A 72,089-nucleotide genomic window follows, 5' to 3' on the forward strand; every position below is an offset into this window, starting at 1 on the left:
GCTAGCAACCTCTCTTCCATACCCATTATAAGTCCTTACCAATGAGGAAAAACTATAAATTTCGAAAAAAAACAAGTATACAAAATTAAAAACAACCATCACTCCCATGCCATGTATTTTTCGGCCGCTGTTCTTCTCCATTTTAGTTATTTTGTTCGGGATAATCTCTCTGTCTTCCTTCTGTACTTTTGAATTCGGAAGTAAACATACTCACTTTTTTTTGTTCTCTGCATTGCTGCATTTGGTATCAGTTGTAAGTCCCAATAGGTTAAAAGAAGGATGGTTGTAGCTAATATAGAGCATGGCGTCCATACTTTACTCCATGGAAATGCTCCTGCTTCAGGGCAGAAGCGGACACCCCCCACATTGCCGAATATGGGAGGGGCTGCAACCGAGCCCCCTGCACTAGACCTCTCTCCGGGAGATCTAGAAAAGTCCCCCCGACGTCCGAGGGGCTCCAAAAGGAGCGCAACAGGATCGGGCATCTTGGAGGAGCCGAGACTGCACCCATCGTCACGCCGTACCAACCGGAAGTCCCTCTTGCTGTGCTAAGTCTTGATTTACTTTCACTCAGTGAGGCATTCAGCATTATGATGCTATGCATGTTTGTAACAGCCAATGCAATTGATAGATGCAGGGTGAGTTTCTAGCCTCTTGGCAGCTTTGCTTCATATATATGATCAGAAAAGATAGTGAAATTTGCATCACATAATTCACTCATGTCCAATGGAACACTCAGTAAACTGCCATTATTTGTTTGCTTGAAAAAAATGAGTATTTCTGAAACAAGGCCAAGTTGATGGCAGACTGTACATAGAAATGCCACAAACACAATTAAACACGGCAAAATCTAGGGCTACCTGTATCTTAAAGAGACACAGAATTGTGATCTTGAACCAATAGTTCTTACTGCGGCACAATCTCCACCCCATAGGACACTCTGTGCTACACACAGGGGAAGTATCCATTTCATTTGTTTCCATTGGTTTCAGCTAAATTCCTGTGTGTAACTTCCTCACCACCATCAAATAAAATTACATTCTCCTGATTATGACTCTTACCTATCTATCTCTGCTCTTTTCTGCCTCATCCCCTAAACAGGCAGGCTGCCTATTGCTAGATTACAAAGTCTGAGTCCTTGCTTCTATCCCCCCCCCCTCAATCCCTGCAGCACTGCCTGACTGTCAGTTTGTGCAAATAAAACATTTTCTTCTGCCTCTTGTTGAACGTTGGGCTAGCAGTCTGTAATGAGGGGTCCACTCCTTATGCCTCTGTCCCCTCCACTAAATTAGAAACACGAAATATACATAGGCTTGGATCCAAGCAATGTGAACATAGTTGCACTAGAGAAAGGCAACTTCCTCACCTACTTCCTTTGCTTACTGAATTCATGTTCCTTTGAGTCAATAGACCCAAAGAAAGTATGGGGGGCTGGGAGTCTGCTGTAGAAGGAAGAAACTGACACAAACTGCCCTCCCCTCCTTCATAAACAGAAAAGCCATTACTTTGGAGAAGCTGTTGCTGTGCTGATGGAATGGAGCCAATATAACTGGAAATCCACATTTAAACATTTCATAAAACATAACAGAAGCTGGAGACTAAAGAAGAATCAGAAGATTTCTTGATACTACCAGCTCTTCAAGAATAAAAACAGTGGCATTGAATTATGATGCTTCTATGAACGTCATTCAGTATTCTAAACAAACTTCACATACACAAGAAAATGAGATCTTTAAATACCAAAATAGTTTGTAACTTTAATTCAATTAGTAGCGGGTAAATCAAAATCAATTATGAACTCTCGATGAGAATATTTTCTTAGATGACAGAATATGTATCTATTGATCAATTGATCAATAGATAATTCTCAACATGGCCCCATTTGTTGATACTTAAATCGGAGACTTGAGCAATGGATAAATAAGACAGCTGTTTTTATAAACCTGAGAAAAGCCCCAACTTTGCAAAAAAAAATTGAAACAAACAAATTAGGGTGGTTAACCCTCCCAAATAATAGAAGCAGTACCTGTAGCCTGAAGAAACAAATGCCCTCTGACCTCAGTGGTCATTGCTAGGCAACTGCAACAGGGAAGCAGAATAGGAGGTAAGAAAACAGGATAAGCTATGGACGCTTTCAGGAAAGTGGAATATGAAATGTCCCCTGCAAGTCCTTGTGAGTAAACCACTTGTTATATCTAATTATATCTAATTCTGTAGGCCATACAGTGTGGATAAGAAAAAAACAACCCATACAGTTGGACCAGGGACAGACAGAATTTTTTTTCTATAAGGCTCGGGGAAGCCATAACTTTATTTTGAAGACTGTTCCCTATGCCTGTAACTATTTAAGCATTTTAACTGTTCTGAGTAATACAATAAAACACTGTTGTTGTTGTTATTGTTGTTCAGTTGCACTACTATTGTTCTTTTTAAAAATCCTGCCTCAAGAATCTCAGTGTCCTCAAACACCTCACAACAAAGATCCCAATATTCTATAGCCATCAGAATAAAGTCTCAAATATGCTATCCTACAGTACTTCAAAGGAAGGGGAATGTTTATTATGCCTTATTTCCCCTGAAATTGAAGGAGAACATCATGGACATTAACAATCTTTCCACTGTTGAATGAGTTAGATGATATGATTCTTCTTTCCACTTTGTTGGTATTGTGAGAAATCACCAGCATAAAGGATACAGCCTGGGAACAAACAACTCATGAGCATTTTGGCAATTTCACTATGGCAAGTCAGTAACATTTGTCAAAAAGGTGTTGCCTATTATAAGATCAGGTTGTTCTGCTTTTGAATTCTCACATCATCTTTCTCTGGCTGAGAGCAGTCACAAAGAACAGGAGGGTTAAGTATGATGGCAGTAAAAGGACTAAAACCAAATGCATATTCCACTGTTGAAATGTCAATGAGCGTGACTGCAACAATGGATTAATCGAAAAGAGCCAGACTGAGGATCTCAGATGATCATCTCCAGTTTCCATAAGTGGAATGCTACACACAGCCAAAGACTTCTTCCTAAATGTTAAAAAGTTACAAGGCCTAAGGGCTTATTCACACATTACATTGTTGTGTTATTTGGATAAGAATTTGTCACATGGTCTCTACCTAGCACAAGGGAAAGGCTGGTCCCGAAACTATGGTGTTGTGTGGAATCAGAATTGAGGATCTGTATAATACAGTAACCGTAGTCCAATCTGGACCAACCATTAGCCAGCTTAGTCTGCCTAGTCATCTCAACATTATCCAGTTGTGTGCTTTTATCCTTCAGCAGGGCTGAGAGGATCGACAGGCAAGTGATACAGTACCAGCTGCAGCATGGGAGCCACTTCCTTGGATGGTAAAGCAAAGTTTAGGTGAACATCCCCATATAGATGCACTATCTGTATGTAAGTGGGATGGGGTTGGAAATGACCACAGGGACAGAATAACTACCCAGCTGCTGGTAACGTATGACTTGCCGTCTCTAGAACAGAAAAAAGTTATAAACTGCCATTTTGGTCCATGCAAAATCCAAAAAGAAGAACAAATTTCTGTAATACCTTTCATTAGGACCAATAAAATTGACATTAAAATTGTGCAGGCTTTCAATCTCACCAGAACAGTTTGTCAGACTGGATGTTACAAAATTTAAGTAGAGAGGTGAGAGGCAGATTTTTTTAGGCCATGATGTTACAACCTCATCATACAAGGATCCTCTGCGAAACACATGCCCGCAGAAAGGTTAACTTAATGCCTGCTGTCAAAATACAGCATGTTCTTGGGGAAGTCCTAAAAATTATACAGATTTTCTTCTCTGGAATGATATTGATTTATTTTCTGTTTTTCATTCTACATTTCAAATTAATGTCAGAATAACAACATAAATGCAGAAAGACAGCAAGGCCGTTCTTTGCCCAGCTGAGATACAGGGATACTCTGCTAACAGGTGAATTGACCAGAAGAAAGTAAAGGGTAGAATGCTGATCGACAGGTCATGTGACATTTCTAGACTGACCATAAAGGAAAGACAACAGGACTCTGCAATTATTTTGGAGAAGAGAGAACTTGAGTAAATACCCATTCTCTTTTGCAACAGTTAACTTAAAACTTCACTCCTAAAACAACAAACTTCTTTCCCATTTACTATACAATTGTTAATGCTTATTTGCATAAATCCTAAATATCTGCCCAAGAACATTATGAATTTATTTTATTGCATATCTACATCAAATTCTGGGGCCCATGTGTATGTCTTTCATCTACAGAGTAATCTATAGAGGAAAATAATCCAATGAATAAGCATATCATATTACACAGCTCTAAAATTATTGGGTGTCACTGGGGTATTTAAGAGTGCTTCAGAATTCAGATCTTCTCCTTCAAGGCAATCTCTTAATTGGTTGAACAATTTAAATTTGATGCAATAAATGGGAGCTTGGGTATAGCACCACTACACGGGATAAAGGTTTCATACTAGATAAGGGATAAAGGTTTCATACTAGATAAGAGTGCTCCAAATAAAAGTTTTATTTGTTTATCTCAGCAGAATGAAGCACCCTCTAGTAACTATTAGAAAATGTATATTTTAGGCACCAACAGAAATATTACATACAATTCAGTAAAATCTTACAACAGCCAAATTATACTCTATATTTTTTAAAAATTAACCATATGAAAAGGTATACATTTTCTATTGTTACAACTGCAAATTTTCATCTTTTAAACTATAGGATAGAATGCAAAATGCTATTGGTGAAAGATATTTGGTATATTTTCTGAATTCATATAGACTGACTACAGTTGCCATTAGATCTACACCTTAACCAGAGGCTCATATTAACTCACATATAAACATGCTGATGCATATGGGCTTCATCATTCACTTCAGTGGACAATTCTGGTCATACAGTATAATGTAACGGCTGAGCTGGGTGTTCATTGAAATCAACTGGAAAATCTTGCAGTAGAGGAAGTCCGCACATACATGTTAGAGTGCCTGAATCAGGCTACATACATTTAAAAAGTCTGTAAATCAACTAAATATTGTAGAGTAATAATAAAAAAATGAGCATCCATTTGCTTCTTTTCCTAAGAACTGCTTTGTCCATTAACAATTAACAGTTTCAGCATTTAGACCTGAGCAAGGCTCGCCACCATTTTGTGCACTAGGATTGTTACATTCCCGACTTCGTCTCCGCTCTCCTCCAGAGCATGCTGACCAGCTGGACCAACAACTCCAATTCCCATCTACAGCAACATCTAGAGTGATGTTATAAAAAAATCAGTTTTGCCATAGTCATAAGAAAGAATTTTTATAGGTAAACAGTGAGCCAAATTCAGTCTTGCTTTACATGATTTCCTTCTGCTAGTTCTGTTATAGCCTTCTTTAGACTAGACATTCTTACACATGTCACACCCTCCTAGGCTTAATGGTTACTCTGCATGCACCAGATGTTGAAGAGATGGGTTTAACAACAGGGAAGACAGATTATTATAATTCATCTGAGTTAGAATTGATTCATGTAACTTTTGGAAGGTCTTCTCTAATTTCTAAACATGTTTCAGAATGTGACTATTTGATCCCTCACTGCATGAATGTGCTTGAAATGACTGGTCCAGATTTGACAGCTCTGGACAATATTACCTCCAGTGCCCACTCCCTTGTGCACTTTCCCCTCTTGGATGAGTGTTAATCCATGCTCCATCAAGCCCACTGGTGCCAGAAGGGCTAAGAGAAGTGCAAAAGAATTGTATGTTACTACTTCCTCAGGTACTTTTCACTAGGAATGAGAAATCACACAGCAAATCCCAGAGAGCATGGACTAGTGGAGATGATCACAAATTTACTGTGTAATGACTTAATTTCTTTACCTCAAAAATGGTAACCCACATTTCTAAAATGGCACTGCACCATACTACGGTGTCTGCAAATCTGTCCTATCTTTTTTGCACTGTTAGCAACTCTGACAATTGGACTGCTAGATTCAACAATTTAAGTATTTTTTTTAACTCAATAGGTCATAACAACTGAAACTGGAAACAGGGTGCTATTTTCAGTTGTCTTAAACTTGAAAGATGGGTCTTTACTGAAATCTGGATTAATGACTGTAAAACAGAGGGCAACCTTCACTAACAATGTATGAAAATATTACACATGTGTGAGATAAATTCTGCTTGGATTCTATGGCATACTAATCTTTTTTAATGACTTCAGTCATTGTAAGTGGAATATCTTAGCCAAGAATTTCCATTTGTAGATCATACAGTAACAGGAAAGTTTGTAGACAAGGGAATTAGAAACATGATAATGTCAGATATAAAGTAAAAATGAAAATATGGAATTTTAAAATAAAATCTAAAATGTATTGACATTTCTTCAGAAAGAAACTGCAAAGCAAAATTCTTGAGGATTCATGCAGGTGTAGGTGTATCTGTAGAATAGTCCACACAGGTTCATGAAACTCTGAAAAATCCCAGTAGAATCAGTGGGTTGGATCCCACATTATTTTCAATCAGTTCAAAGATCACTGACGGAGGGGATTTTCATCCAATCTTCCCATATTGTGTGTAGCACTGGGGAGGGAGGAGCTAAATCCGAGGGCCAGCATTTCAAGAGGAGTGGTGGTGGTGGGGGAGTACAGCAGAGAAAAGGAGACAGGAAAATCACAGTGCATGACCAGAGACATGATTTCATAGACAAAAAAAGTCTAATAAGCCCAGTGAGAGACTTTGGTTTATTTAAAATTTGTTTAAAATATTTCTATGTCCAGAAGAGCAGTTCCCTCAGAGCTCTCTCAGCCCCACCTACCTCACAGGGTGTCTGTTGTGGGGAGGGGAAGGGGAAGGAGTTTGTAAGCCGCTGTGAGACTGAGTGAAGAGCGGGATATAAATTCAATCTCCTCCTCCTCCTCCTTTCTCAGATTCATACAGAGTCTTCCGCCAATGTCACTCTGCTCATCTTCCTGTCCACTTCATGTCACCCAACTTCCTACTAAACCAATGAACTGGGGGCCTCACAAAGTGTGGAAGAGGACACCAAGTAGCAACTCTGTATATGGTCCCAGTCAGCCAATTATTCCATGCAGCTACAAGGGCCTCCAGGAGGCTCTCAAAATCCCCCAGAGCCACCTGGAAACTGCAAGGATCCATTTATCTCTACGGGCGGACCATCCAAATCAATCCACTGCCCCTGCAAGGAGGAAGCAGCAAGCTCAAACATGTCTTAAGAAGACAGTGATCTGACCAACAACAAGGGCTGTGTTGTAAATGTTGAAATGTAGCAGAGCATGAGAATGAAACAGCGAGAGGATTACATGACTTCCCCCAAGAACACTTTCTAGAACTGGTTTGTTTTGACAACAATTTTTAGGGAAAAACGTGTGGATGGAAAATGAAGTAATAAGTTATTTTTCTTGTGATTCTATTTGCTTGTTCCAAAAAGGAGCATTTTTTCCTGATTTCTCTTACCTGTCCTTTGTGTGATCTCACAGGCAACGCCTTGATGCCCTATAGGACATAGACAGTCACAGCGAGTTCCTGGAAAGCACAGAAGGCAAAGAGAGTTGTACTTGAGCACATCCTAACATGCACAAAACTACAATTAAGAAATAGCTGAAAATATTTCAGTCTTCTGGCAAAAAAACAAAATAACACAATGCAGGGGAGGGGCAAGAATTAGTAGGGATAGGCACGAACTGCATTTTTTGTGGTTTGGTTTGTGGTTCATTGGTGAACCATGAACCAGATCATGAACTGATATGTCGGTTCGCATATCTGGTCCTTTTTGCAGGGAGTGAAAAGAAGGGATTTCCAAACAGCTGAGTGGTAGGGACAGCCACTCAGTTGCTTGGAAACCCCTGCTTTCTGCTCCCCATGGCTTTTTGCAGGGAGCAGAAAGCAGTGGCTTAAATGGCTCTGACCCATTTCAACCAAAACAGCTGTTTTCGTAAACCCCTGTGTCAGGGTCTTTAGTCAAGTCGCACAACACAGCGCTTCATAAGAAGATAACTGTTTATTGGTTTATTGATAGATCCAGTACTAGAGACACGTTTACAGCTTGTGTCAGGAATGGCCGCCTATACAAGGGCCTCTGACTTATAGTAGAATCAAACATCCCCTCGGTAAGCATAAGCCAATGGATACATCTCGTGTGGGCGGGCAAAGCAAGCAGGCAAAGCAAAAAAGCCGTTAACTTTCCCAGCCGAGTCAAACTGCAGCTGTAGCATCTACAAGGTCAAGCATAAGACAGCAAACACTTGGTGAGCCAGGGAGAGCTGAGACAGAAAAGGGGAGGGCACCCCTCCACATTCCAGACTTATGACAGGGCTACCTGACACCCTGCTTTCTGCTCTTAATGAACCACCACGAACTGTATCAAAATTCATGGAAGTTCGTGGCAGTTCTTCAGTTCACCAACATCACTTCATGAACCGTGAACTGGCCAAAATTCATGACAAACTTTAGTTTATCAGCCGGTTTGTGCCCATCCCTAGGAATTAGTTCCAGCACTGTATTGGTCATACACATACCTCTTCACAAAGAAATGCTGGTCATAATACAGGAAAGCTGATATTATATCTATGCTATGGAATTTTAACTGAGAGTGCCCTTAACTTATAACCCCAGATCAGTACAATGTAAATTATGTTTCATCCCCAGTATTCCTGTTTGGATGTTATTACTCCCATGTGTAAATCAAACTCCAAAAAAATATGTATGTGCTATTTTTGTTTCCTTGCATCAAACTTTTCTATACAATCTATATATCTAATACCCAAGTCGTCCCGTCTGTGCGGATCGCTAAATCCGCACTCCGGGGCGACCTGGGGGGCAGGGAGATTTTTGGGCACACGTGGGGAGGTCCCCACGTGTGCACAAAAATGCTAAACCTTGAAAAAAATTTCGGGGGGATGTTTAAATCCCCCCGAAACTCACAGAGCGTCCCCTGCGCACGCGCAGGGAACGCTCTGCGAACGCCGCCGCCGTTTGAAAGGCGAGCGGCGAGCAGGGAGAGGGGGCCCCTCGCTTTGGAGCGAGGGGGGAGAGAGCAGCGAGGGCCGAGCGGCTGGCCATTCGGCCCTCGCTTCGGAGGGGGGGAAGGGTAGAGATTTACCTCCTCCACAGAGAGCAGCGGCTCCTCCTGAAGCAACAAGAAGTTCCGGAGCCGGCCTCGCCGTGGGCGGCCGGCTGAAGACCGGCCTCGCCACCTTTGCCTTGCCACTGTCGCCGCCGCCACCGAGCCGGGCGGGGGGGGACCGGCCTTGCTGCTGCCGCCTCCGCCTAGGAGCCGGGTGGGGGGGAAGACCACCCTCGCCGCCGCTGCTGCCGCCTCGGAGCCAGGCGGGCAGGGGGCAGAACCGGCATCGCCGCTGCCACCGCCGCTTCCGAGCCGGACGGGGGGGAGGACCGGCCTCGCCGCTGCCGCCTCTGCCTCAGAGCCGGGCGGAGGGATGGGAAGACCGGCCTCGCCGCCACCGCCTCGGGGAGATTGAGGGGGGGTTGGAGGAGACGGAGCTCTTCTCCCCCCCCGCGAGTATCGCGGGTCCCCCTCTTGTGTATATCATAAGCCACACACCCACAGCATGACATGCAAAGGTATTTGAACCGTAGTCAAAATTATTAGAAATGTAAGGTTGGCTGAAGGGTCCCAAATCTGTATTTTGATACCATCTACCATATATGTAACAGCATAATAAAGTCTATGGTCATCTTATTTAGTGTATGCCACAAGCATAGAAAAGGATGTATCAAGATTCACCATGTCAAAGGCAAATGCAATACATGTACCAAAGAATCTGGAATACTTCTGCATAGGTTGCTTCAGATTCCTGGCATGCTCATCCTCAGCAAGAGAGGGCAACTTAACTCTCATCAGAGCATAGTTTTTCTTATTATTAACCCCCAGCCTAATTTATCTTCATTAAGAAGAGAGCGGATTCCAACCAGTGGTTTACATGCACTAGACTTAGTTCCTACATCTCCATCTTAAATAGGTATCATGCAGCAGGGTAAGGAAAAAGTCTCTGCCTAAGACCTTAGAGAGCTGCTGTTAGTCAGAGTAGACAACACTGGACTTGATAGACCAATGAGCTGCATCAAGCTGCCTTGTAGGCTACACTTTTCTTTTCTTTTTTGCATTCAAACAATTATTTCCCCCTATGCATTTAAGCCTGTGTCACCTTTAAAGTCCAAGCTGCCCAAAATGATAACAAGAGAAAGCACCCAATGCAGAATCTCTGGCAATAGTAATGATAACAATCTCAAGTACTTGCAGATGGTATTTCATCTTCTAAGAACTGGGAGAAACAGAAACTGGCCAGACAGCTAGTCATCTTGCTCCGCGTGGCAAAGCTATTTCCGAAAGAGATTCTGAGCAGATTGCAATTTTGTGTTTTATGCATAATTGAGTTGGGAAAGCCGTCTTAAATGTAAATGACAAAGATTACATTCTACTTGCTAAAGAGGTGTGCTGTCTTTATCTTGTGGCACTACCATGAAACAATAGTGACATTTGAATGTTGATAACATCTTATTATATTTTATTTATAATATTTAATGGAATGGATCAGAGAAACTAAAGAAGAGATTCAGAAAAAACATCACACTCTCCTTTGTTTATGGAGATAGGACAAGAAAAATTAGAGGTCAGATCTCACCTTTCAATATGGGGGTCCCATTGCCCTGGCATGGAGCACAACGACAACTACTGGTTTCCTGTTGGAACTCCTCTAAGGCCCTCCTCATATTTTGCTTCAGGGTATTGACATTTGCAAAGCTGGTTGCAGTCACTAATTCATAAAGCGGCTCTACCTACAGGAGAGAGGAGAAGAGCAAAAATTATGGTAATACGCTCTGTATAAAATGCAAGCATTTCTCTGTTAAGGTAGTTCAAGCTACATGTTCGGTTTTTATCCTATGCAGCAAAGGCAGGTTTCCCTACTCCTATTTGGATGTGTCAGTGCAAACTCTGAAGCATGGGAAGCTGATCCATCCCTCATTCCTAAATATTGTACAATATGGCACAGGTTTCAAGCATCCTTCATGGGTATTGCTGCCTGTGCACAGCTTCCTGTTCTCCATATCTCCTACAAAGGTAGTGGATTAGGAAAATGTAGTCTTGGGTGCTCTGAAAATATAGACCAAGCCCAAACCCCAAATCTTGTGCAATGAATTCTGAAGCACCTGAGAAATAAATTGAAATAAGAACTAAATGAAGGTAAGGGTGGGGTAGGACTAAAGGTTAATTGTAAGTAGAAACATTTCTAAAGACAGTAGTGATGGGGGAAAAAAACTTTATAACCTGTGGCTAGATTAAGAACAGGTTCCAACACTGCCCTGTAATGGGCATGAGTAGTCAACATTTGAGACTGCACAGGTATGAAATCTCAGCTTCTCTTCCATGAAAAGAATAATCAGGACTCAGCCACTTGGTATATCACTGAAACCAAATCTCTCAGTGAGATGGTGAAGACAGCACATACCTTTGCGATCGCCTCTCTCAGTATGCCCAAGAAGAGCATTACACTCAGGAAGTAAGAACTTTCTGGTGGTACCTGGCCTGAGAGAGATCCAGCTGTCCTCAACCAGAGCCATGGCTTTTTTTGGTCCTGGCCCCTATCTGGTGGAACTCTCTGCCAGAGAACATCCATGCCATGTAGGATTTGTTACCTTTCCATAGGGCATGTAAGGCAGAGATGTTCTGCCAGGCATTTGGTTGAGGACAACGACAGTATACTATGTAGTCTCATAGTTTCCACTCTCCGCAAGCCCGCCCCTCTCCCTCGGAGGCCTGTGAAATTTGAATTTCCCCCACCATCTTGGAATTACTATATTACACTGATTAATTATTGGTGCTATGTATTATCTATTTATTCTTGGTTTTAATTTTTAATTATTCATTGTATGTTCTTTTCTTGCAAGAAAGGGCAGCCTAAAAATCTCATTAAATTCAAAAAAATAAATAATTGTCACTGCATGTGGAGAGACTTCACCAGTTCCTGGAATAGGGTTGCCAACTGTACTTACCCCTCGTGGCGGGGGAGCCTCGCTGAGGTCCGGGAGTTCCTGTAGGGCGCGTGCGTGCCAGAAGCACGTCACCAACATCGCTGACATTGGGGGTGTGGCCAAGCTCGTCGGGGGGGGGAAACCATATGGGTTCCCCCCCGACGAGTTCAGCCCCGCCCCAAACGTCCGCAATGTGGCTGCGATTCCCCGCCCCCCGGGCCCATTTGGCAACCCTATCCTGGAAACATGAGTGGATCAGGAATGGTGAACTGCATTGTCACAACTTGGTTATGCAAGGTCAGAGGCTTGTTAAAAACAAACATAATTTTTTCCACCTCATTTTTTTGTCTAAATTAACCCTGAATAAAAAAATTTGAAGCCCTTGGGACTGACACAGGCATCTTCTCAGTTCTCTCGCTCACTTCCTCCAAGAGGGAAAGTTGTGACCAAGTCACATGTGTTGGGATAGCAAATCCCTAACTAGACAAAGAAACTCTTGCCACATGTTGAATATTCAGTTATCCAAATTGTTGTAAATGATAACACTTTCGAAAAGATTTCTCTCTTTCTCATTTCAGACTAGGAATAATCCCAACAGAGCCATCTTGAACATAACTATAATTGCCTCTGCCTGCTTTCTTTGATTGCATTTACATTGAACAAATGTATGCCCTTGGTGGGAACCAAATTAAATGTAGTAACAATACATCCTAGGGGCTGCAATGTACTTATAGAGCATAAACTATTAGAGAGAGAGCACATTTATTAATACAAATGTGGTCACATTTATAAATAATAGCATTTATGTGCTGCATTTATAAATGTGCTCGCATTTATAAATAATAGCATAAACTATTAGAGAGCTAGCACATCATTTATAAATATTTTATAATATAAATAATAATTTATAGCATTTATGAATAATGGCATAAACTATTAGAGAGAAAGCATAGTAGTCATATACCAAGTGCCATCAGATACATTTCTAGCAGCAGAGGTTTACAATGCTTTGAGTTTTCCATAATGTTTGGATAATGTGCTCAGATACTAGGTAATACATAGTAAAACCTCATTTTTGCTCCATATTAAGAAAAAATATCATGATCTATATTATAAGAATAAATACTATGGTCAGATGCTTAATTATAAGCAGAGTGTGATTTTGAATTAGAAATTCATAACCTGAGTACTGCCGTAGTATCTGATCACCAACCCTCCTCAAATAAAAGCTTTAAAAGCAAATGTGAAATTTAATACATCAGGTTATCTAGCTTTTCAATCAGCTAATTATGGATTCTTCCATCTTGCTTTCATATTTTTTTTACAAATTCAGTTCGAAAACTTAAAAGTCATGTTCTGAAAGTGTATCAGTTTCCAAACGCTTTGTACTGCATACAAAATATTTGCTAATAGAACTGCATATGTTTTTATGCAACCTTCATCCGGATGATTTCAGGGTTGTACTGAACAGCCTCTCCCCATTCTCTCATCACTTCTGATGTTGGCAGGTTTTTGGAAGCAAGACCCGTAACATGCTCACTTGCACCTCCACGAACAACGGCTACGAAGTCCTCCACAAACCTCTTTTTAGCCTTGCTATCTATAGAGAGAGTAACAAAACATTTGTTCAGTAACTGGTTCACACATGCATGTGCATCATTTGATGATTTCTATGAGGAAATGGGGCATCACAGATTCAAAGGCATTTACCAAGATGGTTCTGTGTAAACTTAACAATCATGGAATAAGAGGACATTTCATCAATTTGAAACTGCTAAAAAAGAGAAAGGAGAGGATAGGAATAAGAGGGCCTTTTTTCCACAGAGGAAGGAGGTGAGCAGTAGGGTCCCTCAGGGAACTATGTTGGCACTGGTGCTATTTAAATTATTCATAAAGTACCTAGAACTGAGGGCGAACAATTATGTAGTGGCAAATTATTCAGGATGGTGGCATTATGAAGAATTCCAAAAGGACTTCTCCAAATTGGGTGAAGAAGCATCAAAATGGATGAGCTGATGAGCTGGCAATGGCAGACCGAGACTAAGACCTTAAGGTTGTGGTGGATAGCTCTCTGAAAATGTTGACTCAGTATGCAATGGCAACAGAAAAAGGAATAATCAGGAAAGGAATGAAAATGAAAATGAAGCTGCCAGTATCCCTGGTGCACTTCATTTGAAATACTGTGTACAGGACTAACTACAGCATATTTAAAAGAATATTGAAGAGCTAGGAAAAATGCAGAAAAGGGCAACCAAAATGATCTGAAGCAAGGCTCAAGGTGGTTAACACATGTGAAGAAAGGCTAAAGCATCAGAGATTTTCTGGTTTAGAAAAGAGGTAACTGAACGGTAACACGATTGTGTAAAGAAGGTGGAGAGAGATACATTTTCTTTCCCCTTAATGCTAGAACTCAGGGTCACCTTATGAAACTGACTGGCAGTAGATTCAAGAGAGACATAATCAGGGGTCGTTTCGTAGAAAAAGAGCTAGGGGAACTCATTAGCATAACTCATTAGCATATGCCACACCCCCTGACATCATAAGGCCCGGCGGTGGACCTGCAAGGCCGGCGGGAGTGCGAGGAAGCCCCACCAAGGCCCTCCCTGGCCCCAGGCAGGCAGGGGTGGGGAGAGGCAGGGAGGAAGCAACTTACCCTCCCTCTTCTCCTGCCTTCTCCTGGCTGAATGGGGGCTGGAAGCGGGGCGGCTGGAAGCATGGGGTGTGGCTTCATCGTGTGCCCTGCCCCCACACCTCACCCGGGGGAACTGCGATCCCCCGCGATCCCCCCCGAAATGACCTCTGGACATAATAATGTCCTATTTTACACAACAGGTAGTGTGTGAACTTTTTTTGTCAAACTCACTGCTATGAAGTGTGGTGATGGACATGAGCTCATATTGATTTTAAAAAAGGGTTGGGCAGATTTACGTGTGGTAGGTCTATTGCTGGTCATTAGCCTTGAGAGCTGAATGGAGCTTCTGGGTTCAGAGGCTGGATGCCTGTGATTTCCAGATGCTGGGGAGCAGCCAGCAGGTGAGGACTGCTGTTGGCAGGCTCAGTCTGTGGGTTTTGCTGCAGAATCTGATTAACCACTGCTGGAAACAGGATGCTGCACAAGACAGGCCATTATTCTGATCTAGCACGGCTACTCCTATATTCAAACATCAGGCAGGACTTTGTCCATTCATGTCATTTCAAATCCCATGTTTTTCCATGCAATCACTCAGTTTATACATTTATCTAAAGGTAACTGAGAACAGGCTCAAAAACCATTAGTAGTCCTGTCCCCTGAGGATACCAAATGTCACTGGATATTGAGTTCATACATAGGAGAACCAACCTTTAGTACACCATTAATACATTCAAAATAGCACGTAAAGAAATTATGACTGTTAATGCTATTTTGTTTATTTTATATTAGGCATTCCATAGATCACACTGAAAGGCCATGTTCGAAAAGCAAAAGTAGCATTTATTTTTACAGTTGTTTTTCTAAGGAAGTTTTCTTGTATAGTAATAAAAATAAGATGATAATATTCAGGGAAAATAAAGTTTGATGCTCCATGAACAGCACTGGAAAACAGTTAACGTCATAGGTTCTCCTGTAATAAGTAGTTTGTGTTGTGCAATACTTTAGGTGTTGTCATACCCTGGCCTCTTTCTTTAATTGGTTTTGTAAAGCAAATATTCAACCTCCACAGTCCAGAATGCTAAATTCTGCTCACACGACCATCACAAACCATCAGATGTTCAATTGATTCTCAAAGGTGATTTAAGTCCCATGTATGAAAATGCTTCTGCCTGCTATGATCCCTGCTAACAATGACAGCTAGGGTTGCCAGGAAGGGCCTGACAACTGGTGAGAGATGGGGGAGCCAGGAATTTCCATCCAAGGCACAATGGCATCATTTCCAACATGACCCAGAAGTGCCGTCCTTGTGTCAGGGGTGACACTATACCAGAGAATTAGGGATAAATACTACAGCATCATCTAGCATGATGACACCACTTCCTGGTCATGCCAGAAGTGACATCATCATGCCAGGGCCACCAATAATGCCCCCCAATATTGCCAGGAGTTTCCTCCTGCTGGCTCGGTTGTCAGGCTTCCCAGTCAAAACACTCAACAACGTTCCTTCAGAAGTTTCAGTTTATTGAGAGTTAGTACTTGAGACACCCTGAACTCTTGTGTCAGGAATGGTGGGAGAAAGAATAGCCTGTACAGTTATACCCCTTTCAAACCAGACCCCCTGATGCAGTGAACCCAATAGGCAAGCCCCTGTAAACGCAGGCAAAATACAGCAGTTACATTCCCAGTGGGAAAGGTGGACCCGGCAGAGCCGAGCCTTCAAGGACACCAAACAGATAACAGAGCGCAGCAGATGAGATGCAGGGGAAGGAAGGCTGAAGACAAGGAGAGGAAGCTGGGCACCCCCCACATTCCACACCATGGCAGCATTAGTGGTGGCAGGTCTCCCACTGCAGCAGGAAGGTGGTAAGCTGAATGGCAGCAATTCATAGTTATTGTATACCTGAATTAAGAGAGTTTACATTTGCAAATTTCATCATTCCAGGAAGTTTCATTATACTGTTATATTTTGTATATTAAAATCTCTTTTAGAGAAAACTTCTTTATGAAACAAGCATTTTTATCAATGAAATTAAGAATTTTATCAATGAAAGAAACAAGCATTTTTATCAATGAAATTAAGCGAAATGCATATCAAATTGTAAGAATTTTTTTCACGACATGATAAGTTGTATGCTTACCTCCAATTTCTTTTAAAATGATGTCACAGCCTCCAGATGATACAACTGCCGTTAAAGAAATACGGCGAATACTTACATCAGCTCTAAATCCCATACGTGTACATAACTTGACATCATCTAAAGAGAAACCTTTAAAATAAGAGTAAAATTTGTATTAAAATAAAGCCTGGTCTTGGATCCAGAGTTACCAAGAGCATACGTGCTTGCGTGAAAAGAATGGCACCAAGAGCCTCGACTGTAACCCCTCCTGCTCTGCAGGATCCCTTGATCTTCTGGAGGGGGGGGCTACAAATAGTACAAAGAACTAGAGATCTTACCTGGATGGGTACAAATGCCTTCCACCAGAAGCACCATTACTAAGTTATTCTTCCCTCACCCCAAGTAATTTTTCTATGTATTTTTAAGAAGAACTGGTGGCTTTCTCTAGATTCATAAGTTATGCATTATTTACCTTATGGTAAACAGTTATGTGGCATTTAGAAACATCATTGTCTTCTAACTTACAGTTTGACAGTCATGTGGGATGCAGGTTAGCATGCATCAAGTTCTCACCTTTCCTTACTTCTTCCTTTGTTCCTTTTCTACATGTTACACAGAAGAAACTTCACTTTGGCTGCATATCAATGACCATGTTTTGGGCTGATACAAGGCTTCAGCTTTCACTGTAATAATTTGCTCCTACATGGGGATTTTAGGGTGGAGTCTGGGTAGGGTTTGGGGTGGAGAGAGTCCTCAGCAGAGTATATTGCCATAGAATCCCCCCTCCAAAGCAGCCACTGTCTCCAAGGGAACTGATCTCTGTAGTCTGCAGAATTGTTGATCTCCAGGCCCCACCTGGAGGCTGGCAAACGTATTCCTAAGCATGGATTTCATAATTACTGGGTCTATGTAGCCAAACTTAATCATTTGAAAGTCCCATCAACTGCAGAGATCAGATCATGTAACTCCCCTGTTGAAGTCAATGAGGGCACAAAAGTGCTCAATATTTGGCTCAATCATCATATGTATTATTTTTAAAAGGGTTATACAACAACTCTTTAAAAAGGGTTATACAGCAAATCTAGATTCAGGTGGGTAGCTGTGTTGGTCTGAAGCAGCAGAACAAAATTTGAGTCCAGTGGCACCTTTAAGGTCGACAAAGTTTTATTCATGGTATAGGTTTTCATGCGCACACACCATTTCAATGTATCTGAAGAAGTATTTGTTGTTGTTCAGTTGCACAGTCGAGTCCGACACTTCGCGACCCCATGGACCAGATCATGCCAGGCCTTCCTGTCTTCCGCTGTCCTCTGAAGTTTGCTCAATTTCATGTTCATTGCATCTATGACACTGTCTAACCATCTCATCCTTTGCCGTTCCCATCTTCTTTGACCTTCAATCTTTCCCAGCATCAGGGTCTTCTCCAGTGAGTGCTCCCTTCTCATTTGGTGGCCAAAGTATTTGAGCTTCAGTTTCATTATCTAGCTTTCCAGGGAACAGTCAGGGTTGATTTCTTTTAGGATTGACTGATTTGATCTTCTTGCAGTCCAAGGGACTCTCAAGAGTCTTCTCCAGCATCATAGTTCAAAAGAATATGCATGCACACAAAAGCTTATACCTTGAATAAAACTCTGTTGATCTCAAAGGTGCCACTGGACTCGAACAACAAATATAGTTTTGTTTACATATTTATTTCTTATGTCCACAAATATGGTTATACTCTGCATGAAAGACCTGATTCACAGTTTGGGGGTACTATTAAATCCAGATGGAAGCTGAGGTATCTCTCCTCTCTAGCATACTGCACCTTTAACCAACTTAAGTTACTAACTGTAGCCCTTACTTGTTAAATCCAGAAAGTCATTCTGCAAACAGTCAGCCTCCTTTTGCCAGTGGGTAAACAAGAGACTGGCACTTTGTTCTACACAACAAGCACTAGTCCTTGTGAAAACACTATCAGTCAAACGAACAATGTCAGACAGGGGATTCATCCCAGTAAATTATTTACGGGTTCTTAAGAGTTCTAAAACCTAGATGATTATCAAAAAAGAAAAGAAAAGAATTTAAGTACTAGAATACACAGAGAATAACAATGCCAATGGGCTTAGAAGGGTGTAACTTGGCTTTGCATGGCACTGGTTAGTCACATAACTACAACAAATTTTGTTGTAAAAGATTCTAAAGATTCAGAATCTTCTGTTATAGAAACAGGCACTAGGCACTAAGAACAATGAAATATTCTAAACAGTTTGTATACCTTCTTATCCAAATAAACCACATAGCTCCAATACCTAATCCTATATAGCATATTCATTTTTCCCATAACCAAATTTCCACTGTATATCAATAAACATTAACAAATCACCAACTACATTATAAGGCAATCAAATATATAAACCACATCAGGAAGCAACATAAAAACCAGACAGTCAAACAACTATGGCAAAAGAAAGAGGTTTTAACTAGACATCTAAAAAAATCAAAGGTGTGGTTATGGTAAGCTTCTCTCTAGATTGGATTCCACACACACACACACACACAAAATCAGGATCTGCCACCACCAACAAAACACTACTTTGTGTAGGTGATCTTGTTTATCTTGATAATGGGAATGTAAAAAAATCTTATTAATTCTTCAATGCTTAGGGGGGATCATACAGGATAAGAAATTATCTCAGGAATATCTTTCTTGTCCCTGGAGATTGGTTGCATCGTATTAATTTAGCTTTTCTCAATGTACTTCATCCCATGAAAGATTCCAGCTTCTTCCTTAAAATGTTAATATGTGTAAGTGCAAAAGAAATTAGGCCCTGAAAGATGTCATTCAGCTGAATATAAAATGGCTGATTCATCCTTTGTGTAAATAATAACTTCATCTGTTAGACTGACGGAGTCAAAGTTGGTGGGCATTAACTGTATTGTGTACAACTGGTAATTTAGAATGTGTTGACCATGCTAACCCAGAGCACTAGATGTTAATGGGCTCTGTCTTTGCAAAATCTAATAACAGCCAATATTTCGATAATTCAAATGGACCACAATTCTTGGAAAAGTGGGAAATAACAGGCAACTACCAATTACTTCCTCAAATATTTTATTTATTTATTGGATTTCTACCCTGCCCTCCCAGCCAAGGCTGGCTCATAAATATGGTACTTGTGAGATACAAATGCAAGTACAGAGTCCATCCAGTCAAATACCCAACAACAAACATTATTCCACCTCAGCTCACCACTGTAGACACCTACAGAGCCACCTCTGCCAACTCACCTGCCTTCTGAAGCTCTTCACCATTCATGATCAAAGTATAATCATAAATGCCACCAAGGGTTGCTTCAGTGATATAATGTGTTCCATAGTCTCTGTAGAGTTCTCGATATTCCCCATAGCTATACTCCAAAGGTAAGCGAAGAAGTCTCTGGAAGAACTCATAGTGAAGCATCAAATCTCGAGTTTTCAGTCTATACTTGGCAACTTCCAGCTCTGAATGTCCATGGATAAATTTGCTAGACTGCATAAAAAGCAAATGCACCAAACAGAAATAAGTTATTCCAAATATTCTAGCACAGCATTATAGATTGGTTGTCTTCAGACACCTTTGTTTGTCTGTGATGGACATGAATTCACCTTGTTATGACCAAAGAGTGATTGAAGGCTTCCTGGTTTGGTATCACGTTCCAATTTGCTGTAATAGGCAAATGCAGGTATTTGCACAAAATTGAATTTGTTTCCTTCCCATAAATTGGGATCAAGTTGAAGTTTGGACTATGAGTTTTTGAGTAGGAAACTGGTTTTCCCTGGAACTTGCATTCAGATGTCAAAGTAAATTACAGTAGGATAGAAAGCTTCTTAAATCATGCTGTGTGCATGGGGTGTGCGTGGGGGGGAAGAGGCAGGGGGGAGGGAGAAAGTATGTGAACACAACATCAGTAACTTGTGTTCATACTCATCACAGAGAATCAGAGGTTTGTCATGACATCTCAAAGTGGGATGTGCATGTGTGTGTGTATACATAAACATATACATATGTATGAAAGATTTGCCCTGACCTTTATGGCCCAACCTAACCTGATCTTGTTATATCTTGGAAGCTAAGCAGAGTCAACCCTGGTTAGTACTTGGATGGGAAACCACCAAAAGAGTCCAGGGTCACTATGCAGAGGCAGACAATAGAAAACCACCTCCAAATTTCTCTTGCCTTGAAAACCCTACAGGGTTGCCATAAGTTGACAGTGACTTGATAACAGAAAACGAGGGGAAAAATGAAAGATCTCTGTTGCTGTTTGCAATATGTACTAACAGCATATTCAGATCATGAATTAACCATACAGGAAAAAGTACCTGTAACTCTTTCAGACATTAAAGACAGATATTCTTCAAAAAGCACTGACAGACAAATGCTACATTCCTTATCTGTACATGTGTATGAGTCATAAGAGAAAAAAACAAGAGTCAGGCAAAAGCCTATGGATTTTGGTCCACAGATATTTAGATTCATATTTGCCTGAACGACAAAGATCAGAAAATTTAACAAAAAGTAAGCATCGAAAATCTCTTGCCAACAAATATGAACATTGCCAAATGCATGGATTCATATGCTTCATTTGTAAACATGAACCATCCAATCTAATTCAGGCATTTGAAAAACAGTCTTCATTCATAGTCCTGCCTTTGAATAATAACTGAGCTTCCCATTTATATTGCTATTCCTGTTCACAGGGGTCATTTCATAGAAAAAGAGGTGCAGGAGCTCATTAGCACAACTCATTTGCATATGCCACACCCCCTGACAAACGGCATGCATGCAAGCATGCCTGGGTTCCCTGCCTGATCTTCTCCAGGTGCCCTGCAGCTGTGGGGCACCAGGAGAAGATCGGGCAGGGAACCCAGGCATGTTTAAAATGCCTTTCTTTCCCTTCCCCAGATGGGGAAGGGAAAGAAAGGCATTTAAATCCCCCCCCCACTTCCCTGAGTTTCTTTGCAAAAATGGAGAGGGTCAGGGGGAAAGGGGGGCATGTCTGCCCGCCTCCCCTTCCCCTCCCCAGCCAACCCGCCATGGCAGGCTGGCTGGAGAAGGGAAGGGCAGGCAGACAGACATGCCTGTGTTCCCTGCCCGATCTCCAGGTGCCCCATGGCTGCAGGGCACATAGAAAAGATCGGCAGGGAACCCAGGCATGTTTAGAATGCCTGGGGAAGGGAAAGAAAGGCGGTGGGGGGGGGGCTCTGCAGGTGTTCCCTGGCCCATCCACCTGGGCGGGTGGGCCAGGAAAGGTGGGGGGCTCCTTACTGCCGGAGTGCCATTCCAGCACGTTCCAGCAGGAAATGACCCCTGCCTGTTCATCATGGGAATGAATTCCTGCCCTCCTATTCAAACCTTATTATGATGGTGGTCTCTTTTTTTACTTTAAAATTATTGACATGAAAGATTAAAGTCAGCATTGTTTATTCTGGTTGTATATGGGATACTGGAAAAATGGAAGACTTCAGAGCAAATATTGTCCCAGTTCTTAAGTACTAAGTGGACTGTGCTTTGAGTTGGAAGAAATCCTGTAACTTTGTGGGACTAGCCTATCTATAATGATATTGTTTATATTTTATGCAGCATACACTACTTTCCTGAAAAGAGAATTCCGTGGCTGCATCAACTCTTCCAAGGTGAAATGGCTTGCTTCAGTCTATAATTAAACTATGAAAAGCCTGTAAGCAGTTTTCATTATATATTACTGTCATGAGTGCTTTGCAGTTGAATAGGTTGGTTTCTTTACTTCTATTGCTATTTTCTGAACTGACAGTACCTGTCTTGTTTCACCAGTCTAACATTAGCGGGCCTTGTATGTGCATGCTGACATCCCCCTGGAAATTGCAAGGACAGAACAGCAGTTGTCTCAAAGACTGCTCCTGGAAAAACAGAGTCTGAAGAAATCATGATCGTAGAGGCCTTGTATCCAGCCATCCCCTCACATAGTGATATACCATGATGAGCCAAGGATATAAAGAAAAGTGAAATCGTGGCACTTCAGCCACAATTGTACTGTGTACTTCAGCATAATTTTTTGTGAGATTTGATTCATGAAAGTACATGCTGAGGTAAACTTGATTAGATTTAAATGAGACACTTGGTTTCTATTTTACTTTGCGGCAACAGATTTGCCCCAACCTAGATTACCCAGGTTTAGGGATGCCAGCCTCCATCTGGGACCTGGATTATATTTTCCTATACAGCCTCCAGGTGGGACCAGGGGACCCCCCAGAATTACAGGTCATCTCCAGACTACAGAGATCAGTTCTCCTGGAGAAAAGGGACATTTTGGAGGGTGGGCTCTGTGGCATTGTACCCCACTGAGGTCCCTGTCCTCCCCAGGCACCACCCTCAAATTTCCAGGAGTTTCCCAACCTGGATCTGGCAACCCTACCCCCCCACCATCACCTGCCAGGTGGCCAGGGGGACTCAGCAACCCTTCCAGGCTACCTGATTTCAGAAGCAAAACTTGATTGGTCCTGGACTGGGAGATCACCAAGGAAAGCCTAGGGCTGTTACTCAGACATAGGCAATACCAAATTACCTCTGTTTGTCTCTTGCCTTGAAAGATCTATGGGTTGCCATAAATTGACTACAAATTGACAGCATCTTCCACCATCACCATAACAGACTAGCACAGCTACTCTTTTGAAAGTCATATCACATAACATATATTTATCTGATTCAAATGTGAATATTTACATAGTCTATTGAGATCTTTTTTTACCATGCCAGCCCCTTCCCTGTATACATACATAAATACATTGAGTCCATATATGCGATCTACTATCTATCTGAATCTTCCTCTACTGACATGGTCTCTGATATTGTGCATCATGTAGAGGCCAAACAAGCAAGATGAACAAGTGTCTGGATTCAGGCTGGACCATACAGGTGGCAGGCACTGCAGAAGATGTTAAAGAACCGGAACAGATGTTACGTGGGTGAACAAACAAACAAACAAACAAATAAATAAATGCAATTTTAAAGCCAACAGGCCAGATGCATTTACCTGGTAATTTTAGTGTAAATTTTTTCAGTTTTAACAAAAATATTATTTTTGTTATTAAACTCCATTTGTTTATTTTTAAACAAAAGTATTGAAAGATATTTGTTGTTGTTGTTCAGTCGCACAGTCGAGTCCGACTCTTTGCAACCACATGGATCAGCTCCCGCCGGGCCTTGGGGTCTTCCGCCATCCTCTGAAGTTTGCTCAACTTCATGTTCGTTGCATCGATGACACTGTCTAACTATCTCATCCTTTGCCGTCCCCGTCTTCTTTGACCTTCAATCTTTCCCAGCATCAGGGTCTTCTCTAGTGAGTGCTCCCTTCTCATTTGGTGGCCAAAGTATTTGAGCTTCAGTTTCATTATCTGGCCTTCCAGGGAACAGTCAGGGTTGATTTCTTTGAGGATTGACTGATTTGTTCTTCTTGCAGTCCAAGGGACTCTCAAGTGTCTTCTCCAGCACCATAGTTCAAAAGAATCTATTCTTCGGCGCTCGGCCTTTCTTATAGTCCAACTCTCGCAGCCATACATGACTACTGGGAATACCATTGCTTTGACCATGCGGACTTTTGTTGGCAGGGTGATGTCTCTACTTTTTATCATGCTGTTTAGGTTCGCCATCGCTTTCCTCCCAAGGAGCAGGCGTCTTTTAATTTCATGACTGCAGTCACAGTCTGCGGTGATCTGGGATCCCAGGAACGTGAAGTCTGTCACTACTTCCACGACTTCCCCTTCTATTTGCCAAGGAGTGATGGGGCCGGATGCCATGATCTTAGTTTTTTTGATGTTGAGCTTCAAGCCCACTTTTGCGCTCTCCTCTTTTACCCTGAGGTCCTCTTCACTTTCTGCCATCAGAGTGGTATCGTCTGCATATCTGAGGTTGTTGGTCTTTTCCCCAGCAATCTTAATTAAGGTATTAAGCACAGATTTTTTAAGAAAGGGATCCCGTTCTGGAAAATTATAGACCCATCAACCTTTTGTCCCAAGAAAACACTAGACAACAACTGTAAAGTAACAATTATCAAATTCAAACAGGGAAACCACAACGACCCACGGAGAAGGGAAAACCCTACCCACCCTGGCCCCAGTGCTGGCACTCTTCCCACGTTGCCTTAACTTTTTCTCCGTACTATCTTTTCCTGTTCTTCTCTCTGCCTCCCTCCTTGCTGGCCCCTGTTTTCCCTTACCACAATACGTTTGGTTCTTCTCCCTTCTTCCACACTCTCTTCCATTCCCCCACCTGATCCTGCACTCATTCCTTTGCCACCCCATTCTTGCTAGTTGCCAGTTCCTTCCCCCACTTCTCATAGCTTCTGCAGCCTTTCCTCCCTACCTTCTGCTTTTCTGACTGCGGCTTCTGACCTCCCTCACTTCCAAACAGGATTAAATTAAATCTTGGGAAGTAATCTCATGAGATACTGGCATTTTAAAACCATTTTGTGTTTTATTTAAATCCATTGCTGTAATGTGGGGTCCCCCAGAGTTTGCAGAAACATATACACTAGGTCTGGTTCCATTTTGTGGATTTTTTTTATCTGCATGGTGAGGCCACCTATGGCTGTTAGATATATCCGACAGAAAAACAAGCCAACAATCACAGCTGTGGGTATCGTAATCTCCAAAAGGATATCATAGCATAGGAAAAGTGTTATGTCTGTGTAATGTATTCAGCCTGACATGCCCGGACTTGCCCGGGCTGGCCAGGCACAACTCATTCATAGCTTCAGTCGCAAGACAAAGGATCCGAAGGATCCTAGCCGGCCCAATCAAAAGGGCCAGCTTCTCAGCCGGGAGACCAATAGTCGCCCGGTTACTGTAAATAGCCTATCGGGAGTAGGGGGTGTGTTTAGGTGTACTTGGTGGTGGGTTTTCTGAACGTATATAAACCAGCCTGCGAGCTGGTCCCTTGTCTTTGTCCTGAACTAAATAAAGGTATGCTTAGCTGAATTCACTCTCCGTCTGCATACTTTTCACTGGCGACGAGGATGGGATCCACAACCCCATGAACAAAGACCCGGACGCCAACACAAGCACCGCACTGAGCCCCGACGCCGAGACCTCCGGGAACCACGCCGCTTCGCATCCCAGCTCTCCGGCAACCGCTCATCGCTCCGCTCCCAGCTCCGCTTCGCTCCCTGCTGACCCCGAGAGCAGCAGCGACCTCCACAACGCTCCCGACGCAATCGCCGTTCCAGAGGCCACCCCACCACGTGGCGGCAGCACAATGGCGACCGCGACCGCAACAGAAAGCCTGCCCGCTTTCGATCTCTCCCAGCCCTCGCTGTGGGACACCTGGCTGGACACGCTGGAGAGCCGCTTCACCATCCACAAGGTGGTGGATGACGCGATGAAGAAGGCTTACCTGCTGAGCCACTGCGGAATCCAGACCCATCGGCTCCTCAAGGACTTAATCTCGCCCAAACTAACGAAGGACGAGTCATACAGCTCCTTAGTCCAGGCCCTGACCGACCATCTGGCTCCCAAACCCACGAAGTACGTGGAGCGGTTGGACTTCTTCGCAAGAGTTCAGGCCCCCAGCGAAACCACCTCCGATTTTCTGGCCAAGGCGGTCCAGGAGGCCTCCGCCTATGAGACGGCCCATCAAGACCACCGCGCCAAGGCGATCCACCGCACCCAAGCGAGCAGCGGCTCCGACGCCTCAGACCAGGAGGAAGTTCGACAGCTCCGACAGCGGACTCAGCGGCGACCAAAACACGCAGCCTCCAGGACCGACAAGGCTTCGCTTCCAAGCCTGTGTGCCAGCTGCGGAGAGGACCACGAGCGCAAGTCGTGCCATTTCCGGACCGCGGTCTGCCGTTCTTGCAACAAGGCCGGGCACATCGCTAGGGTATTAAGTAAGTATGGCCACGAACTCACCAATGGGTTCACCCGGATCCGAAAGTAGACCAACCAGGTCTGTTGCATGTAAATAGAACCTATCACTGGGCTTGGGGTGTGTGTTGTGTGTGGTGTGTTCACGCATATAAGCCGGCCTGCAGCCGGCCAAAGTTATCTTCGAGTTCCTGATGTAATCAATAAACCTTGAGCTGATTCACTACGCTAAGCCTCCGCTTCCAGTACTTTTCATCTGGAAATGAGAAATCTTCCACTCCAGCTTAACTGCTGCTGGAGGCATGCCTGGACTTGTTTGGCAGGCCACCTAGAGGAAGTGTGGAGGGGCTTGTCTGGGCAGTCCACCTAGTGGAGCTTGAAGCCCCAGAACAAAGGCAGGCAGGATCCTAGAACCTGCCTGTGGATTGGCCCCTGAGGACAGCCAGCCAATCTTGGAGACTGGAGGCCATTTGAACTCACCCATCGTATGGGGGCTGGGAGTGGCTTAGGTATATATAGTTAGGGCAGCTGCCCCATGTAAAGCATTCCTGTTGAGATGCAATAAACTGCTGCTTGCTGAAATCACTATGCCTTTGCCTCTGCCATGTTAAACCCACTATTTAACAAAAAGGTACCAAAGACGCTAACTAAAATGATCAAGGTACGGGAGCATCATTTCAACAAGAAGAGTCTCCAGTGTTTCTGGCTTTTTAGTTTAGAATAGAGAATATGAGAGAGATAGAACAGATAAAATTATGAAAGTTATAGTTGATGAAGAGATTTTTCTCCCTCTCCCATGGGATTAACTTCCACAAGATGTGCCAACAGTCACCTGTTCATCTACGTTTTTTTTGGGGGGGGCAATTAATGAAGTTTCAGGATATCAATGACTTTAGGCATGGTAGCTAACAGGAAGCTCCAAGCATACAGCCATCCACCAAACAATAGAGGAGCGTTACTGTTTCATACCTTGTTTGGAAGCTTCCCGAAGGCATCTGGTTAATTGCTGCTGGAAACAGAATTCTGAATTCTGGGTATAATTCATTGGGGAACAAGACATTTATGGTGGCCCATCAAGGACCTAATGGCTTGTCTATTTTGGTTGGCAAATCAGGACTATGATTTAGCTTGGTGGCCCTTGGTCATATAGGTTTATGTTAGGTAACACACATTGTGCAAGAGCATGGGGGCAAGCATCCACATATACTAAATCCTTTCCTCTCAGTGCAAAACTTAATCTAGGAGGGTTGACCTGCATGAAGGCGCAGTCGTCTACATATGGATTTCTCTTTTGGACTAAGGGAATTGTGTTTGCGTGTTGGTTGCTGTTAACTGAGCAAAATACTTCAGATTGTCCTCATTTGAAAAGAACTGGTGGCATAACTTTCCACACACTGATATTCTGATATGAATATGGAGGTCTTAGAGAACAATTCACACTTTCTCTCTCCCAAACATTGTATAGAATTGAGTACAAGAATGCTTACTGTTGAAGAAAACCTTTTTGTCAGCTGAATGAACCGTCTGTACCTGAAGTCATCATGACTGAAACCAAAGTCCAAAATCAATGGTATTGGTATATACAATTTGAAGTCTTTTTGTGTTGCTCTTTTCCCAGATACATTTTCTTCAAAACTTGAGTAAGATTCATGCTCAGTCAATGTAAAACCAAATGTGCCTTTGGTCTAAATAAAAAGCAAGAAAAAGCAATGTGCTTGAATTTTTGTAGCCTAATTTCACACCAGAAACATGTTTAAATATTCCTTTTACACTTTGAAGATATACTAGATATAAACATTACTAATGCCTTTAATACAGGGTTTTTAATATTAATACAGCAAGCTGCCTTCTTGAACTGGACCATCTAACTGTTATCGGCAGAAACAGCTTTATTACCCATAAGCCATTAACTGGGGATGCCAGGGGTTGAACCTTCTGCATGTAAACCAAATATTCTAATGTTTGCTCTGCTTCTCATATAGGGCCCCTTCCCTGTCAAACATATTAAGTGGCTTTGTCAAACCTTCCAGAGAAACGTGGGTGAGAAGCATATCTTAAGTCTTCTTTGCCCTTTTTTCTATATCCCAGAAGACCTGAGTTTAAGCCCTAAAAAAAGAAACCGAAGACTTGGTCTTTGTTAAGGGTAGTTGTTATATGAACAGGAAGATAGATCCAGGTGGGCAGCCGTGTTGGTCTGAAGCAGTAGAACAAATTCTGAGTCCAGTGGGGCACCTTTAAGACCAACAAAGGTTTATTCAAAAGCTTTCGTGTGCATGCACGCTTCTTCACATACATTGGAATGGAAGGTAATAGTTTGTCAGGAACTGCCCTCTTATTGGGGTCAGATTAACTGGCGGGAGGACCCCGGGAATCGTGAGGTTCCAGCTGACGTGGCCTCAGATGTGGGAGAGCCCTCCATTCTTTGCACTGAGGGGTCCCTCTTCAGTCCGGAGGTTCGAGGCACAGTGTTGCGCCACAGCTGTTGCCCACATGCACATCCGTTCTGATTTCATCTTCCCCGGCCGCGCCCAGCTTCCTCCTCTTTATTCCCCCTAGCCCCCACTCCAGCCTATAGCAGAATGGCCATGGGTCCCGTGGGCTTCCCTCTTCCCTCCCCGGGAATCCATCCCATGTGTCGCTGATAAACCCCATAATGTTGACCTCCTCGGGCCCTGCCATTTCGTCTTCCTTGGATTGCAGGTGTGCCTCTCTCTGGCCGAGTCGTGGGAATGCCTGGCCCTCCGCGGGATATCTGAGGGGGTCTCCTCCCGTTCCTCCCCCAACTCCTGCCTGATCTGGGTTCGAGGTATCTCAGCACCGCTCATGTGCTCGCCCGTGGGTCCGGTCAGGCTTCTTTGTCCTGCCAACCCCGCCAGAAGCCTCGTTGATTGAGACCACGGTTAGCTGCATCATCAGGAGGACTGTTTCCCGACATAGTTCGATAAGTTTGAACTGTTACTTTCCATTCCAATGTATTTGAAAAAGTGTGCACGCACATGAAAGCTCATATCTTGAATAAACCTTTGTTGGTCTTAAAGGTGCCACTGGACCCAAAATTTGTTCATGTGAACAGGAAGTTAGGACTATTCTGAAGATGACTGGCTTTTCTAAACTTTTGTTCAGAAGCATATGTAAGGGATGTAGTACAATATATGCACAAAAACTAAACGGAGTCCCATGGCATCTCTACAGATATGGTGGTGTAAAATGTTGTAAAGTCATAGACAACTTATGGCTATCCCATAGGGTTTTCAGTTCATGAGATGAGCAGATGTGGTTTGCCATTGCCTGTCTCTATCTGTAGCAACTCTGGACTTCCTTGGTGTTCTCCCATCGAAGTACTAACCTGGGCTGACCTTGTATAGCTTCCAAGATCTGACTACATCAGGCTAGTCTGGGCCATCCAGGTCAGATGGACTGTGGCATAAACTTCCATAGACTACAGCCTACTAGACTGCACAAGCTTTCATCACAGTAAATCTTTAAGGTACCACTTTTTATTGCAAGAGTTTAACACAGTGACGACTCTAGAACATTTCACATACAAGATTTCTTCCAGTGCTTACATCCTGTGTTCACCCTCATGCTCAACAAGTAATGACCAGCTGGTAGAAGAAACACCAGTGATTCAGTTGAAATGCATATGTGTACCTTCTGCAGCATTAGTAAGGCCTCTAGTGTTCATATGCAACTTAGGCTGCTCTTGTATTTATGCTTTGTTATGGCCAATGGCTAATACAATAAACTTGATGATGATGATGATGAACTTAGGCTGCTTTTACTGATAAATTACAAGTACACTGATTTACTGATTCATATTCTGAATAGTCTGAAAATCATCTGTTTGAAGGAGTAATGAACCTTCTGACCCCAGACATTTTCTGTGAGCAAACCTTCAGGATTATCTCTAAAAATTGCATGCAGTACACCAGAATCTCCCAGGTTATCTGAAATCCATATGAAATAGAACAGTGTAAATCGAGGCTGCTTGGCCACAAATTCAAATTTACAAATGTGATGAAGAATCAACAATGCCATCCATTTAATCTGTGCATACAGCTCCTTGATCCTTACCTCTGCTGAATAGCTATGTACATTGTAGGGTTTTCTAAATCTGGTGTCCCCGATATACTGTAGATAACACGATAAACCATAATAGCTATGATCCAGAACTAATCCTTCCAGATTATTTGTGAAGATATTTAATCTGGGGAAATGGAATGCAGAGAAGGTATACACATTAATTGTCAGTTGAATACAAAATAAGTTATAGGCAGTTGCTATGGGTTCTGCAGTCAGAATGTTCCATATTCTGGCCTGGCCAGGGAGATGTGGATAAGCTTGATAAGTGGTAGAGGTATTTAAGATATCAGGGGCTTGCTGAGTATTGTTTCAGAAAGCATGGGGGCTTGCCAAGTCGTGAGAGGAGGGGAGCTGTGGAGGGTCTGCAACCACTTGGTGGGTCGGCCTCCCACATCTCCTCTCTCCCCGATTGCCACTATTCAGAAGGCTCTCCACATCTCTCAGTCTCCCACAGTAGCAATGAGTTTGTGGGGGAGAAGGAAGCCACGGAGGGCGGAGTGCCCAGTGGTCTAACCCTATTGTCTTCACATGTAACATGCTACACACAAGGAGTAGTCCAATAAACAGAGTTGGGCCTCTTGTGTGCAGCCCAACAGCACCATGAGGGGTCAGCTTCATGCTTGTGATGAACAGGCATTTAGTAATCCAATTCAGTGTGCATTCAAGCATGCCCATCTCATCTCACATATGCTGGATTAGAGAGTAGACTGCAAATGTGTTGAAACTGGAATGTTGAGCCCCAAATTTCAGCAATCCATTATACTGTAGAGAAAGGTGGGCTAGGATGCCCTAAGAAGCAACTCTGTCCCTTAGTGTAACAGACTGCAAGGCATGAATTCTATTGACTTAGGCAAAAATGTAAAGTACTTTATAGAAGAGGAGAAACAGAAAATATTCTAAGCGAATAAAAACAGGCCAAATAAAGATGCCTTTAAATTACAAGAATTACTGTCAAATGCATTTTCAGTTTTCTAGTTTCTTATAATCACTGGAACACCAAATGCAATGAGGAGAGATGAGATAATTTCTCACAGGAATACAATCCGCTTTTCATTTCAGTGGCACATTTACAGCAGTAGTCAAGCAGAATCTGACTGTATTCAACTAATGGCAAATCCTTCATGGATTCATGTAACATATCAAGGATGGAAAAATTCTTGTACTTGCCTAATAGAATGTTTCAAAGGTCCAATGCAGATTTTCTAAAATTGTATCAAGTTAAAATCAGGGAAAGGCAAATAGGACAATGATGCCAGACCCGACCCCGACATCTAGGCACATGCAAGAAGCAAAATGCAAGACTTTTCCATCATGCCTGCATACAGGTAAGTTTTCCATGCTTAGGTTCAGTGCTGTTGAGGAGGAGGAGGAGGGGATTGGATTTATATCCCACCCTTCACTCGGCGTCTCAGAGCAATTTACATTCTCCTTCTCTTCCTCTCCCCGCAACAGACACCCTGTGAGGTAGTTTGAAATTTCCAACCTTTTTGAGTCTGTGGTCATATTTGGAATTCTGACAGGGCATGGTGGGCGCAACAACAAAATGGCTGCCACAAAATGTTGCCATAGGAGGTGAAGCCAGCCACAAAATTATTGCCACAGCTTAACTTCATTAACACAGTGCAGATCCTGTGCTGTGGCGGCTGCTACTGTCAAAGCGACATTTTAAAAAAACTACTCAGACAATCAAATCTCAAATAATCAGAAGCCTTGCTGGACAAAAGCCCTACCTCACCCCATCCACTTTGTAAAAATACTTGGTAGTCATGGCAGTCACCAGAAAAGGTGTCGGTGGGCTCCATGGCACCCACGGGAACCATGTTGGGGACCCCCACACTACAGAAATAATTCACAACTAGATTTTCCTATACATGTAAGCAGGGCTCTTTTTGTAGAAAAAGCCCAGCAGGAACTCATTAGCATAATAGGCCACACCCAACAGCAGGAACTCATTAGCATATTGGGCCACACCTCTGGCAGCACAGTTCATTAGCACATTAGGCCGCACCCACATGTTACCAGAAGTGTGGTTATCCAGCCACACCCACCTTTTGCTTGTTATTCTGTTTACCTTGTCTGTTGTCAAAACCCAGGGCTTTTTTGTAGCAGGAACTCCTTTGCATGTTAGGCTACACACCCCTAATGTAGCCAATCCTAATTAGTTTCTGCTGTTGGGTGTGGCCTATTATGCTAATGAGTTCCTGCTGGGCGTGGCCAACTTGGGAGCCAGCCGGAACTCCGTTCCTGTGCGTTCCTGCCCAAAAATAGCCCTGCATGTAAGAAAATCAAGGAGGGGATTGATTGCTATAGTGCAACAATAGTGCAATATCCAATGATGTTTGGATGAAGTCTTTGACTAAACTGTTAAGGTGAAAGACAAGTTCTCAATGGTGGCTTGGCAGCTACTCATATGATGCTTCTCTTGGGCAGATTCAACCAGAAGGGGTTTACACAGGTGGATCTTCCCCACCTTCCTCTTCACCCGGTGGCTCCCTAAGAATCTGGAACATCCAAGGCTAGGGGTGAGACAGCCTTGTGGACACAATTATTATTACTTTTTTATAGTCTGCCTTTCTCAGCTGAGACTCAAGGCAGATGCCAAGAGGCATGCTGGGATGCAGGCTGAAGAAAGGAGATGGAATCGGGCAAAGTTGGCAGTGCATCCAGTTATGGAAATGGGACTCTTGCTCCACCATGTTTCCTATGCCAGCAGAAGAGGAAGGTGTGTATGTGTGTGGGATTTACCCAGTTCTCTCTCCACTTATGTCTCATTGGATTTTGTCTGTGAGGCTCCCTCTACTCCCGCATCAACTTTTGGGTCATCAAAGGGAGCTTCTATGGGAAGAGGACTGTGGGAAGTCATGTCCATGAACATAAGAGTTCACATGCATTGTGTTTCCAAATGGTGCCACTGCTCAGTTGTGCTGGTCAGAGAAGTGGATGTTAATTCTGCCACTTCAGACCTACACACACACCTCCAAGAATCTGTAAGACTGTAGCCTAGGTACATTTTCAAATCTGAGGCCAAGTGAATCTAAAATAGGGGTGGCCAAACTGTGGCTCAGGAGCTGCATGCGGCTCTTTCACACATATTGTGTGGCTCCCAGCAGGGCAGCAGGGGAACTAAATATCATTAGCAAACAAGTATCATAGGACAAATAAATATCATTATCAATATCTGCTTTTACCGCTTTTGTTATTATTTTTGGCAGTCTCATTTAATGTTAATAAAAAGCAAATTTGCAATTTGCCAGTAAAAACGTGCAATATTTGTTCATGTCTGGCGGTTCTCAAACATGTGACATTTATTCTATGTGGCTCTTACGTCAAGCAAGTTTGGCCACACCTGATCTAAAACAAAAGTTGTCTGACTTGGCATAAAGCCTATTGGCAGAATATATAGAGGTGCTTACCCACTTGCTAACATCTGGATGCCCCAGTATTGTTCAGTATCTTGGTCACACGCGTTAGATACTTTCTTACAATTTTTTTCATCTGAGTAATCTCCACAGCCATCCTCTCCGTCGCAGCGCAGTCTCTCATTAACGCATCTTCCTACAACATAGAATGGGAATGAATTGATAATACCCTGCTTTCAAAATTTGGAGGCTTTATTTCAGCTTTGTTACCAAGCCAGTGTGGTGAACAGGTTTCAGTATCAGATATGGACTGGGTAGTTCAAGTCCACATCCCAACTCAGCCATGGAAAATTCACTGGGTGACCTTGGGCTGGCCATTTCTTCCTAGCCTAACCTATGTCACTGGGATATTATGAGAACAAAAAGAGGGGGAGAAACAGGGGTTCCAAAGGCATAAAATGTATTTCTCTATATATACTTTTAGAGGTAATCATTTTTTAAAAATGGTATGTGTAACTGATTAAGATAAATTTGCAGGGTCCAAAATAGTTGCAACATACCTTAAGGCTTGAATTACATCTAGAATCAGAGGCAAACTGTACTGTAGGTTCTGGGAGATATCTACAGAAAATTGTCAGCAGTGCTAGAAATCTAGAAATCTTGTATGGCATGACTGCAACAGCAGCAAATACATAATCTAGCCATCTGGATGTAATTTGGATGTCTATACTGAGCATTGAGGATTATGCTTTCAATATTTTAAAGGTCATGTTGCTACTCCTTATGTCTGATTGAAATGCCTGAAAATTGAGATGAGAAGTGCTTGCCCACTCCAGAACTGCTGATTTCGGGAGGGGTGTTGAAAGACCTGAGTCAGATTGTGGTGATGAGAGAGGAGGTCGTACGACTGATAGACAACTTAAAAACTGATAAATCACCAGGCCTGGATGGCATACATCCAAGAGTTCTGAAAGAACTCAGATGTGAACTTGTGGCTCTCCTGACAAAAATATGTAATCTTTCATTAAAATCTGCCTCAATTCCTGAGGACTGGAAGGTAGCTAATGTCACTCCTATCTCTAAAAAGGTAAGTTTTCCATGCTCAGCATGGGTCCTGTAAGGGAAGATCTTGTCTCACTAGCCTGTTAGTGTTCTTTGAGGAAATGAACAAACATGTGGACAAGGGGGACCCAATAGATGTTGTTTACCATGACTTCCAGAAAACTTTTGATAAACTTCCTCATCAAAGTCTCCTAAGTAAGATCAATAGTCATGGGCTAAAAAGACAAGTCCTCTTGTGGATCAAAAACTGGCTAATTAATAGGAAACAGAGAGTGAGTATAAAAAAACAATTTTCTCAGTGGAGGGTGGTAAGCAGTGGGGTTCTGCAGGGCTCTGTACTGGGTCCGATACTTTTTAACTTGTTAATTAATGATTTGGAGTTGGGAGTAAGCAGTGAAGTGGCTAAATTTGCGGATGATACGGAGTTGTTCAGGGTGGTGAAAACCAGTGAGGATTGTGAGGCACTCCAAAGGGATCTGTTGAGGATGGGCAACTGGGTGTCAACATGGCAAATGGGGTTCAGTGTGGCCAAGTGCAAAGTGATACACATTGGAGCAAAAAATCCTCACTATAAATATACATTGATGGGGTCCAAACTGGCAGAGACTGACCAAGAGAGAGATCTTGGAACTGTAGCAGACAACTTACTGAAAATGTTGAGACAGTGTGTGACTGCAATAAAAAAGGCCAATGCTATGCGGGGGATTATTAGGAGGGGAATTGAAAACAAATCAGCCAGTATCAAAATGCCCCTGTACAAATCGATGGTACGTCCTCGTGTGGAGTACTGTGTACAGTTCTGGTCACCACATCTCAAAAAGGATATTATAGCATTGTAAAAAGTGCAGAAAAGGGCAACTAGAATGATAAAAGGGTTGGAACACTTTCCCTATGAAGAAAGGACTTGGGTCTCTTTAGCTTGGAGAAACAATGGCTAGGAGGAGGAGGAGGAGGAGATTGGATTTATACCCCACCCTTCACTCGGAGTCTCAGAGCGGCTTACAAACTCCTTTCCCTTCCCCTCTGTCCGCTTCCCCATGCACTCGAAATAACTCCACGTTTGAGGACAAAGTTAGATTTATTATGAGGCTGTGGTTAGAGCATGAACACAAGGATTGTTATGAATAACTATAGACCCCAGAGGGGAGCATAATAAAGGAACTTGAACCAGGTTAGGACCAATGAGCCCAATTCCCGCTGGCGGGAGTGTAGATAAAATGAGCGCCCAATTCCTTGGGAACACAATGGTTCTACAACATAACCACAAGTCCAGTTCTCAGGCTTAGGATGCATAACAAGCAAAGCAACGCCATAACACCATCCCACCTCCAGCAGGTTGACCTTGAGCAGTTTCGCAGAGCAGCGAGCGAACGAAAGTAAACACCTACCAGAGGAACTTGGAGGGGGGGGGAAGGGACAGAGCACAATTTACAAGTTACACTGTAACACAGCACACAATGGCAGCTTGCTGACATACTGCCCACCTGAAAATACACCTTACCCACTGTCTCCCGGATTGGGCGGGAGACCTCCTGGTTTGTCCGGGAACTTTTTGTGAAAGTCCCGGAGCATGTAAAGGGCCTGAATATCCCCTTCTTCCACCCACTCCGAAATCCACCCATTCAATCAGATAATACTGTTTACCACGTTTCAATTTGGAGTCCAAGATGTTAGCAATCTCGAAGTGTTCTTCCCCCTCCACTAACACCGGAGGAGGAGGGTCCCGTGCAGGCCTCCATTGCGACTGACTCGTGTCCTTTTTTAATAGGCTCATATGGAACACAGGGTGCAGAGAACGCAAATTCTTTGGAAGGTCAACTTCAACAGTAACAGCATTAATCAGCCTACGTACTGGAAAGGGTCCAATATACTTCCAACTTAACTTTTTGCTAGGTCTGAGTACTTTCATATTCTTAGTTGACACATACACCAAATCACCAGGCTGCAGATCCCAACCCACCACCCGACCCCTGTCAGCCTGTACTTTGTAAGCGGCCTTAGCCGCATCTAATGTTTGGCAGAGAATTGGCCAAACCTCTTGCAACGATTTACACCAAGATCCAGCATCAGTAGGCTGCAGAGGTTTGTCCCCCCCCAGGAAAGGCAAAGGGGGGCTGTCATACCCATGTACCGCTTTAAAAGGTGACATACCAATGGAACTATGCACAGTGTTATTATAACAGTATTCAGCCAGTGGCAACAAGTCACACCAGTTATCTTGTTGATAATTAGTAAAACATCTCAAATACTGTTCCAAGGTTTGGTTAACACGTTCCGTCTGGCTGTCAGTCTCTAGGTGATAGGCACTGCTGAGTCCTTGCTCCACCCCCATGATGGCTAGGAGCTCTTTCCAAAACTTTGAAACAAATTGTGTGCCTCTGTCCGTAATTATTTTGGTAGGCAAAAGATGGAGGCGCACGATGTGTTGGAGGAATTCCCTAGCCAACTTTTGGGACGTTGGTAACGAAGGCAGAGGAACGAAGTGAGCTTGTTTGGAGAATAAATCAACCACCACCCAAATAACCGAGTTTCCCTTGCTGAGAGGCAGATCAGTGATAAAGTCCATAGAGATGACTTCCCAAGGTCTGTTAGGGGTAGGTAAGGGTTGCAGGAGACCAGGGGACTTCCCCCCCCTCGGCTTTGTTAATGCGCAAGTTTGGCAGGAACGTACAAAGTCCAAGAGATCTTTGCGCATGTGTGGCCACCAACATTGCCGCCGCAGGAGGTGGAGGGACTTCACAAAACCCCAGTGCCCCGCCAACTTGGTGCCATGAACTGCCTGGAGTGCATCCCTGCGGAGAGAAATAGGTACATAAAGTTTGTTTTCAAGGTAAACCAAGCCCTCCGGAGTGCGAATGCAATCAGGGAATCCCTGTAGTAGCTCCTCATCGTTGCCAGAAAAGTCCAACACATAGCGGCTGTGCCATTCCCCCCCCATAGGCAAGGAGGGTGGAGGAGGAGCAGGAGGAGAAGGGGCCATGGGAAGGCGTTGCGCTTGGCTGCGAGTGACTACAGCTCCGCCCAGTTGGGCGGGAGTGAAAATTGAGTCAATGATGACGTCGTGTTGGCTCTCGTGTTGCGGGAGGCGGGACAACCCATCAGCCAAAGAGTTAGCCGCCCCCGGGAAATGATGGAGAGTGAACTGGAACTTGGAGGAAAAATCCGCCCAGCACAATTGCTTGGCATTGAGGGTTTTTGGCGATTTGAGAGTTTCAAGATTCTTATGATCAGTCCAGACTTCAAAAGGAACCCTCGCCCCCTCCAGCCAATGGCGCCAGGTTGACAAGGCCAGCTTAATAGCCGACGCCTCCTTCTCCCAAATTGACCAGTGCCGTTCAGCGTCTGAGAATTTTTTAGAGACATACGCGAGAGGATGCAGTTTCCCATCCTCCTCCTTCTGTAAGATTGCAGCTCCCATAGCCACATCCGAAGCGTCAGTTTGCACAATAAACATTTTAGTTTCATCAGGATGTGCTAACACAGGTTCTGATGTGAACATGGTTTTCAACCGTCGAAAAGCAGTGTCACATTCTGCCGACCATTTGAGCGGAGCCCCGGGCTTCGTGGCATCAAACCCCTTCCCCTTCGTTTTGAGCAAATCAGTGAGGGGTAGCGCAATTTGGGCAAAGCCCCTGATAAATGAACGATAAAAATTGGCGAATCCTAAGAACCCCTGCAGTTGGCGTCGGGTCCTGGGGGCTTCCCATTCTACAACATCCTTAACTTTCCCAGGGTCCATTTCCAACCCCTCCCCCGAAATGCGGCAGCCCAGGAAGTCAATGTGAGTTTTGTGGAATTTACACTTGGATAGCTTAGCAAACAGTTTGTGCTTATGCAACGTTTTGAGGACCTTTCTGACCAGTTTAACATGCGAGGGTAGGTCCTGGGAGTACAGTAACACGTCGTCTAAATAAATAACAACACCTTTGAACAAGAACTCATGGAGGACTTCATTGATCAAGTTCATGAAGACCCCTGGGGCCCCTTGAAGTCCGAAGGGCATGACTAGGTACTCGAATTGACCCAAAGGTGTATTGAACGACGTTTTCCCCTCGTCCCCCTCCTTAATGCGAACTCGGAAGTAGGCATCGCGCAAGTCAAGTTTGGAGAAAACCTTCCCTTTAGATGCCTCTGTGAGCAGGTCTTTTATAAGCGGGAGGGGGTAAGCGTTCGAGGTTGAAATAGCATTCAGCCCCCTGTAATCTGTACACAAGCAGAGCCCCCCGTCTTTCTTTTTCCAGAAGAGGACGGGCGCAGCAAAGGGGGAGGATGCCGGTCGAATGAAACCTCTCGCCAGGTTCTTGTCAATAAACTTGCGCAGCTCGGCTTTCTCCGCCAGCCCCATAGCATAGATCTTCCCTTTAGGAAGTTTACACCCCAGCAAGATTTCAATGCTACAGTCAGTTTTGCGATGGGGGGGGCAACTCGTCCACCTCCTCCTCCCCGAAAACCTCCGCTAGATCCTGGTATTCCGGCAGCAGGGCAGCCATGTCCTCCGCAGTCAGAACTCCGCAGGGAAAGTTCAAAGCAGGTGGACTGCCCCATTCCCCACTCCATTTGTGGTTGGTGCATTTAGGTGACATGAACTGGACCCTCCCCCCCTCCCAGAGGATATATGGGTCGTGACTAAAGAGCCACGGGGCGCCTAAGACCAAAGCGAACTGAGAGTCCGGGGTGACTACAAAGGTCCGTTGTTCCCAATGATCCCCCGTTCCCAACCGTAATGGCATGGTCTCGTGCACACAAGGCTTCATAGGCACCCCATCCATTTGGGTAAAGATGATGGGGGATTTCAGCTTGCGGATCCCCGCTTCCAACCCAGTCACTACATTAGGACTAATCAAGTCTCTCCCGCACCCTGAGTCAACAAGAGCTTTCACTCGTACATGAGTCCCTAAGACAGGGTTCATTAAGGATACAGTCACGAAGAAAAGGGAGGGGGGTTCTCTCACCACTATAGGCGCCTCCGACGCAAGGTCCTGCTGTTGCGCCTCGTTCACAACAGGACGTTCCCGTTTCCCGACACCTCTGGTTCTGACTCAGCCGAGTCCTCCGCGTTGTCCTCGGGTGCCGCTCGGAGAGCCTTAGAGAATTTCGGTTTGGCAACTCCTTTCTTGGCGGGAGAGGGTGACTTTCCCTTGGGGGGTGGAGATTTGCTCTTCTCCTGGCGACTTCCACAATCCGCTGCAAAATGGCCCCGCTCCCCGCACTTAAGGCAAAGCCCGAGTTTCATCCGCAGGTCTCGAGCAGCGTCTGAGAGCCTTGGTGCTTTCGGTCGTGGGGTGGGGTGTTGGCTCACCTTCCCTCCGCTTGCAGCCATGTCCAATTTCAATGTCTGAAGGCGGCTCTCTGCATTCTCTGCTTCTTGGGTCCATGCAGTCAGCGAAATTGGGTCTACTGACCGTAGCACTGTCTCTCTGATCTCCGGGTTTAGTCCGACCCGGTACATCTCGACCAGGACATGGTCCGGCCAATCCCGCAGTTTTGCTGCTTGATTCTGGAATTCGGCAGTGTATTCACGCACCAATTGCCTCCCTTGCTTAAAGGTGCGCAAGAACGCCTTCGCCGTTTACCCCGCATTAACATCTTCAAAGCAGGTTCGTAGTGCCCACATAAACGCCCGCAAATTCAGCTGTTCCAGACCGCGACTGTTGTGTAAGCCGACATACCAGGTCGCTGCCGCCCCTTTCAACCTGGAGGTGATTACATCGATCCGGCCGCTGTCATCTCGGAACAGGTGCCCGTGTTCTGTAACAAACTTCTGCACTCTCACGGTGAAGAAGGCCAGGTCCTCAGGATTGCCATCGAACGTGGCCTCAAGTAAGTCCTTTGGCCGCGCGCGTGTTCCCAGTAACATGGGCCCTGGAGCCCCCGGTCCTCCCGGCTGAGGTGCCGGTCCTCCCGGGACCCCAGGTTGCGCTGGCAGTAGCGGCGGCTGCTGACCGGGGATCGGTTGCTGCCCCGGGATCCCAGGCAGCTGACCCAGGACCGGCGGTTGCTGGCCTGGGATCGGTAGCTGAGGGCCCGGGAGCTGCTGCTGCTGAAGAGCCTGCGCCGCCACAGCTTCCGCGATGCGAAGATCCATCATTCTAGGTAGGGCATCAAACACATCGGCTACTGTTCGCATAAGTTGCTGCATCGTCTGGTCGAGGTCCTCAAGGCGCTCGCCTATGGCTTCTCGGTCGCCCGCCGCCATATCTCTATAGTCCCGTTCCCCCGAACGGTGCGTACCCCAGGGGTCTTCCATTCCTTTGGCCCGTTCTCCCGGGAACGCCATCCCCCTCCCTGGGTACATTCCTTGGTCAAACAAACTGTCCCGTAGCCCTCTCCCGTGGTTTGAGAAAGTCTCTCGGGCGCCCTGCGAGTCAAACATAGTCCAGTCATCCCAGGCGGGTGCCGCACCCTTTCCCCACTTCGATGGAGTCGGTGGTGGCCAGGGAATCGCTGACGATCTGGGCACCGCTCTCCCCACGGCTCCCATTGTCGGCACCGTCACAGGTACAGAAACATCCGTGGTCGTTGGGGGACTTGTGGTGACCGGGGTATCTCCCCCGGTTGTGGTTGGTAACTCCTCAGGCCCGCTCATGATTCTCGATCAGACTCGGGACGATGAAGATATGGGGATTCCTAACAAAATGTCCGCTTCCCCATGCACTCGAAATAACTCCACGTTTGAGGACAAAGTGAGATTTATTATGAGGCTATGGTTAGAGCATGAACACAAGGATTGTTAGGAATAACTACAGACCCCAGAGGGGAGCATAATAAAGGAACTTGAACCAGGTTAGGACCAATGAGCCCAATTCCCGCTGGCGGGAGTGTAGATAAAATGAGCGCCCAATTCCTTGGGAACACAACGGTTCTACAACATAACCACAAGTCCAGTTCTCAGGCTTAGGATGCATAACAAGCAAAGCAACGCCATAACACCATCCCACCTCCAGCTGGTTCTTGAGCAGTTTCGCAGAGCAGCGAGCAAATGAAAGTAAACACCTACCAGAGGAACTTGGAGGGGGGGAAGGGACAGAGCACAATTTACAAGTTACACTGTAACACAGCACACAATGGCAGCTTGCTGACACCCTCACCACAACAGACACCCTGTGAGGTAGGTGGGGCTGAGAGAGCTCTTTCAAGAACTGCCCTTTCAAGGACAGCTCTTGAAAGATCTATGGCTTGCCCAAGGTCATCCAGCAGCTGCAAGTGGAGGAGTCGGGAATCAAACCCAATTCTCCCAGATTAGAGTCTGCACACTTAACCACAACACCAAACTGGCACCAAACCACTACACCAAACAGATGAAAGGAAGTACTTCTTCACCCAAAGACTGATTAACACATGGAATTCACTGCCATAGGAGGTGGTGGCATCTACAAGCATGGACAGCTTCAAGAGGGAATTAGATAAACATATGGTGCAGAGGTCCATCAGTGACTATTAGCCACAACGTATAGATAGGAACTCTGGGGCAAATGATATTCTGTTTTCTTGGTGGTTGGGGGGGGGACACGTGGGAGAGCTTCTAGTGTCCTGGCCCCACTGCTGGACCTCCTGATGGCACCTGGTATTTTTGGCCACTGTGTGACAGAGTGTTGGACTGGATGGGCCATTGGGTTCTCTTATGTTCTTAATTATGTTCACACCTGCATAGTTTCCTATGACTTAGATGGAGTCTTGAACCTGGATCTACCGAAATTCAGTCTTGTAGGTTACCTGTTTTGTCTTCCATCCCCACAATGGACAGTCTAGTGATTTCTTTCTGTGCAATTATGTTGCCAGTCTAGGGGGCAGTGATGAGGAATTTTCCATGAAGTGGCAGACGTACATTTTCCGGACCTTGAAGCTTGAACTGTCATGGGGGCCCCTTCTCAACCAGCAACAATACGGCAACATTCAACAAGGTCCAAAGGGCCGTGCTGCCTTTGCAAGGACTTTGAGGCCCAAATGACAGAAAATGGGGTGGTGGGGTGGAGCCCTTGAAAATGGGCCATACAGTGAGTCCCTTTCCACCAGCAATGAGTTTTAGATAACTGCTGTTATCTTCTTCAGTAGGGTTGTTCCATGGCAATTTGCCACAATTTTTTAAAAAATTCAACCACTACATCTCAGATTTTGATTAAAATTGCTGTACTGGCCATATGAAATGGGTATTAGAGCATATTCTAAGGTCAATATTAAGTACTTCAACCCATTGGCTTATGATTCTTTCACTAAAGTAGCCTTATTTTAATAAGAAACACTTTTAAAAACTCCATCAATTTTGTCGAAAAATTCACTCATTAAAAAAAGTTCCTTCAGGGCCCCTCCATGATTATTTATTTATTTATTTATTTTCATTACATTTATACCCCGCCCTTCCCGCAAACGGGCTCAGAGTGGCTTACAAGAACACAAAGTGCATAAAGTGCATATGTATAATATACAATATATAAAATAGGTAAAAACAGTTAAAAATCAGTACCATCAGGATGCACGGAAGGGAGGAAAAACTCCCACAATTTGCGTAGCAGAGGAGAAGACTAGGGCCACGGTTGACTGTTTCGCGATCTTCCGGCGGGAACACTTTCTGGAGAAACAGTGGTGGTAGTAACAGTGGCGGCTCCTACTCATTTGCCTGGCGGAAGAGCTCCGTCTTACAGGCCCTGTGGAACTGCAAAATGTCCCACAGGGCCCTGATCTCTTCCGAGAGCTCATTCCACCATGATAGGAGCCACCACTGAAAAACACCTGACCCTTGTTGCTGCAAGCCTGGCCTCTTTGGGGCCCGGGGTCACCAGCCAGTGTTGTGACCCCAACCGAAGTGCTCTTTGGGGAATATGTGGGGAAATGCGGTCCCTCAGGTATGTCGGACCCAGGCCATGTAGGGCTTTAAAGGTAAGCACCAGCACTTTGAAGTGAATCCGGTACGCTATAGGAAGCCAGTGCAGCGCTTTCAGCATAGGTCGGGTGTGCTCCCACCTAGGGGCGCCCATCAACAACCTGGCCGCAGCATTCTGCATTAGCTGTAGCTTCCGGATTTATGACAGAGGCAGCCCCATGTAGAGAGCGTTACAGTAGTCTAACCTCGAGGTGACCGTCGCATGGATCACTGTAGCTAGGTCGTTGCGGTTGAGGAAAGGAACCAACTGCCTCACCAGTCGAAGATGGTAAAAGGCTGATCTGGCAGTGGCTGCCACCTGGGCCTCCATCATTAAGGTCCAGGAGCACTCCCAAACTCCTAACCTCCAAAGCTGGCACCAGAAGTGCCCCATCAAAGGTCGGGAGCGGGAGCCCTAACCCCGGTCTGGTCCGGCTCAAGCACAGGACCTCCGTCTTCGCCGGGTCTAATTTCAGCCTGCTCAGTCTGAGCCACCCAGCTATGGCTTGTAATGCCCGGTGCAGATCTTCTGGATTGGAGTCCGACCGGCTGCCCAACATCAAATAGAGCTGGGTGTCATCTGCATATTGATGACACCCCAGCCCATACCTCCGGACAATCTGGGCGAGGGGGCGCATATATGTGTTAAACAGCATCGGGGAAAGCACCGCCCCCTGAGTCACCCCACATTCAAGTGGGTGCCTCTGGGACTGCTGTTACCCTACCACAACCCTCTGTCCCCGACCTTGGAGAAACGAGGCAAGCCATTGAAGGGCGAGCCCCTGAATCCCCGTGTCGGCAAGGCGGTGGGACAGCAGCTGATGGTCGACCATATCAAATGCAGCCGACAGATCTAACAACAACAGCGCTGCCACACCGCCTTGATCCAGATGCCTACAGAGGTCATCAGTAAGGGCAACCAGCACAGTCTCTGTCCCATGCCCCGGGCGAAAACCTGACTGGAATGGATCCAGGACGAAAGCGTCATCCAGGAAGCTCTGCAGCTGAGTCGCCACTGCCCTCTCAATTAGTTTGCCCAAGGTTGATTTTTTCAGGAGAGGGCGGACCATCGCTTCCTTGAGTGCCTCAGGGAACCAGCCCTCCAAGAGGGACTTGTTAACAATCTCCCTCAAGGCACCTCGAAACCCCTCATTGTCCGCTTTAATGAGCCAGGAGGGGCACGGGTCAAGGCCGCACGTGGTTGCGCACACAGATACGAGCAACCTGTCGACTTCCTCCAGGCTGAGTTGGTCGAAGCATTCTAAAACCGGAATCGAAGACGCGCAAGGGGCCTCGAGTTCGTTAACTGTTTCAACTGTAGCGGGGAGGTCGTGGTGGAGCCCTTAAGCTTAAGCTTCATTAATTTCATAGTAGATCCACTCCTGTTTCCATGTGTCCTGGACAGTGATGCTGTGGAGTCTACATTCTCAAAAGTGGCTTCCTATCCTGCATCCTTCCTGTTTCCTGCCCTACCTTGCTTTATGCATCCATCTAAAGCTTGCTTTCTCCAGTTCCAAACTGCTCCTAGCTTTGTTTTCTTGTCTAGTAGACTGTTTACTTGAAAAGCAAGTTTAGAATTGAACTCTGGAAAATTAGTATTACCTGCTTTCTGTCAAATCTGCTCTTGCTAAGGTCACCCATAGCCTTAATGCCAAGTCTCTTTTCTATAACTGTATATGTACACGAGCGATTTAACCAAATGACGTACCATAGAAATGCAGAAATTTTGCAATTCCACTTAACAACTCTCTGCAACATTTAAACACACAAATATGTTTCAGTTATATAATTCCCCCTAACTGAAAAAAATGGTGTTCTTTCTCGCTTCAACGAACAAGACTATAGTACTGTGCCTAAGAAATCTCTCCTATTTTGTACTGTGATTTGATGTGGGAAAAACTACCAGCACTCCCAGAGTGGTTCTTAATACATTATGAATGTTGATTATAGTGGCTGCAGGTGTTTTTTTTAAAACAATAATTATCTTTTGAAATCTGAGCTAACTAGCTGTGTTTAATTTGAGATAATATATTGATCCATAAGCACTTGGCACAGCAGTTTCTCAGTGGTTCTTTCTTTCCTGCTCCTGGCTTATTACCCAAGTCATCTTAGAAATTCTTTGTTGTCCATAAGTTCTTTGCCTCCAGTGTACTGCTGCTGGGAAAATGGTAATGCAGCAGCAGAAATTATTTCCAAATAGACAGGCCTTGTTTAACCCAATAAGTATTCATAAATGATGTCAGACAAAAATGATCTGATCTAGCTGGGCTTCTAAAAATACACTATAAAGGAAATACACTATAAAGGAAAATACACTATAAAGGAAACAACAAAGTATATTCCATAAACAGAGATCTAGCTTGTTACCTCAGAAATAATACGCTGTCACTCATTTCTCTGATCCGTTCTTTTAACAGATTTCATGAACGTACCTTTAAAAATTTCATCTTATCAACAGTATCAGATTTTTTTCCCCCACAAACTAAACAATGTGTTGTTCAGTCGCACGGTTGAGTCCGATTCGCGTCCCCATGGACCACATCACGTCAGGCCCTCCTGTCTTCCATCGTGCTCCGGAGTTTGCTTAATTTCATGTTTGTTGCCTCGATAACACTGTCTAACCATTGAATGTGGCTAGCCCAGCTCTTAAAGCATGGTCTTTGCGTTATATAGTTGGATCTCCAGGTGGGTGGCATCTTGCCACACTGTAATCCCACCTACTTACAAGTCCATCCCATGAACTACCTGATTGGTGAATGTGCAAAAGGGCCGGTGTTCTATGGGTTGGGCCAATATTTGAAATACTATACTCTTTCTCATGGAATGCCATCTGGCCAGGTGTGGAATCTCAGCTTCAGGACATCTCTTTGTTGTGCTGATGAATCTTGGCCTCACCAGGCTGCCAAGGCACTGTAAACAGGAAACTGCAATTCAAATGTAGATCCAGTCCGTGTTCTCCGTGACATCCCATCTCTTTAGTAATGGTGGAATTCTTTCTTTTAGTCGTTGTTCTCTGCTCCCAATGGCTACCATGTGCTTCTTCTTCCCATGATCCTCTCTGAGCTGAATGTGTGCAAGCTTCATTAACATACAATGCAGGCAAGTGTTCCTATGCGAAATCTCTCTCTTACAGTAGGTGATGCAAACAGCTTTCTCTAGGCTCATGGTATACAAGTGTGTGCACAGTCCATTTGTTGCTTGTGTAGCAGATATAAAATCATAAATTAGTTCATTTCCCAACTTTTTGCCATCCCTTTCTTCTTTGACCTTCAATATTTCCCAGCATCAGGGTCTTCTCCAGTGAGTACTCCCTTCTCATTTGGTGGCCAAAGTATTTGAGCTTCAGCTTCAGTATCTGGCCTTCCAGGGAACAGTCAGGGTTGATGTCTTTTAGGATTGACTGATTTGATCTCCTTGCAGTCCAGGGGACTCTCAAGAGTCTTCTCCAGCACCATAGTTCAAAAGAATCCATTCTTCGACGATCAGGCTTCCTTATAGTCCAACTCTCGCAGCCATACAGTACTACTAGAAATACCATTGCTTTGACCATACGGACTTTTTTTGGCAGGGTGATGTCTTTACTTTTTATTATGCTGTCAAGGTTTGCCATTGCTTCCCTCCCAAGGAGCAGGCATCTTTTAATTTCATGGCTGCAGTCACCATCTGCAGTGATCTTGGATCCCAGGAACGTGAAGTCTGTCACTGCTTCCATGACTTCTTCTATTTGCCAAGGAGTGATGGGGCCGGATGCCATGATCTTAGGGGTTTTTTGATGTTGAGTTTCAAGCCAACCTTTGCGCTCTCCTCTTTCACCCTGAGCAAGAGGCTCTTGAGGTCCTCTTCACTTTCTGTCATTAGAGTGGTATCGTCTGCATATCTGAGGTTGTTGATCTTTTCCCCAGCAATCTTAATTCCGGCTTCTGAATCATCCAGGCTGGCATTTCGCATGATGTACTCTGCATATAAATTAAATAAGCAAGGGGACAATATACATCCTTGTCGTACTCCTTTCCCTATGCTAAACCAATCAGTTGTTCCATATCCTGTTCTGTCGCTTCTTGACCCTTATACAGGTTTCTCAGGAGACATGTGAAGTGGTCTGGTGCTCCCATCTCTTGGGTTTGTTGTGATCCACACAGTCAAAGGCTTTAGCATAGTCTATGAAGCAGAAGTAGATCTTTTTCTGGTACTCCCTTGCTTTCTTCATAATCCAGCAAATGTTGGCAATTTGATCTCTAGTTCCTCTACCTCTTCGAAACCCAGCTTGTACTTCTGGCAGTTCTCTATCCACGTACTGCTGAAGCCTAGCTTGTAGGATCTTGAGCATGACCTTGCTAGCGTGTGAAATGAGTGCAAAGTTACAGTTTAGCTTAAAAGGAAAAACCCAAACATTCTTACTATGCCTCTTTTTAGTTCGTGTTATAGAGATGGGTGTCTCATCACTGGTCACTTAGTAATTAACTAACCTGTACCACATAGAAATCCTTCACATCTAACCATATTTCTGCAAGGGCCATCTGGAACACAGTCTTCAGTTTCTTTGTCTGTGTAATCACATGGGTCACCGCCAAACTGAGAAGGCCGTTCCACACGGGCAAACCTATACTGTAACAGAAAAAAATATTAGGAATTCTAGGTCTCTTAAAAACTATGAGGCATATGTTGCAGACTGGTACAGATCTCTGCTAGAAGTAACACCAAGCATTTATAACAAAGGCCTTATTTCTCACAATCCTGTCCAATTTTTGAGGAGGTACAACGGTAGATACCATTATGTCAGGTACATTCCTATGGTACTTCCAGTGCGAAATACACATTCCTGTCATTTCTTGAATAACCTCTTTGGGTGCATTTCTGGTATCAATTCTGCTCCTATGGTTCACTTCTGCAATTGGCTTCAGTCTGGCCTCCCTCCATATGGCTGATGATTGTGGTAACTGTATGCAATGCTCTTCTGGCTTCCTTATGTTGCTGTGGAAAATGTCCTAAAGAACAGGCAGCAGTCTTTGCCTGGGTTATTACCTGTACTTTCTGTCAAATGCTCTGTTGCTATGTAACAGGCCATAGCGAATAGGTAGCAACCTTTTTCCAGTAGCAACTTGCTACATATACTTTCTGTCAAATGCTAAAGCATCTAACAGAGAGTGCAGGAAGGTATGTGCAAGCAGATTTAGATGCTATTGCACGTGACTAATCAACCCCCTGAACAATTTCAGTATTGTCAGTGCGCTTCAAGTTAGCTATATCAATTGCCTATAGTTTCTTAGCTTATACTTGGAACTCACAGAGAAACTATCTTTTAGCTACTATCCCTGTACCAAGAATCATGATGATAAATAATGACACATATGCTGGAGCCTTAAGCAAAGCCAAAGACCGAGGACTAAAAAAATGTTCCTCTTATCATGCTGACAAGATGATATTATACAATGCTTTTGAAAATAAATGGGAATTTTACCACTAATCTCTGTAACAATTGAAGTCTGTGTCTGAAGATGCTTTGGAGGTACAAAATGCTCAAGGATGAAAAATGAGTAGCTGTGAGCCATAATCTCCCACTCATAAACAGGGATGTTGAGGGGACTTCATACAAATTGGCTTACTGCAAGAGAGCATTGTAGTACAACTAGTACTACAGAGAGCCAGTTTGGTGTAGTGGTTATGTGCGCGGACTCTAATCTGGAAGAACCGGGTTTGATTCCCCACTCCTCCACTTGCACCTGGCTGGATGACCTTGAGCTAGGCGTAGTTTTGATAAGAGCTGTTCTTGAAAAAAAAAGCAGTTTCTGTCAAGAGCTCTGTATAGAAATACTGATTTCTAAAAGCCCCTGCCTTCCCCTGGAATGTCTTGCTGATACCATGCTGTGCCTTGTTTCCTGTTGAAGCCAAATGGCCTCAATAGCCCTGCCATATGACCCCACATTCTTCACACTTCCATGCTGGCAGAGACCAGATGGCCCTGCCAAACAAGCAGGCAGTCACGTACAGAATGGGGTTTGGGGGGCCATGTGACTGCGGGCATGGTTTTTCAAACTTCCAACCTATCCCTTCAAAGCTACCATGGCGACTAAGATTTGGACACACCCTTCCTACTTGTGGTTGGCTGAATGGCCACGGCTGATTGTGACTAGATTGGGGTTTAATTGTCTGATCCCTTGGAGGAGGGCTCTCTCTCTCTGTTCCTGTTCTGTTCCTGCTATCTCTGCTGCTCTTGTGTCTGTTCACCTGAAATGCTGTCCTGCCATGTGGTCTCTGGGAGAGACAAAGAACTGCTTTGGAGCTGAGCACATGGTGGGCAAAGATGGACTTCTTGCTCCAAATCCCTTGGGGCTACTGGACTATAACAATGGACAATCTTGGACTATGGGTTCCTGAAGTTGGTAATTATGCATATCTCTTTAATGTTTAGTGAGGGCCAAGAGCCAAAAGTTTTCTTATTTTGAAATCCTTCTAGTCTATGCAAAGCTCTGACTGAATGAACATTATTCTTGTTTCTAACTGTCTGTATTGTTGTAACTGGATTCTAAGTCTAAATCTTGTAGCCTCCCGCTTACCAATCATGCTACCTTGGTAAGATTAACTGCACAGCTCTAGATGGAGTTGTTCAATGTATTAAGTCCCAAATACCAACTGAGATTCTGGAATCTCTAATCTCAGGTTGGAGGGGGAATATGGCAAATTGTTCTGAAATCCAGAGAGGGTAGCCTACCTCTCTGGGTTGTTGTTTAATGTATTGAAAAAGTATAGGGTTCCCTCTCATTCCTGGACAGGTGTGGGGGGCAGAATCCTATACAAGCTCTCTCAGCCCCACCTACCTCACAGGGTGTCTGTTGTGGGGAGGGGAAGGGAAAGAAGTTTGTAAACCGCTCTGAGACACCTTTGGGTAGTGAAGGGCGGGTATAAATCCAATCCCTTCTTCTTCTAGTACAACTAGTAAAGAATAATAGCTTCACTAGACCACACATCTTTGTGGGCATGATTGAGAAATTAGTTGCCATGGAATACTATACATGGACTTAAATCAATATGAGTACATGGGAAGATCCTTGGAAAAAGTATGCTCAAGCTTACAGGATCAGGCCTTGTGCACCTCCAAACACTATGCAATTAATCAGGTCTCACATAAGATATAATGATAACTTTATTTGAACATCAGTAAAGACATGTCCTGTAGACTGAGCTCAAAGATACAGATTCACATTAGAAGAAACATGGAATGGCCACAAAATAATAGCTGGTAGTATCTATCATTTGTTTGGATTGTGGTAGTAAATTTGAGTTGGTGTAATGGTAAAGCAACTTGCCAACTGATCGGGGAACAAAACTGCTAAAATACTTGTAATCCAATTTCTGTGACACATGAGAAAACTTTCAATTTGGCAAGGATTACAAAGTAGTACAGGCCCTAAGGGTAGGAGTAGTTTTGTGAGGCAGGCTGAAGACTGAAAAGAAGTTTCAGGATCTTGAGAAACTAAGGAGGAGGAATCACAAAGGTAAGATGGATGAGTGAGTGTAATGAAATAGGCAATGAACTGAGAAAAGAAAACTTGAAGGGTGCATAGACGGAGGCTTAAGATAAGGGCAGAGGAGACAAGGAACTAAGGTAAGAAGAACTGATGAAATAAGCTAGTCTGAATAAACATTTAAGGCCCTGTTCACATAGAGCATTTGCTGTGTTGAAGGCACGATCGTCCCGTGGATTTTCCGGGTGTGATCACACCGGAACATCTGGGAGGCGTAGCGCACCCGTGGCTAACCTGTGGCTTCTTGCCGAAGATGCGGAGTAAAAAGCTACCACATACAAGGTACTAGTTTCTGGAAAATGTGGGGCAAGGGCAGGCATCTGATTGTGTTTCTGCGTGAATCCCATGGCATCTGGCGCCCGTCCATGTCCCGTTGCAAACCGGATGTTTTGGGTTTTTTTGTAAGTCTCCACAGGATCCGCACAAACAACCATGCACATGCGCAAACTTTGGCGAGAAAAAAAATTCCCATTTGCCACGGAAGCGGCACCTAGTGATTGCCGGTGTGATCGCACTGTACCGCTTCTTTACCACGCTGCAGGATAGCCATATGATCGACACCTAACGTCCTAACCACGGGACCTCGACGGGACATGTAATTGGGCCGCCGCACGTTACTTTGCTCTAGAGCTAACAGCCACGCTTCCCCCCCACATTTTCTGGCCTGTGTAACCGGGACCTAAGATCAGTATTTAGGCCAGGAGGACCTTGTACAAGGTATGCACATGAAGGAACGTGTGTGAGAAGACAGCAAGGGAAAGAGAAAAAGAAAGTTCAAGAGAGGCTGGCCACTTTTAAGGAAAAGTCAGTGGGCAGATAAAATGGACCTGAAGAAACAATGGAGGGTGGTAGACAGAACTGCTGGAGAATTCATAGTTATTTTAACTTGCAAGCTACAAGCTTTTAGTTGCAATACACTGATATTCCTCATATGTAGGAGGAAAATAGACTCACCTTTTTCTTCTGGCAAGGGTCACAAATGCTCCATGAGGACCAGCTAGAAACATTACAATCAATGGGCTGTGGTGGGTTGTTTGGAGATCGACGCCATCTGCTTCTGGTCACATTGACATCAGCATCATTTAGGTGAAAGGAAAATTCCTTCTCTCCACTGTTTGTCGGTGGGAAAAAGCTATTTTTAATTAGGATCCCCCAGTAGATATCTTATTCTTATCCATGCCTTCTTATGGGCACTCCTTACCCACAGAGAGAAAAATAAGTTTTGCAGGATAAGCCACATTTGCCTCTCTGCCCTCATCAGTTCTTCTGAACACTAAAATCAATGGTGTTGGGGTAATGCTCACACTAGTAAGCCTTAGTTATAAAAAGGGATTTTTAATTGAGTGTGGATCCAGTGTGATACTAGTAGCAGCATACGTTGTGCTTTGATATGAAAGGAGTTAAATTGAAGAGCAAATGGTATAGCATACTACAGAGATACAGCTTCCCTAAAGCCTTCTATGTACAACTCACTGTAGCAACTACTGCACATGTAAATTGGAGATGGGAGGCAATGAACTGACACTAACTTGACTGCAACTCAATTGCATTTTGTACATCGTTAGTTTTCATGTTGCTTTTTAAAGACTGGTGAATAGCCCATCAATTTAAAGCTACCATGATTTTGACCACACATGTTCACAGACACCAAGTGATAGATTATCAATTGGTATGCTGAAGTACAATGATTGATATTACTATTCAACTAGATGATAGATCTCCTACGCACAACATCACCAGACCTCACCCAATGAGTCTTAGGTCTTGGGATGATGAGGACCTGGCAACACTGTCTTCCCCCATCATTGTACTGCTTTGCCCCTGAGCATAACTTTTTCAGCTATGGCCCTGCATAAGGAACCTTTGAGAGTCCTTTGCAACAGAACAGCAGGCTAAATATACTGTAATACATGTTACACACACGTTTATGAAATCAATTTTGCATATATACAAACTGTGACTGCCTTGGGGAAAGGGAGATTGTGGCAGACTACCTTTGATCCCTCTTCCCAATGAAATGTCAGGGTGTTTCTCTTACATTGGGAAGGAGGAAATGATTCACCACATTTTGCAAGTTTTGGAGGCTTCACCTGTATGTACCAATGTGAAATGAGGAGTTTGAAAGGAACATATTAATTTCCTTTCACATCTATATGTGAAGGAATAACGCCACATATAATCTCTTTCTGGTATTATCCCTGTCTCATAGCCCATCAGTGATTTCACTCAGAACACAGCGAATCCTTAATATTTCAATCTGACACACTGAAAATTGGGGTGTTGCTTATCCTGTAGAACATGACCAAACTTATGTTAAATACTCTTTTTCTCAGAGAAGGATATTAATAAAATGTAGATGCTCAAGTGTGTGTGTTATGTGTGTATAGGGAGGGGGTTTAATACTGCAATGGCACAAATAGCATTAAATATCAAGAAACATCACAGTCCATCAGTAGGAAGAAATCCTGTTTCCTAGAAATTTACTGTTACAGGGTTAGAGAAGTAATATCCTGGAAATAACATGATGTATTTTCATGGTGGTCAGTACGTATTGTGGTTCACTAAGCCAAAAGGAGTCTACCTAACTGGGAATCAATTCACCTAATTTATTATTGCCTGGAAAAGAGTACAGAAATGGGAGTGGGGGTATCAAACACCTGCCTGGATACATTATTTGGCTTGTGGGCTATGGAATTTGAAGGACTTACAAATTTTACAGGCTTGATTTAATAAGATCCCTTAGGACTGAAGGAGGAAGAGATCTATCAAGTAGGATTTAGGCTTAATTCAAAGGTCTCATCAGCCCAAATTAAAGCCTGGCTTGTCCTGTGCTCATGCACCCTTTCTCCCCCATTAGGAGCATAATAATAGCCCAGCTAGATCAGAACAGTGAATTTCACACAGTGGCCAACCAGTTGCCCTGGAGCACAAAAGGCAATGCCTTCCCTTGATATATTGCCTCTTTGCACTAGGTTTCCAAGATTTACTGCTTCTCAGTATGGAGGTTCCCCTTACTCACTGTGGCTAACAGCCATTGATCGACTTCTCCTCTATGAATCTGTCTCAGCCCCTTTGAAAGCCATCTATACTCATGGCCATGCCTGCATCTACTACTTTCTTCCTTGTTGCATGGAGTGTGATAAAAAAATCCTTGTGCAAAACTAATTTCACATACAAGTGTTGGTATGTGGCTTAATTTAGGTTAGTTTTCACATACTGGGATTCTAAACCTGAATTAAATCAGTTGAACTGCAAATTTACAGTTGTATGGTTATGGTAAGTGGAGTTATTCCTTCAGCATGCTCCATGCAAGTTCAGTTCCTGCTGAATAGCACAGGAACTGAAAGGGGGGGCTTTTTTGCCTGCTTCACATGGTCCAGAGTCCAGGGGTATAAATAGGTTTGGTTAATCCGGTTAGGTCCTTAACTGGGATGGCAGGAAAAGCATGGGTTAAGGGGAATTTGAGTTGGTAAGCAACCCAAGATATCCATGATGGGGGGAATCCTCCAATTGGGTCCCTAATGGCTACATAGTCTGGAGGGCTCAGGGGGGGAGCTCTTTGGGGTTGGGGGGCACATGCTAAGCCTCAAGGTTTAGCAATCATGGGCGGGGACTGCGCCCCTCTATCCCCTCTATGCACACATGTGTGGGCCATGAGGAAAAAGTTGGGAGGCTTCTGGACCTGGATCTGAGACGGAGTGGTTCTGCCCACTTAAGGAGCTTGCCTTGCAAGCCTGCTGCAACCTGTGCTTTAAGGATTTAACTAGGGCCCCGGGCATACACTGGGCTCGTATGGACGGGGCCTGAGTTAAGCAAATCAGCCTGATATAAAAAAAGTTCCCAGTTTAACCCATAATTGGTGTAATGTCTTCATTCAGGGAGTGGATGGGCAAAAAGCAAGTGAGAAGGAGTAAAGCTTATGCAAGAGTACATCAGTAAGATGGGTCTGTGCACATTCCAGCTTAATGTTGGTTTGCCATCAGGTCTGAGTGCATGAGTACAACAGATTTTCCCAACAATCCTTAAACACACTGATCTGTAACACTAATTCACTTCCATAGAACTTACTTGTGAGTAATTGCTTACAACAGCAAGTTTTAACCAATTTTCTGAAAACCATGTATATATCCTTTGGTCAAATACTAATTATAAAACAAATTAAAATGAGAATTAATTTTCACCATCTGTTAATGAAAACTTCTATCAGCCTTGATTGTGGTTAATTAGACAGAGAGCAAGGTGTTTCTTTAGATTTGAGAAGTGATTAAAATAAATCACAAATGGAGAATTCTAGATGCAAAGAAAAACAATGCTGAAATAAATAGGAATGCCACTGGTTTCTCAGCTCTCTTCCCAGTTTCAGGCTCTTGAAAACAGAATCAGCTCAGAAAAACATGAATATGGGAAAGGTATACTTTTTCTTTTACCATGCAAGATTCCCGCTGCCTTCCAATTTATGAAAAAAATAATCTCAGTCTTAATTGAGCTGTTTACAAGTCAACCAGACCTAGATTCTGTAATACAGGCCACACCCACTCGGAATTTCCCTAACAATTCTTTGTCATCAGAGAACAACTCTTATTTAGCAACAGAACAACTTATGCTGCCATCCTACGAACACTTCCCAGGGAAAAAGCACCAAGGAATAAAATGAGAGTTACTTTTGGGCAAGGATTGTGTTGGGATATTTGCAAGTTCACCCCCTGATGTCATGAAAGAGTTAACCTGTTTGTTTGTGTATGCTACTTCTTATGTAACCCTTCCTAATTTCTTAGTAAACTTTCTTTTAGCTAATTTACACCTGTGTGCTGCTGCTCCATTGTTTTTTACTCTGCTAAATTATACAACGGAATGCTTAGTACTGTTCCTTGAGTTCTGTATGGAACACAGAAGTGACATCATCCTTTGCATGGAACTCATAGTCTGATAAAAAGGACAGGAGAAGTGTGGAGCTCGAGAAGAGAAATTGAAAATGCATAGAATATGGGTGAGTGTGTGTTGAAGAAATGGGCAAGCTGAAGCTACAGTGGATCAGCAAGCATTTGCCTAAAGGTATGGAGTTTTGAATCATGGCTTACAAGTAGGCTCACAAGTATGTTCCAAGCACAGAGTGGCAGTAAACATGAACAAAGAAGAAAAAACTAAAAAGAGATAATGCAATTTAAAGAGGTTGAGACAGAATATAAGGAGGGCAGGGAAAGTTATGAACAGGGAAAGATAGTGGACAGCTTTGAAAAAGGACACACGCGCAGTTTAATAGGGAGCCAGGGTATGGGTTTTACATGATCAAAAGGTAGAAAGAAGAGTATAGAAGAGGGATTGGAGACAAAAAATAGCCAGCAAGTAAGAATTTCAGTAGTCCAGATGATAGATTACATAAAGAAGAGCCAGTATGGTTGAATGGTTAGAATGTCAGACTAGAATCTGGAAGACCCAGGTTTGAATCCCCACTCCGCCCTGGAAGCTTGGTGGGTGACTTTGAGGCTGTCAGTCTCTTACTTCACTAGGTTATTGTGAGAATAAAGAGGGGGACACTGTTGTAAAGTGTTTACAGTCCCCACTGGGGAGAAAAGCAGGGCATACATATCCAAATAAATACATAAATAATATGAATAACTGCATAGAAAAAGGCAGAACTTGATGTAGTAAAAGGAGATACAGTAGTACCTAGTGTCTATTTAGATTATTGAGAGTGACATGAAGGAATCAAGGATCATTCCAAGGGGTAGAAGACAACATTACCTAGAAAACTGTGTGGCCTAGAAGTTCAGGTGAAAAAAATTAGAACTTCATCTTTGCTATTTTCAGGCTGAAACTTCAGTGGGACATTGTGGGACGTACTAGTATTCATTAGTGAAACAGATGGAACAGACAGAAAAAGGGTCCTATGTAGGAATGAGGAAGGGTGGTCTACAAATATTATTCAGGGCTCTTTTTGTAGAAAAAGCCCAGCAGGAACTCATTAGGGTAATAGGCCACACCCAACAGCAGGAACTCATTAGCCTATTAGGCCACACCCCTGACAGCACAGCTCATTGGCATATTAGGCCACACCCCCATGATACCAGAAGTGTGCTCATCCAGCCACACCCACCTTTTGCTTCTTATTCTGTTTACCTTGTTTGTTGTCAAAACCCAGGGCTTTTCTTGTAGCAGGAACTCATTTGCATTTTAGGCCACATACCCCTAATGTAGCCAATCCTAATGAGTTTCTTATGTTGGGTGTGGCCTATTATGCTAATTAGTTCCTGCTGGGCATGGCCAACTTGGAAGCCAGCCAGAACTCCGTTCCTGTGCGTTCCTGCCCAAAAATAGCCCTGATTATAATCATTATTATTAATTATAATAACAATAATATAAAATGGTAGCAGAAACCTTAAGAATTAATTAGATAACCTAGAGAAAGGGGCAAAGACTGTGTTAGGAGGATTAAGCACTGTATTCCCTCATTGGGAAATTGAGAGATATGGAATAGAATAAAGAAAGGAAGATGTATGAAGAAGGACCAGAACATGACCGTAACAGTGTCTCAAATGCCTTTTGAACATTGTGGCAATGCCATGAGAGATATATTTCCATGTTTTTATACTACAGTGCTAGTGTTAACACATAAAGGCTTAAAGCCACATGGACCAACTGTGTGGGGTTTTCCTATGGAACTGGCACACCACAAAAAGAGGGAGCTACTTGTACAGGAAAAAAACCCCCCACACACATACAATCTGTATTCATATGTTGCAGGCCTATATATAAATGTTAGTGTTATTGTGTGCAATGAACCTCTGCATTCCTGTAATGTTTAAAAGATAAAGAGGAAAAAGGTTCAAAATTATTTGTGACTGATGGGCCTGAAGTCAGGAGACATGTTGAAAAGGTTGGAAACTTTGGTGAGTGTTATTGCCACAACAATGTGATATATGGATGGGGGGGAAAGACCACCAGTATGTAGAGGCACAATAATCAAGTTGGAGGAAAGGTAACACTATAGATGTAGCAGAACCAGGGCTATTTTTGGGGAAGAACGCACAGGAACTGAGTTCCGTCTGTCTTCAGAGCTGGCCATGCCCACTACAGCCAAAACCTCTGCCTGCGAGGCTACAGAGGGAAGGAGCACCTGGGCAAGCCAAAGGAAGGCAGTTTAAACTGCGGGGTGCTGCAGGGCGCCCAGGCATGTCAAGGGAAGGCATGGGGTGTGGCTTAATATACTAATGAGCTGTGCTGTCAGGGGTGTGGCCTAATATGCTAATGAGTTCCTGCTGGGCTTTTTCTACAAAAAACCCCTTGAGCAGAACAAAATTTGAGTCCAGTGGCTCCTTCAAGACCAACAAAGTTTTATTCAAAGTGTAAGCTTTTGTGTGAAAAGCACACTTCTTCAGACAAAAGTTTGAATAAAACTTTGTTGGTCTTAAATGTCTCAATGGACTCAAACTTAGTTCTGCTGCTTGAGACCAACACGGCTACCCATCTGAATTTTACTATAGATGTGGATGAGCCATTAGGTGACCTGGCTTGTGAAGGAAAGAGCGAAAGGGCAGCTCGTGGCTGAGAGGGATACGAAGGAGAGCGAAGGCAGGAAAGACTGAATCATCTTAAGACAGCAGGGCACCAATTTGACACTTTGAGTTCCAGTAGTCCTATCTCCCCTTAGTTTTGTTGTTGCTGAGCACTTGACATTTCACCGCTCTTTACATTGTTCTTTAATACCAGCCAGGCAATATGGCTAGTTTTAATGAACTATATTAACAGGATTGTTGCCCCGTATCTCTATGAACCATTATTCATTTCTGCAATATAAGAAATTCCACAGTCATTCAGAGACAGCAAATGGGACCGTTTCACAGAATCACTTTCCCAGAGGTGAATCTCTATGTCTAGCACCCCTGGCTGTACATGTCGATTTTGTATCTGGGTCAAGACCATCCACACAACTCCAAATAGTGGGCTGGAGCTATATGCCAGACCCCTTTGACCTTCTTCAGCTTGGGTGAATCCTGTTATATTTTGGGATACCTTAATGTGTAGCAGAGCAATATACAGGGGAAAAACTACGCAATATAATCTCAAAATTTATTTTTTTGTTTCTCATTTAGGCAAATCTAGATGGAATCTAGAGGAAATTTCACTGAATATGAGTGGGGCAGAATTTCACATATTATGGCCTGCCAAAATGCAAACTACTTTGCACTATCTTCATTTTAATAAAGTGTTTTATGGGTCACTTTGTTAGCATCCAGAAATAAATATAATCTCATCCACCATAATAAAATAAAATAAAAACAGAGGGTTACCATTAAACATCATTATTTATTAGGTCCCTGTACTGATATTTGTTTGAAAAACAAAATTCACTTACCTGGAGCAATGCAAATTTAGGAAGCCTAGGACAGCATAGATGAGGAAAATTCTCAACAGACACAAAAGGAATGATATAGATGCTACAGTCATGATGGTAAAACACTGCAGGGAATATACAGTCACACTCCAATTCAGTTTGCTACAGCTTGGAAAGCAAATTGATTCACTGTCAGCCTTTCCCCTGGACAAACAGAAGATAACAGCACTGTCTGGTAAACTTAACAAACAAGTTTCATTGGTAGCACAGAGCCTTCTAATGGGCCACCTGGAAAACTGTTCAAGCAAGTTAGAGAAAAGAAAGTTGACTAAGGCACCATTTACTGGGTTGTCTTAATTGATTTCACAGAGGTCAAAAATGATAGACATGGGAACTGAAGACCCATGGACTTTAACATATGATAAGCTATGGATCACAGCCTGTTTTGAGTACTGGATTAACTGAATTAAAGTTTTATTGATCTTTGGTCTTGTAATAAAAATAGAACTATACAATCCTATAACAACACTGGAAGCTCCTGATAGGATTTTCGTCACAGATAACTCTGTGTGCCTTCAGAACCAAACATTTATCAATTTATTTCATGTTTTAGTTTATATGCAAAGAGCCTTCAAAAATAGATTTCAAACTTCAAATACAGACTTAATAATAACAGTAACTACCATTAAACACTTTAAAAATATTTGATTAAGTATAATGATTTCATTGAGCCTAACTGGATGTAATGACTCCTTTCTGTTAAGTCTGATGGAGAAACCCTTTGTTGGAAAAAGTCTAAGAAAGGGAGACATTACATCCAACCACCTGAAAACAATCTCCATCAGAATAATAAAAATTAGAACACCTAGAGTAGACAAAGCAGTCTGCAGCTCAAATGTCTGATAAGAAGAATGCTTCCCTACCTTTCTAAAATGTACAAAGATCATCTGGGCCTAGTAATTTAACAAATAGTGGTGGTGGTCACACGTGCAAGATAATGCAGGGGGGAGCAAGGCTATTTCCTCCAGAGGAATTTGACCCGCAGTTGCATGATCACACAATCCTGTGAAGCTGTGGGGGCAGCCCGCCACCGCATAATCAGACGCAACCACGGGTGAGTCGGGGTTGTTGGTTTTTTTGCCGTTTGGTCCCGATGCACTTAAATGGGGAATCGATTAATTGTATCTCAGCAGTGAGGGCTCCCTATGTAGTGTGTGATGATGCACATACTGAGAAGGGAGGGAAAAACAATGGCATGGAGTTGGGATGGCCTGATCAGACCATCCCGATGCCATGAGAGCGCGCTGGAGTGATCAGACAGGGGAAAGTCCGTCCGTGGCCTGTAGCAACCCATGTGCTACCAGACTTTCCCCAGTGTCTTTTTACTCCGCTTCTGCGGCGGAGCAAAACGGGCTGCCGACAGGTGTGGGGCACTTCCCAGATGTTCATGTCTGATCACACCCTTTAAATCCACCCAGCATTCACACCTATGGCACAACTACTTGTGCATGTGATCATGCCCAGTGTATAACAGGATTGTACACTATTTCAGTTGACAGATTTTGATAACAGAGAAAGGGAAACTTCTATACCATTTATTAAAATATTTGTGTTCATAGTAAACTTAAGAGTGTCATAGGCTTACATTTTGAAATCCTTACTAGGAAGCCTCTGGAGGCAATGGTTTCAAGTGGGTATTGGCATTGATTAGGTTCAAATCATCAGCATGCTTCAGCTGACCCGCGTAAATCCTCTGGTTGTCATCCTGATTGTTCTGTGCCCTGGAGGCCACTGTAGTTTCTCCCTCTTCTACCATTCTGCCTTGGCACCAGAGGTCATTTTGGGGGGGAACGCTGGGGAACGCAGTTCCCCCGGGTGAGGTGCAGGGGGGCGGGGCACATGATGAAGCCCCGCCCCCTGCTTCCGGCCGCCCCGCTTCCAGCCCTCATTCAGCCAGGAGGAGGCAGGAGAAGAGGGAGGGTAAGTTGCTTCCTCCCCGCCTCTCCCCACCCCTGCCTGCCTGGGGCCAGGGAGGGCCTTGGCGGGGCTTCCTCGCACTCCCGCCGGCCTTGCAGGTCCACCGCCGGGCCCCTGATGTCAGAGGGTGTGGCATATGCTAATGAGTTATGCTAATGAGTTCCCCTAGCTCTTTTTCTACGAAATGACCCCTGCTTGGCACCCACTCAGCTGCTTACTGTACAGGCAACACCATAACCTAGGGATTCAAGGTAGGCCCCCTCCTCTTTTCACTAAATCATTTGGCAATTGAGTCTTCCCAAGCCACCTGTGCTCAGACTTGCCTAGCAGTAGGATAGAGTGTCTACAAAAGGATGGGTTACAGGTGAAAGATGTGGGGAGGGATCACTAAAGTGACTACTTGAAACATGATACTCCATGTCATGCATGAAATGCTGCAGAGGCTGTGTGATGAGGTGGTAGGGAGGAGGTAGGGAGGGGTATACTGGTCTGCAGCACAGCACAGAGGATTCTGTCCTGCATCTCTTGACTCTGAGGTTCTCCGTCTGAGTGACATAAAGATCCCTTCACCCATTATCAGGAACACTGAAAGAAGAGGTTAATCCAGTTGTATGCTTCTGTGGCAATAGATTTTGATGTTACTCCAGGATTTGCAAAAACAAACAACAACATATCATTCATTCACTTCTTCCAATACTTCAGGATTTTATATTTTATTTATTTATTTATTTTTAAATTTATATCCCGCCCTCCCCGAAGGCTCAGGGCGGCTCACAAGGGGCATAAATGCCAAAGTTAAAACAATAAAACAACACAAAATAGTATAAAATACAATAAATACAATTCACTATGTGCTATTTTATCCCACTTTGCAAAAAAATAATTTGTTCAAAGAGACTTTAAGAACATACAGACAAAATCAACATTATATTAAAACGATGCCTACTTAATTTTGTTTTAAGCGCCAGGCTAAAATACATCTTTTTACCCAGGCTTTTAATTTGTGGTTTTATCTTATCTTCTTTTTAAAGATCTCATACTGTTTTATGGATAGTTTTTATGCTGCTTATGTCTAATGGCTTGTTTTTAATGTGTTTTTAATACTGTGTTTTTAAATTGTAAGCTGCTTCAACAGGACTCTGAAGAGGTACCATAGAAATGTTCTAGACAAACTAAGAAACAAATTAAAGAACAATTAAACTAAAACAGATTCAAGACAACCAGCAACAAAAGACTGGAACAAAGGGACAAAGTAGCTTAACCAAATGCCTGATGAAATAGAAGTACTTTGCTTTATTCCTAAACACCAATAATTATGACAATGGGTGGGTCTCATTGGTGAGAGTATGGTGTGGCAGCACAACCAAGAAGGCCATTACTCATCTTCAGGTGGGGGGAAGGACTCAGAAAATGACACTCATTTTTGTGTGAGCAGTGCAATGACTTTGGCAAGAGGTTGTTTTCCACTAGGTTTTTTTTTTAGAGGAAAGTGTTATTGTAAAACTTGTACTTGCTGTCAAATGTGTGTTTGTAGGTGGTGTGGCTCCACAGCCATTTGATATATCTGAGAGTGGCTGATGCTTCCCAAGAGCCAGCCTTGGCTGGGAGGGTGGGGTACAAATTTGAAGAATAAATAAATAAATAAGTTGCTGGTGGCCAGTGTTAACTGAGTTAAGTGGTGTAGTAAGGCTTTGTTATTGTCAGCTATGCTGCCATGAAAGTTGGGGAGGTTGGTCTGTGTCTGGTTAATTGCTATTGCTTTCCTTTCAGGTTAATTGCTATTGCATTCCTTTCTGTGCTTTTTCTGCTGTGCGCCGAAACGCTTATCTATACAGATGTGCAGGAGGGTGTTGTAGTGTCTGGGATTTCATTAGGTGCCGTGGGAGAGTGTTAGTTCTCAGCTTCAGCTACCTAACGGTCTCTAAGCCTTAGCCCGCATGTGGGAGGCCGCCTAATTGGCCAGTACTGCGTGTGGGGGGTGCATACGAATACCCTATATCCTATTATGCCCATGGGGCCGCCGCCATTCTTAACAGAGCCTATGTTACTGCATCTATAGCTCTGCAATAAAAGTATAACCATTCCTGAATGCGTGTACTGCGTTGTTGGCTGTGGGTTTTGACAGTTATCAGTTGGGTGCCATGAAGCCAGGATGGCACAGTGGAGAAGTGCTAAAGCCAAGTTTGTTGATATAAGCAAAGTTTCACTGATCATCTGTGGGCCCAGTACTGGATCCACTAACTAAACATAGCAAAAACATGCCAAAACTAAAAGTCCAACACCAAGAGCTGAATTGCTGCAACTTATTCCTGTTATTGCATTCTGCTGAACTCAGCCTGTATTGTCTCATTCAGATGTAAAGGTGAAAAACTAAATCACCCCCTGTTGGTCCTTTGCAACAGCAAGCAGAAGCAGCAACAATTCAACAGAAAACCAATGCCACATCATCTACCTCAGTATGGGAAGTGCTCTGGAAAAACGGAGTTGTGTCAACTAGTTTCTCAGAAGATAGCTCCACTGATAACCTTTTCCCTTCATCTCTATTCAAGGAAGACTAACAATCAAGAAAGATGGTTTGGGTTGTCCAAAGGGGTTGTCTGTTTCAGTCCCAGAGGTCCCCTTTCTAACAAAGATGTTTCTGTCTGAGACTTGACCTTTGATGTGATTGATCTCATTGTTAATCATTAGTGCAGAGATACAAGTCATTTACAGGAAAGTTTATGGATCACTGTTTGCATAGAGGAGAGGAAGAGCAGCCAAGATTTATTTATTTATTTTTGCCATCAAGTCACACTGACCAATGATGAAACTGTAGGTTTTCTGAGATCTGATGAGATCAGGCTAGCCTGGGCTAACCAGCTCAGGGCAGCCAAGCGTATAGATATAGAAAACAATGTATGCTTTATAGCATACAATCTAGAACAGGATTTGATGTGCAAATGTGAACAAGGTCAGAAAAAAACTATCCCATCCTTAAATACTGGAATATCTTTTATCCCAAACTGGGATAAAAGGGTTGGTTGTTGGCAGTCTTCTTGAAACAAGCATGTTGCATGGCACATTTTAAAAGCTACTAATATAAATTAGTACCTTGGACTGCAAGAAGAACAAATCAGGCAATCCTAAAAGAAATCAACCCTGACTGTTCTCTGGAAGGCCAGATACTGAAGCTGAAGCTCAAATACTTTGGCCACCAAATGAGAAGGGAGCACTCACTGGAGAAGACCCTGATGCTGGGAAAGATTGAAGGTCAAAGAGATGGTTAGACAGTGTCATAGATGCAATGAACATGAAATTGAGCAAACTTCAGAGGACAGCGGAAGACAGGAGGGCCTGGCGGGATCTGGTCCATGGGGTCGCGAAGAGTCGGACTCAACTGTGCAACTGAACAACAACAATAGAAATTAAAGCACATACAGCAATTACATGCCTTGTTCCAAATGACACTTATTTCATGCATGTACCCAGTATCCAGGAGCGGCAATGGGTACAGATTGCCTCAGGATAGTGTGTGCTTGGCACTTCACATACTATGACTACAGAATCTGCTATACTGTGTTGTTATTACAATTATTGTTGTCTTTACAATTGTTGTTTTTGCTATGACATTCATTTTCCTTCCCATTGTGGGAACATCACCCTCTCCCTTCTCTCTCACTTGTACCTATGCACTTACTATGGTAGCTTTACCTGCTCAAAGTACTGGGCTACTGGTGGTGGCCAGCTAACCAACCAAGCACCAAGCAGGTATGTAAGCAGGAAAAAAGTTGTTCTTGCTCTGTCTTCCTGGGTGCTGTTTGAAATGTGCCTGAGGTGATACACTTCAGCACATCCTGGGGAAGGTATTCCTGAGCGTTCCTGGCTAGCTGGTTGTGGTTTGTCTGGTACAATACGAGCCAGCACAATAAGTATAGCTATGGGAGTAGGCAGGAGAAGAGGAAGGGGAATCTCTCTCCTGATTTCCTTGCTCTAAAACACAGTGTGAGGCATTATCATGACAAATAAATTACTTGCATACATTCACTGTTTGTTACCTATTTGTTTTAATTATTCTGATGAAAGCCTTGAATGCTTTTTTCATTAATTGAGAAATAAATGCATTTTTCTATTCTGATATGATTTCTATAAGCTTTTAGGCAGAATTGAAGGTGTTGATTTGATGTCTAAAGTAGGGATGGGCATGAACTGGGAAAATGGAGGTTCATGGTGGTTCACGGGGTCTCATGAACCATGGTTCACAAACCTCCACAAACTTTTCCATTTACCAAACTGGTTCAAATTCATGAGGTTCATGTAGCTTCCAAGTGTGTGTGGGGGAGCAAAAGGGATCGCTGAACTGCCTTGCAGCTATTAGCAATTTTTCTCCAGGCTAGTTTGGCAGGAGATCCTGAAGTTTTTCTGTCATCTTCTGGGTGTGGAACATCAGTCAATGAAGCTGTGGGGGAGAGGTATTTGTGAATTTCCTGCATTGTGCAGGGGATTCAACTAGATGACCCTGGAGGGTCCTTCCAACTCTATGATTCTATTAGATGCAAGCCAGTTCAGCAATCCCTTTTGCTCCCCCTCCCCAGAGAAGCCATGGCGGCTCTTGCGAGTGAATTCACAAGGCATTTAAATGGTGGTCAATGTGCCATGTGCTGCACAACTCACCAGTGAAGTCAGAAGGCACTTTAATGTCTTCTGAGCTCACTAGTGAGTCATGCCGTTGCAATGCAGTACAGCTTTAAAGGGTTCCTGACCGTTGCCTTGGGTGCCAGGCTGTCTTGCCCATGAACCCTCTTACAAACCAAATGAACTACTACAAAAAACCATGGCAGTTTGTGGGCGGTTTGTGAACAGCGGGGTTGCACGAATCACTGTTCATGATCGCATAAACTGGCCCAATTCATCATGAAATCTGGTTTGTAATTCGGTTCATGCCCATCCCTAGTTTAAACTCCCAAATGGCTTCACAGCTTAAACTATGCCCTCTCCAAAACTATTCTTATTTTAAGATTGCCTGAGCATCCTCTTGTCCATAGGAACCATATTTGGTGACTGTTCCACAATTATGATATTCATTGTCTAGACCCAAACTTGAGCACCTTTCATAAATATTTCCTCTTGTAACAGTAAAATCCATGATAAACAGCCTGTCAGGGCAGCAGCAAAATGGGCCCACCCTTAGAAAAGGGAAGGGCTTCTATGTATTCAGGATACTCCCTTTGTATCCAAACCCAAACACACACACTTGTAAATTGAACCAGCAAACATTCCCCTGAAAACAGCCCGATGAATGAATTTCATTGCTCTCCAGGAAGCATCAAGGGTCAATGACATCAATTAAAGGGGGGGGGGAAGAGGAAAATAAAGGATGGGGAATCATTGGCCTGTTCAAGCACATAATCAAATTTGGTACAGTATCTATATCCCCAAACATTCCTATGTAGCCAGGGAAAGATGAGACAAAAATGTCCTTCTCTTGCTCTGTACCATAAAGGTTTGGACTGGGCCTTGACAAGAACCTTTTCCTTACCTAGCTCTAAACCTCAGTAGCCAGCACTACAGGGCAATTGTATTATTGTGCCAGACTGCAGATATCCAAGAAAGGAAGAAGTTACTTGCCTATCCCTGGAGACAAGGAATATTCTACTATTGGGGGCACAGTCTCATCTTCCCACCACTCACAGTTCCTCAAAGCACCCAGTTTGTATGAATATTATTGAAAAATATCCAGACCATTTTCTTTTGTCTAAAGAAGTTGGACAACATAGTATTAAAGTACATAAACAAAATCGGTTTCAGTAGGTTGGATCCAATAAAAACATTTACTGAAGGAGTCGGTGGAGTGGATCTTTCCTTGCTTTTTCCTTCCTGAAGCAGGCTGCTATTTGTGCTGAAAATTCTCTCATAAATGAAATGCACAACAGTACCTGATGTGGTAGTGAGGAGGGGGAGATCAGCTAAAATCACCTCCTTTTTCCTTCTCTGCTGATGCAAGCCATTTTCCCTTTAATTAGCTGACAATCTCAGGCATCTTCTGTGCCAAATTTGAGAGAGATGGTAGAAAAGATCCCAGTTTTACAGGCAATTAAAATTAAGTCTGTGAATCAAAAACAATTAGATGCTGTAGGACCTAGAAGAAATGTAGCATAACTGAATAGGTAGTGGGAAACATTTGGCCACCCCAAGAAAAGCAGATTTACACAGCAGGCAGCTGTTTGCATTAGGCACCCCAAGGAAGGCAAGCAGCATGATTCCACAAGAGGGAGAAGCCTGGCAACCAAAGCAGGCAGGCAGAATTAAGGATGTTTAAATTTCCTTTCAGAATTTTAAAAAGATCGTGATTTTTATCCTAGAATTTCAGGTGAACCATTCCGGAATACCATTCCATTAATCTGTTTGAGGACATTTTCAGTTTTGGGAATATTTGCACCTGAAAATCATGCCCTTAAAAAAGGAATTAAAAATGCCCTGACCTGGATAGCTCTGGCAAGCTGGATCTCAACAGCTCTCAGAAGCTAAGCAGGGCTGACCCTGGCAAGTACTTGGATGAGACCTCCTTGGAATACCAGCAGTCGGGAGGCAGGGGCAGGGTATATTCAGCCACCTCTCTGAATATCCTCCGGGCCCCCAAATAGGGGTCAGTCACCAGAGGTTGCTGTGACTTCCAGGTGCACACATTCACACACACATACACATTAAAAAAAAGGAATTCAAATAGTGATGATAATTAATCTACAATGGCCTCCCCTGTCCTGCTCTCTGCTTGCTTTAGCGGTGTTCTGTAGTCCCTAACCCATTCTCCTGCCTTGTTCTGCTCTAGTCTGCAGCTACTTAGAATTAGAATTTGATCCTGTACATTAAATTGCTCAGTTGCCACCACTAAAAGGTTTTTATGTGTTCTGGAACTGATGGATTTTATGAATTGTTTTAATCCACCCTGAGCTTGCTGTGCAGGGGAGGGAGGGCTAGAAATTGAACAAAATAAACAAATAATTTTTAGTGCACACACTGCCTCCTCACAGGCAGCAGGAACATCATAGGAGAAGGTAGAGCACACCCCAGATGGGCCAGGATGCCAATGCTGCTGTGCCAGTGCTGAGAGCCAGTTTGGTGTAGAGGTGTAGTGGTTAGGAACATGGACTCTAGTCTGGGAGAACCTAGTTTGATCCTCCACTCCTCCGCATGCAGCTGCTGGTGTGACCTTGGGTCAGTCATTAGTTCTTTTAGATCTGTTCTCTCAATGGCAGTTTTTGGGAGAGCTCTCTCAACCCCACCTACCTCACAGGATGTCTATTGTGTGGAGGGTAAGGGAAAAGGATTGTAAGCTGCTCTGAGACTCCTTCAGGTAGTGAAGTACAGGTATAAATCCAATCTCTTCTCTCTTCTTCTAAATGCACTTTAAACTTTTTGGGCTAGTTAGGACCTACCACCATTGGACTATCACTTTCTCCCTCCTACCATACTGTTTTCACTTCCTGCTGCCTCTCCGAACCCAAAACACTTCCAATCTAATTTATTGCAGCAAGAGCCAGTAAAACAGTACAATTCTGATATAAGAAGGATTAAAACAGTAATAACATGGGATTAGTATAAAAACACTAACAAGAGAAAGTTAATAAAATTAGTAAAATAAAATAATGTTAATAAGAGAATCATACAATTTCTTCAGCTGAAATAAGTTTATGTTTCCTAATAGCTAAGCAACAAAATTTTGCCACAGTGTAAGTCACTGAGCTCTGAACGTCTTCTAAGAGGAATTTACAAAGGACTTCTGGCCTAATGTCAAGATAAAACTGCAGAGGGCTAAATCTAGACAAAAGGGGTAGTATAAGATGGTCTCGTTCCTCCTGATAGAATCTGCAGAACAGGAGGACATGAGTAATTGATTCCACCATATTAGCCATACATGGAAATATACGTTCATGCATTGGAACGCGAGTAAATTTACCTTGCAGTACAGTGGAAGGGAATGCCTCAAAACTAAATAAGGGGCAACAGTTAAATTAGGCCCAGATTTTATATTTCTGAAGTTCTTGGGTAGCAAAGCTTCTTCATTTTGTGATTTAATATCACGAAGCCTCTGCGCGACAGCTGTTCTTGCCTTGTATAGGCTTCCATAGAAGAGATCTTCTGGGAATAGGCCAATCTGATTTAACTTATTAAGAATTTGTGTGGACCAGGCAGGGTAAGGGTCCAATGCTAATAGGTAAGGTATTAAACCCTTTGAGTTGTAATGAATTTTTAGCCAGAGTGTTATAGCCTGCTCCCAGACCTTTGCTTCGACTCCGAGTAGCCCAGCCTCTTACCTAAGTGTTACATTATTAGTGGTTCTAGGAACGCCAAATAGAGATCTAAGAGATTTAGACTGAACCCTTTCAAGGGGTCTTTAGATGGGCAGAAAGTCCAATTTGTGAGCCATAAAAGAGTTGAGCCAATGATTTTGCCTGGAAGGTTTTTAAGGCCATGGGGAGAAAGCCTGCACCTTTTCTTCTAAATAGTCTAAGAATGGCATTTGCACTTCTCTCTGCCAGGTTAGCTGATGAGGACAGATGTGCTGAGAATTTGGAATTATAAGAAAAGGTAATGCCTAAGTACTGAAAGTTCTTAACTTGATCTATGGCATTTCCTTTAATATTCCAGTTGAACTTCCGGAATGAGTTACCAAAATGGACAATTTTAGTTTTAGCGAAATTAATAGATAGTAATTCGGTGTCACATTGCTCTTTAAATTTTATCAGAGCATACTTCAGGTCAATCCTCGTCCAAAACACTTCCAAAATTTTGGAAGAAGTAGTTTTGGTTTTCCTGAAATTTCAGAAATGGTTTGATTTGGGAATGTCCAAATGTTCACCCCTATGCAGAATTAAGGAATGGGCTGCGAACTTTGTTTTATTTATTTATTGGATTTATATCGCACCCTCTCCACCAAAGCAGGCTCAGAAATAGTATGTGGGTGTCCAGTGGTGATGACCTCAGTCTCAGAGCCTGGCAGGTCCAGCGCAGGCCCCAAATGATAGGTGGGTTTCAGGCAATAGGCTAAAAGAGGAGGCCAACAGCAGCAGTCAGGCCGAACAGCCTCTTGAAACCTCAGGGGAGGGTGGAGCAGGAGAATGGAAGGCCTTGCCAGGGAGGCCAGCGGGCCAGATTCCCTTCAATCACTATGGGCTTGTCCCTGAAGAGAGAGTATTAGGGGTGTCCACGGTCAGCCTATCCCCCAGAAAGCCTTTATTAGGCTAGTCCAGGGGAGGCCAAGAGGGAAGGGTTAGATCTATCCTGTGTCCATCAGGGAGAGATTACTGGCTAAAGAGAGAGGGTCAAGGGTGTTGATGACTCCCCTCCTCTTAGACCCTTACTGAGAAATGGCTGACAAAAAGGAGGACCTGATGGCCCCAGACCCCACCCTGGCTAAGGAAGAGGTGGACTGAGGGCAGGCAAAAGCTGGCTCAGACAGAAGACAGAGTGATAGAAATGGCACGTAGGCAGTGGATTTTATGTTTCTATCTGCTTGGAATATGTTTCACTTTGATTAGTGGAAAGCTTTTGTAATGTATCAGGCCCTGTCAGGGCCGGGCATGCCTGGACTTGCCCAGGCACAAACACCACTAGCTTCATGCCAAAAGACAATGGGCCAGTAGGATCCTAGCCAGGCCCAATGAAAGGGCTAGGTCCCAGACCAAGAGGCCAATAGGTCTCTTGGGCATTGTAAATAGCCTATCGGGAGTGGCGGGGTGTTTGGTGGTGGGTTTCTCTGAGGGAATATAAGCCGGCCTGCGAGCCGGTTAAGGTGTCTTTGTTCCTGACTAAATAAAGGTATGCTTAGCTGAAATCACTCTCCGTATGCATACTTTTCACTGGCGACGAAGGTGGGATCCTGCTCCCGCCGAACAAAGACCACGTTCGGGACATCGCCGTGAGCTGCCACGCCGAAGTTGCCTTCGCCTCCAGCCCCGGGCTTCTTCGAGTGGCGCGCTCCCCGCATCGCTCCCAAGGCTTCAAGCATCGCGCCGCTGACCCCGAGAGCAGCACCACCCGCTCCAACCGGACGCCCATCGAGCATCGAGCCCGGCACCGAGACCTCCACAAGCCACTCTGCTTCGCACCCTGGATTCTCCGCCAACAGCTCACAATCGCTCCCAAGGCTTCAAGCATCGCGCCGCTGACCCCGAGAGCAGCACCACCCGCTCCAACCGGACGGCCATCGAGCCCGGCACCGAGACCACCGCAAGCCGCTCCGCTTCAACAATGGCGACCGCACCCGAGAGCCTCCCCGCTTTCAATCTCTCCCAGCCCTCGCTGTGGGACACTTGGCTA

At 43.9% G+C, this 72,089-nt stretch overlaps 1 protein-coding gene across 1 annotated transcript; it reads right to left on the minus strand.

Annotated features, from left to right (window-relative positions):
* Positions 1–5,097: 5,097 nt before the first annotated feature.
* Positions 5,098–59,929, minus strand: C8B (complement component 8, beta polypeptide). The gene is made up of 12 exons (XM_015420261.1): positions 59,838–59,929; positions 52,439–52,595; positions 48,428–48,566; positions 34,097–34,238; positions 30,675–30,807; positions 28,088–28,285; positions 20,013–20,253; positions 16,764–16,892; positions 13,430–13,593; positions 10,646–10,799; positions 7,458–7,526; positions 5,098–5,249 (listed from the first exon to the last, which is right to left on the minus strand). The coding sequence occupies exons 1-12, from the start codon at positions 59,927–59,929 to the stop codon at positions 5,098–5,100; spliced, it is 1,770 nt and encodes a 589-aa protein (XP_015275747.1).
* Positions 59,930–72,089: the final 12,160 nt, after the last annotated feature.

This window comes from Gekko japonicus, unplaced genomic scaffold (assembly GCF_001447785.1).
Source record: "Gekko japonicus isolate JY-2015 unplaced genomic scaffold, Gekko_japonicus_V1.1 scaffold284, whole genome shotgun sequence".
NCBI classification, from domain to species: Eukaryota; Metazoa; Chordata; class Lepidosauria; order Squamata; family Gekkonidae; genus Gekko; species Gekko japonicus.

Bases quoted from the DNA above. Each gene is read 5' to 3' on its own strand.
- C8B (XM_015420261.1), bottom strand. From the start codon at position 59,929: ATGACTGTAGCATCTATATCATTCCTTTTGTGTCTGTTGAGAATTTTC. The intron at 48,567-52,438 runs GTGAGTCTATTT...TTTCTGTTACAG, and splicing joins ACCCTTGCCAGAAGAAAAAG to TATAGGTTTGCCCGTGTGGA. The intron at 28,286-30,674 runs GTAAGGATCAAG...CTTTTTATTTAG, and splicing joins TACATAGCTATTCAGCAGAG to ACCAAAGGCACATTTGGTTT.